This window comes from Equus quagga, chromosome 9, assembly GCF_021613505.1.
Source record: "Equus quagga isolate Etosha38 chromosome 9, UCLA_HA_Equagga_1.0, whole genome shotgun sequence".
Classification (NCBI taxonomy): domain Eukaryota; kingdom Metazoa; phylum Chordata; class Mammalia; order Perissodactyla; family Equidae; genus Equus; species Equus quagga.
Window position 1 is genome coordinate 59,139,266 of NC_060275.1, and position 72,089 is coordinate 59,211,354.

The following is a 72,089-nucleotide window of genomic DNA, read 5'->3' on the forward strand; positions in this document are numbered from 1 at the left end:
AGTTCTGTGACTCTCTTAGTCCTTGCTTCATGGTCTCAAGATGGCTACGAGCGGTAAAGCCAACAAAATACATTTCAATCTGGAAAAAAGGGAAAGCAACATCAAGAAAAAGTAGTGGAAGCCAAAATAAGGAAGTAGAGCAGCCCAGAAGCTTCTGGCGGTCTTCCACTCACTGCTCATTATTCAGGACAGTATCACGTGACCCTCCACCTACTACAAAGGAGGCCAAGGAATGTCATTCTTTTAGTGGGCAAACACCACTCCAAACAAAAGCGGGGTTCAGTCAGTAAAGAAGGGGGACACATGTGGGGTGGGCAAGCATCACTCAGCACTCCAGCCAGACCAACCCCACAAGAGCTCCACCATCCTGGCTTGGCACAAGCTCACTGAAAGTCCTGCTTGGATTTCCAAAGTACCTTATTCTCAGCAGTAACTGTCTTCTTCCTAAGAGTGAAGTTTTATTCTCTAAAAGTCTATGTGCTGTTTTTTGGTTTGTTGGTTTGCTTTTTACAGATGCTTCCAGGCTGAATTTGTGGAACATGGTTTGGATGCCACCAAGAGTTTTATTCTTTATGGTCAATAAAAAATGTTCTTTTAGAAGTCAAAGAACACAATTAGAATTGGTACGTTAAGGAGTAAACATAAAATTATTCCCCAAAAAGTTAAAATCAGATTTTTTTAATTGAAAATGTCCTCAGGCTTTATTCCTTTCCACTGAGGTAGGTCAAGGCACTGTATTTATTTATTCTTAGGATAAACTATCTAATGATGCTAATGAACTCCACCCAGCCCCTCCCTCTCCCACACAACTTAACGAGAAGCAGACATCCCCAGTGGCACCCCCCCCCCCCCCCCCCCGCCCCGGTTTTGCTCTCCCTTCTACTGCAGACAGCTTTCAGCAGAACGAGCCACTTCTGGAGAGCACTGGTAATTCCCTTCCTCCTGGTAAACCAAAGCAGGCAAAGGGAAAGATGTTCCTTTAATTACAGGAAGGAGACACTGGCCTTCCCCTCCAAATGCTGGCCATAGAACCAGACTTCCTTACCCGGAGACTTTCCAGCCTCTGCCACCTGCCCAGGCATTACAGGGTGTGAGGAGCCCCTCTTTACTGACAGAGACCCAGGCTGCAGTCTCAGCTCAGCCTCTGTGTAGGTAAGTGCCTAACAATTAGCTTTTGATTACCAAGGCATCCACTTCAAAGACATCACCTCAAATAAACACATCGCCAGCTACACAAGTAGATAAAGAGCCAGGCCACCCCACCCGTGAAGTTCCCTTTCAGAAAGCCCTAGGTGACCCAGATAACTGACCTCTTGAGTGACCCCACTTTCCCTTCTAGCACTGTAAAGTCTGCTCTTGTGTTTTAAAGTCACCAATAAAGAAGGAACCCGAGAAACCCTAGGCACCCCACCCTCAACCCCAATAAAGGCAGAGCCACAGGTCTGCACTCTCTCCTCTCTCCCCCTGTAACCTCACTGTGGGGCCCAGGCGTGCCGTGTACCCTCCAGGACCTGTGAGTAATCAGCCTTGTTTTCTCAAAGTTCGGATGGCTGTTGCTGAGGTGCGAGCGTCTTGCAATCATAACAAGCACCACAAGGGCTGCTCCCGCCACAACATGGGCTCTGGTCTGGGAAATGTCTGGGGGCCGCCTCCAGCAGACCCGGCCCAGGGGAGGGCCCCGGGCCTTCCTAGTCCACAGCATCACTCTCGACAGGCTGGGACGACACAACACACTTTGCTACAGAGACATTATAGTAAACCCTAAAGCGAGCCTCTGAACAGCCCCTTTAAAGCATGGCCTCTGTGGTCTCCAGATCGGTGGCCTGGGCCAAGGGAAGGCGGGCACCCAGCCCTTTACCAGGACCAGAGGCCTGAACAACAGACTTCTCTGTTGAAAGCATTACAACTTTCTTTAGTTTTTACAGGACCAAAGTTGAAGATCTCAAAGCAATTTCACCCCCTGCCTGTCACTCTGACTAGACCAGGCTTTGGGGGGCGGAGGGGGGATGGAGGGTCAGTGGGCCCTGGGAACCTCCAAAAGGCCACCTAATGGCTCAATAACTTGGGACAGGCAGGGCCCTCCTGGATCACAGGTGCTGTGGACCCAGCCAGGGCAGCATCTGTGGAGGGCGGGGCTGATCCTGGAGGAGGAGAGTCTGCAGAGCTGGGAAGGGACCAGCCTGTAGGTTCTCCCTGGAGGCGTAGATGGGCCTGCCTGCAGGGGGCTGAGCAGGGCAGAGCAGCAGGCCCACCGAGGCCCTGAGCGCCACAGGAGCTGGGAACCCCTCACCCCACTGCCACCAAGTCACCTCACACACATATTCCATCAAAATAGAGCAGGTGACCAACGAGAAAAGAAAAAGTGAAGAACCACAAAAAACAAAGACACAGCATTGCCTGAAGGCATTTTTTTAATTATTGGATTAAGACTAGATTTCAAATGGAACAGAACGAAAATCGAGTTTCCTTTTATCACCCACCTAGCAGGTGGAGGATGGTGAGAAATGTCACTTTACCGGTAAAACAAAGCCCTGGTGTTTCCTCAGCTCTCCCAGCCGTGACTCAGCTGGAAGCCCACACTGCCTCACAGCCTGCACCATCTAAATGCACCGGGGGACCCCTTCCCTGTGGCTCCCGGAACGAGTTACCACAAATTTAGTAGCTTAAACAACACAGACTTATTATCTTACAATCTGGAGGTCAGAAGTCCAAAACGAGAGTCCCCCGGTGAACCCACGGTGGCAGCAGGTGGCGCCCCTTCTGGAGGCCAAAGAGGAGAATCTGTTTCTTTGCCTTTTCCAGATTCCAGTTGCCGCCACATGCGTCAGATTGGAGCCCCTTCCTCCTTGTTCAAAGCCAGCAGCCTCGGCTCAGGCCTTCTCATGCTGCCATCTCACTGGCTCTCCCTCTTCCAATTATAAGGACCCTCGTGAGGACCGTGGGCTCCCCTAGCTAATCTGGATAATGTCCGCATCTCAGGGTCAACAGTTAGCAACCTTAATTCCATCTGCTACCTTATCCCCCTTGCTGTGGACCGTAACACAGCCACAATTGCCGGGGATCAGGATGTGGCATCTTTGGGGGCATTATTCTGCCTACCACACCTGGTAAACCTGTTTGATCCTCTGTAAAAGGGGGAGCATATGAAGGATTGCACGAGCTAACCTAAGACAACTAACAGTCACAGAGCAGACGCTCATTCTGTGTGTGGTGGTTCCACCCTTGACCCACCCGCATAATTGCTAACCTGCGCACTCACCCCTTCCTCTACCCCCATGGCTATTATCTGGCCCAGACTGGGCACCCTTTTTTCCAGGTTCAGACCCTCAGAAAGAAGGGTTCTTGTCAAAGCTAAGCATCTTCTTCGTCCTCACTGCGCTGGTCATGAGGGTGGCGTGTTGAAGCCCAGGCGCGTGGGTCTTAAGACAGATCCATGCACGCAGCCCGGCCGGGGCGGAGAGCAGCCCAAGCTAAACTGAGTTCCAAAAGTGAGAAAGTTAACAAAATGACTCTCGTTAGAGCTCCAAAACAGTAAACTCAAAGACAGTTATGAATCGTTTCTAACAATAAAAAGAACTTAGGGGTTTTTGCTTTTTAAATTACTGCTATTTCTAAGCCCTGTGCAAGCTTTGCTTTCCCCTTGGCCAGAGGCTCCAGTTGACAGTTGGCGGATGGGCCGCGCCAATTAAACGTTCACCTGGGCCGGGGGTTTATACGGAACCCAGAACTTAACCATTTCAATCACTAAATCAAAAAGATTTTCAACATTTGAGTTACGGGCCAGACACACACACGCAACATCTTATGCAATTATAAGGCATTATAAGAAACTAATGCTTGCAACAAAATAAGTCACACAGATGAAGGTTAGTAATGAAATTAAAGGTATTATTCTGTATATCTTTTCATCAAAGATACTACAAGGGTTTACCTACCTTATCGCTTTAATTATCCCAATTTTATAAAGGAAAAACAAACTTTACACCAACTATCTGATGTATTCTGAGAGGAGGGAGAAATTTTATATCTATCTTCAGAATCAAAACAAACGCTTCCTTCTGGTGATTATAACAGCTTGAATAAAAACATAATAGCTTGATTTTGTTTAAGATGTGGCTTTTTTGAAGGAATTCACATATCGGTACAGAAAGGATAAACCGACTCGGTTTTCCGGGGTCCAGAAAGACATCAGACACATGACATGAGACCACACTGCCACCTGGTGGCAGAATCAAATTTTGCATCAATTCGTTTCGCCAGCTCACCAGCCTTAGATTACATATGAAAAGTGAAAAGTATGTATTTTAGGTGATTATCAGAACTTTAAGAAAAATGAAAGGGTCTGAGGGACAGGGTGTTGGAGGTGTCAAATTAAAACAAAACGTTTTTGGAGTGCCAAATCATCTTAGAAAAGCCATTAGCCCAATTCCTTCTGTGGAACGAAGCCCCAGCCCCACCGACCACCTAGACGCCCCTGTGAGGTCACCTGCGGGGCCCCTGATGCGGAGTGACACATCGGCACTGCCAGGAACCCTGCTTCCTTGACCCTAAAATCCAGCAGTGCCATTTTGCCACAATAAAATCGGTAAGGCTTTGGAGGTTAGGAAGCCAAATACAGTTATTTACCTAGTTTTAGCCTAAAAGACACTCCAAGCATAGGGGTTACTTGAACTAACAAACGCTTGTGGCTCCCTTCTCAGACACGTCACAGTGGTTAAAATATTGGGGTGGAGATATTGTAGAAAATTTCATAAGAAAAGCGATTTCACCCAGTAGCCGACGTTTTAAGGACACAGAGCGAAGCAGCGGAGGGGCGTCCTCAGCGATCGGTGGCGGGGAGGGCGTGCCCCCAATGCCCCTGAAACGGCCACCGCGAGGCTCGCTCTTGGTTGGTGACTTGGCTCTTCCTGGGGGAACGGAAGCCTTATCATCCTAAAAACATCAACAAGATGATTCTATTTTAAACCAATACAATTTACGTATAACTATAATTGTATGAATTTGACCCAATTTTCAAATTGAGTCCAAGGCCTCTTCCTCATGGGATCATGAAGTCAAGCACCAAGCACCAGTGGCTTTCCCTGGGGCTCGCTCCCTGCATGCTCACAGGGACACATGGGGGTCCGCCAGCCAGTCCCCAATCCCCCCTGACCTCACCGTTGCCACCTCCCAGGAGAGGGACACATACGGAGTGTCCCCTGCTCTTCCCTCCTTGCTGGTGTCAGTGCCCCAGGCCTGCTGCACTGCCCTTCCCGGCAGAGGGCTGAGAGGCACCCAGCAACTCCTCACAGGATGAAGGAAGAAGCCTGAGGGTGTCCCGCAGGAAAACCGCCATTCTTCACCATCTGCTTGCAAGCCGGGAATGCTACTGCGGCTGAGCTGAGAGGTGTCACCTGAGCCACACGCCCCTGGGGCAGGGAAGGGGCCCTGCTCTCCTGGCGTTCCTCTCACTGCCAGAGCTGCGGCCAGAGCACAGACACGCGCTGAGGCTGCAAGGACCCTCCAGGGCTCTGCCACCACGTCTCCGCCGAGGGAAGAGACCCCGTTCCACAAGAGCACAGGCAAGTCCGTCACCACCCCAGCCGCCCTGGCTCTCTGTTCTTGGTCCTGGGCCAGAGAGCAGAGAGCAAGTCCCTCCTTGCCAAGGCCCAGGCTCGCCTCATTTCCAAATACCCACTTCCCAGAATGACTAATAATGGGCACACCAATACCTTACCAGAAAAGTCTCGACCCAGCCCCAGACGTCCCAACGACGGCCAAGAGGCCAGCACAGGTTCACTTCCTTCAGTCGGAGTGGTTTGGTCTTTCGTTCACATGATCACCTTGAATGCGATACTGGAAGGGTCCTAAACGAAAACAAAGGGGAACACTCGAGCCCCTAAAGGCTGCTGTGTTTTCCAGACCGTCCCTGGGCTGGAACCTTCCCTGTGAGCCCAGAGAGGGCTGGTGTTCGCTAGATGGAGACAGAGAGGGGAAGAAACAGAGGTAAGCGTAGTGGCCAAGCAGGGATTATACTCACGGACGGTGGGGCCAAGCCTGCATGAAGAAACCAGAAAACGAAGTTATTCTTAGTGAGAAGTCATCAACTTCGTGGTTGGAAGAGTTAGGGTCAAAAGTTACGGCAACAGAGGCTATTTCTGAAATGAAATGATAGGAAGCCGTGACTGCCAAGTAGATACGTGCAGTCAAGATTCCTCAATGTTTCTGTCCTGATGGTGACAACCTTCAGGAAGAGACTGGGAGGGCTGGGGGCAGAGGTGATGAGGAGGACAATGCCACTGGAGAGGGGAGGTCAGGAACTAGACGCCACCCAGTAAAGTCACTGGGAGTGACAAGAGCAGTGTGGAGAGGAGGGCTGGGAGCCAGCAGCGGCCGTGGTACATGAATGGGAAGCAACAAGGTCACGATGAGAGAACAGCAGTGCGGCAAGGAGGCGGGCGGACCACAGACAGAGCGCATTAGAAATGAGTGGCAGGGCCGGCCCGGGGCCAAGTGGTTAAAGTTGCCTGGGCTCTGCTTCAGCCGCCCAGGTTTGCGGGTTCGGATCCTGGGTGCAGTTCGCGGGTTCAGATCCTGGGTGCAGACCTAGTCCACTCAGCAGCTCCACTGTGGCGGCTTCCCACATAAAATGGAGGAAGATGGGCACAGATGTGAGCTCAGGGACAATCTTCCTCAAGCAAAAAGAGGAAGATTGGCAACAGATGTTAGCTCAGGACCAATCTTCCTCACAAAAAAAAAAAGGAAAGAAATGGGTAGTAGCTTTCGCAAGAGGAAGAGGAAATACTAATTCAGAGCACATGAAAATGAGGAAGGAAACCAGCCCCTCCTCCTGGCTCTGAAGTTTCTTCTCCATTTGACGTCTAGGCTCCTATCAGAGCCTGGTGGCCCCAGGCCAATCCTAGCCGGTGAAGAGGAGGAGGTCTGTTGGTCGCACATTGTGCAGAGACTAGGACAAAGAGGAGGGCGAGGGCAGGGGTGAATCAGGAGGGGCTGTGAGAGTGCCCTCAACTCAAACCCACAGTAAGAACACGCTTTACACTGTTGGCCCCTTGTGCACGCACGATGGCCCCCTCGGACTCCCCCTTCTTCTCCCTCTCTCTCAACAAAGATTTATTGAGCACCTACTGTATGCCAGTGGGTTCCAGGCTCTGGGGACACAGCCATGACCAAAACATATACAATCCCTGCTCTTAGGGAATTTTCACTCTGGTGGAAGAGCAGACAATGAGCAGATACAGCACATAGCAGATTCGATGGAAGTGAGGGACGTGTAGGGGAGCAGAGCACGGAAGGAGGTGAGAGTGAGGAGGATAGGGTGCAGAGTTTTAGTTGGAGAGGCCCAGGAGCAAAGGCCTGAGAGAGGGGAAGGGTGAGCCATGTGGACACAGAGGGAAGGACATTCGGGCAGCAGTAAGGCCAAATGCAGTCTCCTAAGACTGGAATGTGCCTGAGTGTTCCACAAATATCCAATGGCCAGCAAGATGGAGTGAAGGCTGGAGCAGGGAATGAGCCTAGAGAGGTAAGTGGTGGGGTTGGGGAGACTGTGGAGTCTTGGAGGACATTGCACGGTCTCGTCTTTTACTCAGAACGAAATGGGACGGCTCTGGAGCCTGAGGATGGGAAAGAGGCAATCTGACTGGACAGGCTCACTCTAAGAGCAGGCTGAAGGGGCACAGGGTGAAGTCAGGGAGACCTGTCCAAAGTCTACCGAGAGCAGGAGGGATGTGAAGGGGACTCAGACCAGAGTGGCTGGGGGGAGGGGACAAAGTTACTGGATTCTGGAGGTATTCTGAAAGCAGAGCCAGCAGAAGTTTCTGGTAAGATTGGCTGTGACACGTGAAAGAAAGGAAAGAATCAAGAACAACCCAAGGTTTGTGGTCTCATCAACCAGAGGGGTGTCGACACAGAAGACTTGGATGGAGCAAGCAAGGGAGCGAGGACATATGTAGTTTGAGGTGTTCAATGGACGCCTGAGGCAGTGGACTCCTGGAATGCAGAGAGCTGATAGCCCGGCTGGGGAGCGGGCAGACAAGGGAATGGAGCCAAAGGAGGACAGCTCTCAGGCAGATGGAGGGGCGAGCCAGAGCACTGCTTCCTGTTGGAGACTGGAGGCCTCCTCGCCATGTGCCCCTCCCGGACAGGTGGCAGCCCTGGGAGAAAAGGAAGAGTAGTGTGGCCTGAGGAAGAGCCAGAGAGGCAGCGTCCCCCTCCACCAGTCTGCTCTATGGAAGGACGCACAAGTTCCCGCTGGGGACTCAGAAACTAGCCCCGACTTGAGAACCAGCGGCCCTGCCTTGAGGGGACACAAAAGGGGAGGGGGAGGCGATACCAGAGCAGACACAGATGCAGAATGTTGCTGAGACCCAGGGCCCAGCAGCATGTGAAATCCAAATCTTTAAGATGAGAATGGTGCTGATAATGACTTGAATCTTGAGTTGAATATGAGAAAGACAGAACTAATCTGAAAGGACTGATTAAACCAGAAGAAACTAAGATCCGTTTAAGGGGTAAAGGTTTATTTTGTCTCTGGCTCTAGCTGGGTCACATTCCTCTCTCGACCAGCGGGATGTACCACTTGGCTTGGATGTAGATCTTCTACTTTGCCCTCTGCTGGAGGTGGCATCCAGCCTGGAGAACCCTGACTGAGTGGGGAAATGATGGTGCCTGTGCTCAGCAGAATGATGTCCCCCAAAGGAGTCCACATCATAACCCCCGGAACTTTTAGTATGTTGTCTCCCAAGAAAGATAGGATTGTGTGAAGGGTCCTGAGATGGGAGATGATCCTGGAATCTCCAGGGGGCCACGTCATCTCAGGGTTGCTATAAGACGAAGGCAGGAGGGTTGTAGTGAGAGAAGTGATGCTGGAAGCAGAGTCAGAGGAAGCAGGTGGCCTCTAGATGCTGGAAAAGGCAAGAAATAGACCCTCCCAGGAGCCTCCAGAAGGAACCAGCCCCGCTCATACTTGGAGCCCATACTTGAGTCATACAGTGACGGTTCTGGCCTTCTAGCCTCCTCCAGAACTCTAATAAATTTGTGTTGTTTTTAGCCACTAAGTTTGTGGTCATCTGTTACAGCAGCAATAGGAAACTCATACAGTTCCCCAAAGGAAATCGGAGTTTAACTACAAAAAGAGGAGGGAAAGAAGTCAGGTTGCAAAAACCAATGACCTACATCCATCTTTCCTTGTTCAGTTCTCCTTGATAAGCATGGCTTGTTGCTCTCCTTTTCATTATCTCAGCCTCCCTGTCCCACTCTTGACTCGGGAGAGAGGAGTCAAGGCCGGGGGGGGCAGGGGGGTTCCTGTAGCCTGAGGTCACCATTCACGAGCAGAGAGCCTCCCGTAATTCTGCACGTGACACCCGGCGGACTGCCACCTGTAAGGGGCATGGTTCTGCTTGTTTGTCCACTTCACCTTTTGGAATAGAGTTTCCGGATTGCTGGGGCTTCCCCTACAAAGTCAATGGGATCAAATCCTTTCCCCAAATAAGAAGATGGACGTTGCTAGAGGTCTAGATCAGTCTGAAGTGTCAGTGAACATCTAAGCAAATGAGGGGAGAGAGGACCCAGATTGCTTCTGACGTCTCCTCTGCTGTTCTAACACAGACAGGAGGCCTAGTCCAAAAATGAAGAAGGAACACGGGGGTCCCACATGATCGCAGTGCTATGCAAACACACTTGTAAAGCACATAAAGAGAACCTGCCAATTTTATCACAATGCCTGAGGGTTGATTGGGAAATTAGCACCACTTTTACACTAAAAAGCTTCAAATATTTTCCACAAATGTCCAAAGATTTATCAGAATAGAATGAATCTGTTTTATCTGGTGATAGCCTTCAGCAGTGATCCTAGATTCCGAGTGAACGGGCTCGCTCCGTCTCTTGCAGGCAGAGCGGCACCCACGGCAGACTTCTCCAGCAGACTGAGGAGGGGCGCCAGCCCACCTTCTGTCCTGGAGGCTCTGCTGCAGGAGACACAAGAATGGACTCTCCCGATGTCTTCAAATCTCTTCAGTAGAAATTAGCAGAAATTAGGCGTGCTTGCAACACGTCTTGTGAAAACCAAATAGAGATGTCACGAATAAGGAGAGCTCAGTTAGTTCACAAGCCTTAAAATCCCATCTGTACAAGCTGAAACAATGCACAGAGCATGTCAGCAATTCTGAGACTTTCTTTTCCTACTTCTCAAATTAATGATAATAATTCGACCATTGGGAGAAGCAATTATCAATAATGATGGTTAGTACCCACGGGGCTGAATTATGTCGGTCACTGTTCTCAGCACTCTACACGTCTTAACTCATTTAATTTCGCAAACAACCTTATGAGGCGGGTATCAGTGCACTTTTTTAAAAAATTCCTTTTTTACAGATGAGAAACTAAGACACAACAATGTTGAAAGCTTGCCCAAGGATACATGGCAAAGCCAGCATTCAAACCCGGGCAGTCTGAATGCAGAGCCTTAACCACCCAGTGTGGGAGGCCCCTTCTCCCCCTACCCTGACTCAGTTGTATCTTCATTCAGAAGGGGGCAGAACCGCGCGTGCCTCTGGGCATGATACCCTGAGGACATAATACCACTTCTGTAGTCATCCAGCTGAGAATCCATTCATTGAATCTAATCATGAGGAAACGTCAAAGAAAACCCATGAGAAATATTCTATTTTAAAAGTCGGAGGCAAGGGACGACTGGATTCTTCAAAAACATCAATGTGATAAAAGACAAAGGCAGGCTGAGGAACTCTTTCAGACTAAGGGAGGCTAAAGACACACGACAACCAACTGAAACACGTGACCCAGCCTGGACCTTGTACTGGAAAGGCGTGCTAGAAATGACATTAGTCCACTAGGATGTGGACAAAATGCGTCCTATCGATGTTCAACTTACTGAAGTTGAGAACTGTGCTACGATTATGTAAGAGAGCCTTATTCTTAGGGAATACACATTGAAGTGGCTAGGGATAATATATACATGCTATATGCTATATGCAACTTAGTCTTGAAAGGTTTAAACAGAAAATAAAACGTGGGTATATATGTGCATAGGTACGTAATACACATGTGAATGTACGTGTGTACATGTGTGCAATGCATTATGAATGCGTGCGTGTGCAGACGTATGTAGGCATATAAAACACACATGTATCCATGTGTGGAGAGAGTGTGTGCAAATGACCATGTTTTGGACATTCTGGGGCCAATCAGCCGTTGACTAGGTACAAGTGACTTTAAATACTTTTTTGCCTCTTGACAATAAGATCCCCCTAGATCCCACTGTCCAAAACTAAATTCCAACCTGGTACAATCTCACCCCACCTTCACCCCTCCCCCACTCCCACCGCTGTCCAGCACAGAGGAATTACTCAAAATTAGTAATATGTGATGACTGTCTAAACCAGGGGTCACAAATTCAGATGAATACAGGGATTGTGCAGACAACTAATAAGTAAAACAGAGTATAAAACAAGAAGTGATGGGAATTGTAGGTAAAACTGTTACTCAGTTCCAGCAAATTGTTGCATGTCGGAATGCAAGTCCTGTGCTCCAAAGCTTGAATTCTTCAAAAGTAGGAATTCCAGATTTTTGTGACATTTCTCAATTTTCAAAATACGCAAGAAAAACCACCCCCATACCAATACCCATGTGCACATACACTCAGTCTGCGGCACACGCATAAACTCGCAAACACCAACGTGCACAGTAACATGAAGATCTCACACACGTACTAGCCCACCCCTCCACCCTTCCCTTAGGTTGGTTTTACTTACGTCTAAAACTACGTGTGCATATTACATATGCACATTTACAGTCTCACATAGCAGGCAGCCTTTAGGGCAACATTTGTCTGACCAAGTGTCCTCTGGTCAGCCTTCACATCCCAGTCCTAGAACCACTGTGAGATCCGGCTGCGGCAGCAGTGGCATGGCCTTCAGTAGGTATTCGTGTCATAATTTCAATCAGAGCACTGGCAGCGACAGAACACACCAGTACAATGGGTCCAAGCTGGTAGGGCAGAGGAGAAAACGTTGTACTACTTCATGGAACATATGTACACATATACACAAGGGATGCACCTCGAAGTGCGGGGGCTTCCAAGTAAGAACTTTAGGTGAAGGGACAGCTAGAGAAATAACATTCTGAGTAAAGCACATTTATGTCACATTTTAAAACATGCAAAATACTACTGATTATTACATACATGTGTAGTGAAGTCTTGATGCATGGAAAAGAATGATACACATCAACATCAGGTTAGTGGTTTGACATTGGGCAATGTGATCAGGGAAGGGTATAAAGTTCCATAATTATCTCCCATGATTTGCTCCTTAAAAGAAACCGAAAGATCAAAAGCAATCATGGAAAAATAAAATCTGGGGAAAACTTCATAATGAGAAAAACGAAGTCAAAGCAAAGGGGAAAGTAAACAGTATTCTCCAGCCACAACAGCCCATCTTACCCAACTGAAGTCCTGGGGGTAGGAACACAGGACACAAACGTAAATCCTCATTTCCCTTTGGCACCAGCACTGTGGTTTTGTGGAGTTAAGAGATTCAAGTATTGGTTGGAAATAATTGTTTACATATTTACAGTTTAAACACTATTTATTGGGAACATTTATCTATACCATTTACTACCTCAACCAAATGCACAGACGTTACAAGACTTGTTAAATACTAACAGTGTCTGAGCCCTCCTATTACATGGCGATGCAAACACAAGGATGAACACATTTTTAGCACTTTCAAGTTCACGCTGAAAAACTTTCAGCATATATTCCGAAATACTTCTCTCCCTGAAACTCCACTCCACCCACCGCTCATCTTACAGAGAAACCACTGCCCAACTAAAAACCAAGAATGTAAAACCTTGGTAAGAAACCATGATTTCTGAAAACATAAGTAAACTAGTTGACAAATTCCATGAGGGTGTCTCAAACTGCAAGAGCATTTTTCCCTCGGGTAAATGAAAATTCACTTATTTGATAAATTAACCATGATCATTAAACTTTTAAGAGAAAATCTGAACTCTCTTTCAATAACTTCATAACACCTGTGTGATGGCAAAGTACATGAGTGTCAAAGAAGTACTCCACAACAAAACTTTCCTCGGATTCTCAAGTTTAAGTTGGATTTAGCAAGCAAAATATTTCCCTAAATTTAATTCATAGTAATCTGATACACATGTAGATACATTTATCTACATATTCTACATCTAAGGATATACACTTTGGATTAAAACAGCACACAAAGAAAAACCAAGTTTGTCCCCAAAACTGTATTAAAAACTCCTAACAAACCTCTACTTCTTGAAACAAGGAATGTACTAAAATGAGAGATTCTCATTGCTCAGGTATGTAAAATAGATTTCAATTACTTGCAATTTCAACTCTCTAGATTTGTTTAGAACTAGGGGTCAATAACTTCTCGCCCCACCCACCAAAAAATCTGGATTTTCCTCAAGGTTCTTAAGTACCTATTATTACCTGACATCCTTTGTTCTTTGTAGAACCATAAAAAGTGTCAAGAATTTAGACCACGAAATGTCAGAGTTCAGACACTTGGTTTAAATAATCCTTCAATCTTACAGGACGATAGAGAAGAGTGAGGTCACACTCTGTCCTCCAGCCCTGAAGGTTTACATAGTCGTTTCTATGAACTCTGTAGCCTTCTTCTTTAACACATTGTTTAGAAGGTTCAATGTTGGTTTTGTTCAAGAGCTGAGACTGTTAATGGGCAGTGGTTTTCTTCTTTTCTTTGGGAGATAAAGACGAGGCAAAAAGGGTCTGAGGGGCTGGCCCCACAGCCTAGCAGTTAAGTTCAGCCCACTCCACTTCGGCAGCCGGGTTCGGTTCCCAGGCACAAACCTACACCACTCAGTGGTGGCCAAGAGAAGGACTGGCGCAGATGTTCGCTCAGGGTGAATCTTCCTCAGAACCAAAAAAAAAAAGTCAAGTGTGAAAACTTAAGACCAAAAGTTTTCAGAGAGAAATATCAGTAAGGACTGCCTTTAAAGTAGAAGCACAGGCATCACGAAATTACCACGCTCATCCTCTGAGGAGACGCTATGCCTTGGACAGGGCGCGAGTCATTCCTGGCGCAGATCACAGCAGCATGCAGGGGCTAGGACCCGGAACCTGAGGCCCCAATCCCTGCCGAGTTACCGACAGCTCTGCAAACCGGAGCACGTCTAACCTCCACACCCGTCCGCCCCTCCCATGAAACGGAGAAAGGAACAGGACCTATCTCATTGGATCTGGGTCAGGATTAAATGAGCTGACATAAAACTAACAGTGGGCACGTTGTGATAAGCATCTTTTGAAAACCACTTCATACTTTGAGAAATATATAATGGGCCCCAAGTTTCTCAGGTGGGTAAAGATAATCACTTTGGGTGTCAGCAAAGTGGCAATTAAAATCAAACCCCCTAAAATTTCTTAAAGCATTTCTTTCTGCACAGACAGCTCACATTTCTTACACAAGTCTTTACTGGTGTTCTAACAATCCTAACTTTACAGAAACAGCTCTTGCATTAAGCAATACCTAATGGTGACTCCTGCAACTTAGTGTTTCTTTTACAGATTAATCTACAAAGAATTCTGAAAAGGCAGTTTCCCTATATTGAAGGACTTAAGTCTTACTTACACCTATTTTGTATCTGGTTTTGGCATTTAAAAGCCTATAAAGCAGTTGTCTGGCTGCAGATTAAAATGACTGGAAGTTAAAAACAAATGGCCATGCCATGTCTCCACTCCAGATTCAGGATCAACCAATTCACTATCTCTGGGGGCACTGTTCAAGGATCAGTATCCTTTAAGCTCATCATGTGAGTTAACGTCCTGCTGCAGTTGAGTACCACCTACGAGAAACAAGCAAGATGAATAGTTATCTCAGTAGTTTCCTGCGCCACCTTTCAAGATGGGTATTACATATAGGAACAAGTGGAAAACAGGAAACTGAGTTTTAAAACAAAAGAAATGTGGTAATAGGAAGGTATGCATAACTAGAAATTACCTGGCACCTAAAATGTTCGTAACTTTACACTCAAGGTGATCCCAAAAATAAAGCAAAGCATTTTGCAGCCACTTACACTGTTTTCAATAAACTAGAGAAATAATTAAGTGAAAAAAGTAGGATACAAAGTTGTATGTAATTTATGATTATGCTTAAAGAGCATTAATATTATAGGAAAATAAATCAAACGTTCATAGAAATTGATGCTGCTGGATGGTAGGGTTTAGCTTTTGTTTTCCAAATTCCCTAAAACGCACACATTATTTCTACAACCAGAAATGTAGGAAAATAAAATTTTCTTTCTAAGGATGGATGTTCAAACTTCTTTGCACCAATTCCCATCAGGCTGGGCATTCCCAAGAGGCCACTGTTCCTGCATAGACCTCTCCAGAAGCATGGCTTCTAACAACAGTGGGCTATCAATGTGGGACTGAAAAAACAGCTATTCCTATTTCCTACTGAAAAGTACTTTACCACTAGGTCACTAAGCAAAAGACTCTCTCTCATCGGAACTCAAGTGCCAGTCAATGACTGGCTGGTGTTACTTGACAAACCATCATAATCCCTTGAAATCAAATTCCTTTTTCTGCTTTTTTTTTTTGGAAAGGAAACTGACACTTCACCACATTTTTAAACAATTTATTTTATTCACACAACAGTTTAATTTCCTTTGAAAGCTAGAAAATAAAGATCATTTATTTACTTTCTTTTGTTGTTCTTCCATATTGGTAAACAGTAATCTTTCCCCAATTCTCATAAAGGTCACATTTTTAAAATCTATGCACACACCAAAATCAGTGAATAGGAATGTGCAAAGATCTAGGAAAACTGTTACTGCAATGTTTTTAAAGGGGCAGAAGATCACAATTAGGGGATATACCCTGAAAGAACTTTCTTCTTTTTTATCTTACTGATAAAACTTGTTCGCAACAGGTATATTTTGAATGATTACAGTTCAAAGTAATTCCCATAGCAGAAAATATCAATTTTAGAAGAACTTCTGAGCTAAGATAGTTGAAGAAGAAATTTAGGATATTTTTCTTTGACCAGAATTTTTTAATTTGATCCACACATTTTTTTCCAAAGGTTATTTTTTTTTAAGGTAACATACCAGACACGCAGAATACAGGTCTTAAAATTTGCTTCTTGTAAATACAAGAATGGGCAAAGTCAACGAACATGAGCTGTAGAAAGAATGAAGGAAGGTAGTGCATTTAGTGTCACATATGAACTTAAGGCCTTAGTTACTTGACTGGGATTTCAGTATTAGCAACAGTGCATTTCCATCATGCTTACACACACAAGTAAGCAAGCAGACAAAGCAAAAATTTCTAAACATAGAAGGATTGAAGACAAACAATTTAATCTATACATTCTCAATTAATACAGTTGGACTCTTTTAAACGTAACCATTGGTAGTAAAATAATCTAATCACATTTCATACAGCACTTAAAAAGAAGAGAAATTAAATGTCCCCTACATAATCAGAGTATCTCCCAACACGTAAAGCAGTTAAGAAGCCCATGTATACTTGATTTTGCAGATGCTACCCAGACTACAATCTATCTCAGAACCAACCATTGCATAATGCATTTTTTAAAATGCCTATTCTAAAAATACATTGCATTTTATAATATTTATTACCAATGTGGAGGGGAAGGGAGATTTCTAGCCTAAACACTAAACCAAACATATACATGAGACTGTTGGACAGTGGCCTGCAATAGTCTTATGACAGGAGACTTCACACACACCTATTTAAATAGCACCTTACGTGCCTTACTCAGTCATGTCAAATTAAGACCAATTTTCTTTCCACAAAGTGACCAGAACAGACACTGTGCTTGAGTCAGGAGAGGTGACTTCTAGTCCCAGCTCTGCCTCTACCTAGCTGTGAGACACGCGAAAGTTCTCTTAACTCTCATAAAAGCCTCAGACTCCTCAACTATAAAACAAAAGGACTGAAATAAATTCTAAGGAGCATTTCCATAAAAGTGGATTTTGCCAAATTTTTTGAGAACTTTAATTTTTAAAAAAATGATAGCCATGAAATATCAAGCTTGATACTTATCACCAATAATGTTATTATAAAGAGAGCTTTAAGCTTTACTGATTCTGCATTTATGGGACAGAAATGAAAGACAAATTTTTTAGCATGCTTTTCCAGTTATCAGAAAGGGAGGGAAATTTTCCAATGACCATAAAGCACAGAATGGAAACACTACCCGCAGTAGCATGCTAGTAATGGACAGCATTACTTGTGTTTGTTTTTAGGAACTTTTGCACACAAGCAAGAGGTTTTATAAAAGATAGCTTAGAGCACAATGATACAATCCATGTGATCTGACAAATTCAAAACACACCTGAAACAAAAAGGCAACCAAAGGACTTTACATTATGTCGTTCGTTTAGAAAATGTGCACACAGACCTGGGCCCAGCATACTTCACTGCACCACATCGAGCCCCAAGTCCAATTCCCTTTCACAAGGAAGTATGTCGTCTTTGACAAAACCAACACCTAGTTTCAGGAATCAAAACTCACTTGGATTAGAGTGTACTGAGTAGAAAAACAACAGATTTTCTCTGGTTCCAAAATTTTCTGTGCTAGTACAAGTGAGATAAATGAAGACATAAGATTAAGTACAGGAAACTATCAGACCCTATAATGCACATTTATACTGAAAATTTGTTTCACACTTAACAGGTTTACAAAGCATAAAGTCATTTTTCACAAAGAAAATTCCCAAGGCTTGCACAGTAATACCAAATTTCCATAATGGAAATTTACTTTGAACACCAAGTTGGGCAGGAAAAAACACCTACTTTTAACTATTATTATGAAACGTTACAAAATCAAAGGCATTATTAGGCTGGTTAAAAAGCACTTGACTAGAACCAAGAAGCAGTCATCTTTGAGAAGACACTAAAAGAACCCGCTGAGAATGGGGTAAATTAAATGCAGCAGAGCCACAAGGCATACCTATAAGCTGACTGAAGTTCCAGCAGTTTTGTTCTCACGGTATTTGCTCATTTTATATTATCTTGAAGACAAACTGATTATGATCTTCCAAAAGCCCAAAAGTAGCCTAAAATGGTATCAATTCCTTTCCTTAAGAGAACGACTTTTAACTACAAATACTATAATATCCAAAAGGGTTTCAATGCAAGATAAAATGAGGCATTATAAATTTCACATTACCACACCGTGCACGCTCTGGTACCCATCTAATGACACGACAGACACAAACAAGCTATCGAGCAAGAATCTGTTAACAGTTTTATTATTTTTTTATGTTAAATACCATGGGACAGGATTGTAAGGATGAAAAACTCAGTCAACAACCGCCTCACAAGGGATAAGAAAAATTCTGCCATGATATTAGCAAAGGTAAAGGAGAAAATTTACACTGTAAGAGGCACCATTTCCCCACAGAATACCTCTTGGCATTTCCTGAATGAGTGGGATTAGCAATCTAAATAAATCATATTTCAAGAGGTAACAGCAACAGATAAAATTTAAAGGGATTATTAAAATAACATTTACAAGACTCTGAACAATTCTCGAACTCTTATTAAAACCACAAAGAAAGAACAAATCTTTATTTATGAATTTCATAAAGGACTGAATGTGCAACTGACATCTGCTAGTGATGATCTGGTAATATACAATTTGTCCAGTAGCCGAACAGTTTCTTTTTATTGTGTTTTCTAACCATAAGAGATCATTAAAGGCAAAGCCTAAATGACGCTGTACACACAAAAAAAATGGTCACCGTGGGCCATACTACCAATGAAATGGTAGGTAAACAAATCTTTTTCTGGTCAAGAGAAAAAAAAAGAAATAGCACTCTGCATGCTTCAATCTACAAGATGAATTTCCCTAGAAAGAATCCAATGAAAATGGCTGCAATCACAACCAGAAGTGAAGGAAGAGGACTGGTGACATTATCTCTGAAGGAAGCAGCTGAGGTGGATCCAGGTTTATCCGAATGTGCTACCTTTCTGAGCCTTAAGCCTTCATCCTAGAAAAAAACATACACACAAAAAGAGGTTTTAAAAACAGATATGTATATAGTAAGACTACTGAGCTAAAAATCTGCAGACAGAAAGCAGGTCAGCACGCATCTGGCTGGGGACGGGAACAGGGAGTAAGTGCTAAGTGGCGTGAGAAAACTCCCTTAGGGTGATGGGAAGACGCTAAAACTGGATGCTAGTGATGGCTGCACAATTCTATAAATTTACTAAAAATCAGTGAATTGTATCCTCTGTGTCTTTATGGAATATAAATTATACCTCAATAATACTAGCTTTAAAAACTGGAGCTGAAAATATACTCCAAAGAAACTGAAAAACAGACATGGCTATATTTACACAGAAGGAAAAACCCACTAAAATTAATATAATTCAAGAAGAGTTCCGGGCACTTATTTATTTCCAAGGAGGCCCAGTGTTGCTTCATCAGATGCAGCTGTCCTAGTGCATGCTCAGTGTAAGGCAGGAGGGCTGTGTGTAAAAGGGCCAGCACTGGGGCTGGACTGCTAAGTAGACACAGGATCGTTTCTTGGGAAACTACAAATTACAACTGCTGTGGAGGGTTGTACACAGAAACCCCACCTGAAGCGCTGCACCTGGACTGGAGAGGGAGGCCGCTGCTCCACGCCAAAGTGACTGAGAGCCTCCCAACAAGAGCGGGAGGCCTCATTCTGACATGTACGGGTTTCACACGGCAAAGATTCTGACACTCTATGAGTTTAGGGGACAAGGTTTCTCAGTAAGAAAGCGTAGTCACTCAAAGAGGGAGGTTGTTGTGACAGTTTACCAGCTGCAGTGTGACCCTGGGGAAAATACTGATACCCGTTTCCTAGGTAGCTGGCTTTACCTGTGTCCATCATCCCACTAGATGAATGACAGGGCGCATTTTTACTTCCTCAGTGCAAGCTATTTTTATTTTCTCACACCGATTCCTTTAGTTGCTTCCTAATACCAACTCAAAGAGCCCACCTGATGTCATATGGTTTTGTTTGCATTACTAGATTTTTGAGGGTTTGTGGGTTTGGTCTTATGCTAATTAAGTCCTATGTGGAGAGAGCAAGGATTCTCAATCCCAGCAAGAACTGTAAAAAAAATACTCCTGCTGAGTCTAATTCACTAGGTCTGGGGAGGGTTAGACATGGGTATTTTTTAAAAGCTCACTAGGAGAGCAAAATACACAGTCTGGATTAAGAACCACAGGGCTAGAGGAATAAAAAGGGATAGAGATCAGACATGCTTGAGATGGCAATTATGATGGGCCTTATGTATGAAATGTTAAGGGGCCAAAATTGATTTATAAGCCAGGAGTCTTCAAGGTTCTTCTGTTTTATCTTTTAAACAGCAGAATGCTTTTTCAAAAAACAGTGCCTACAGCACAGCCCATAAAGAACACAGACCAGGAATCAAGTCTCACTCACCTATCTCCCCGTTGACTCTTCCTATTGTCCAACCCTACCTATGCCATTCCTACTGTTTCCACTTCTGCCCTCCCTACCAAGAGATGACCAAATCTACTGAGCGTGCTAAGGAGTACATCTTTCATCAAAGAACAGAACTGTGGAAATCATGGTAGATAAAGTAAAAGTAACAAAAAAAAGCATCCTTAAACATCCAGAGGGTGTGGGTGTGAACTGGACATAATCTTTCCACCAGCCAGGGGCTGGGTGCAGGGGGCCCCTGGGAAGGGTACCATGGAACATGAAGAGAGAGCCAGAAAATTACTTCAGCACAGATCAATTCGAGATACATGCTTTTGATTCAGTGTAGTTCCTATATTCACTGAACAGATAGAAAAATCAAATACAGATTAAGTCCCATAATGTAGCTTATTATACCTTTTTGTATCTACTTGGATACGAAAAGCTTCTAACGAAGCCTAAAAAAGCAACTTAAAGGTATTCAGGTCTTGAAATAAGTAAGTACTTATCAAAGGCAAATGATTAATAAACTCCACACATTCAAATTAGTCCTCATTCACCAGACCATCCGTTTATTCATTCAAATATATGAATGCAAAGATGAACACAGTCCTTGCCCCCAAAGAAACTACTGCCCAATAGAGGGAGAAAGAGCTCCAACAAATAGAAGCAGTAAGATGTAAGAGGTATCACGGAAACAAAGGAGACAGCATTCCAAAACAATTTTTCTTTTCTTTAAGGGAGAGAGAATCCTAGAAAAAGTTACACTGAAAAGATGACAAGAACCGAGTACAAATGTGCGTGTATGTACATGCTGTGAGGGCAGGGGCAGGGTTTCAGGCCTTTCCAGTCAGAGGGAAAAGCTTAAGCTAAAACAAAAGAGGAGTGATAAAAAAAGAGGCTTCTTCAGGATGCTCTAGCCCAGGGTTGTCCAATACAAACACAACGTGAGCTTCAAATGTGAGCCACGGATGTAATTTTAAATTTTCTAATAGCACACTAAAAAGGTGAAAAGAAACTTAAAACTAATTTTAATACTATATTTTATTCAATCCAATGTAAACAAAATATTATTTCAATATGTAACAATACAAAAAAGATATTTTACTTTTTTTGTACTAATTTATGACATCAGTGTGTATTTTACACTCACAGCACACTTTTGTGTGTGTGTGTGAGGAAGACTGGCCCTGAGCTAATATCTGTTGTCAATCCTCTTCTTTTTGCTTGAGCAAGATTGCCCCTGAACTAACATCTGTGCCAGTCTTCCTCTGTTTTATGTGGGACACCACCACGGCATGGCTGGACAAGCAGTGCTGCATCGGTGCCTGGGACCCTAACCTATGAAGCCCGGGTGCTGAAGCAGAGCACGCAAACTTAACCACTGCACCACCAGGGCAGCCTCCCTCACAGCACATCCTAATTCAACCAACCACATTTCAGTCTCAATGGCCTCAAAGGGCTAGTGACTACTAAATGGGACAGCACCACTCCACACAGTTTATATGACTTGGACACAAAATGTGAAGGATGGTACAAACAAGACGAAGCCGGCAATGCCACAGGCCAGATCACAAATAACTAGGACATCTACTAGGAAAGGAACTTGCAGGCAGTGAGAAGCCATAGTAAAACTGTGAAAAAAGGCTGAAGTAGGGAGCAAAGGCAAGGATATCATCAAACTGGGGGAAAGGAGAAAGATAAGGATCAATTTTAAAACCAATGGAGAAAATGGCCTAATAATATTCACATATCCTATGCCTTCATTTAAATCAACTTATTTTCAAACTCACTCTCAGGTGTCGATTTTCTTCTGACAGCTTCATCATTTCTCCCTGAAGTCTTTTACACTCTTCCATGAGTTTCCTTGTTTCAGTATCGTTGAGTGAAACACTATGCGGTTTGGGCATGGGTCCATCTTGTTTAGATGCATTCACCGGAACAGCTTTGCTAGGCTCTATATCATTCTGTATCAACAAGACAGTGGGAATTTTTTGACTACCAAATCTCCTTACAGGTTTTAAACAAACAAAAATTTAAACTCCACACCCTTCTTTTCCAAAAAACTATTTAAATGAAAAGTTTTGACAATTTTCAATTTCATTAATAAGAATTTTTTTAAACACCAAATACTAACTGAGTAAATGTCAGCAGTTAGATATAGCAGCCCACTCCCTCTGCTCCCATAACCTCTGCACTTACCTCCACCATAGCACTTATCATCTATCATAATAATGTACGTTTGATGGTCTTTCCTACAACACTTCAAAGGCTGGAGAGCAAGAGGCATTTCTCTTTGTATTTACCCCTAAACCCAGCACTTTGGCCAACAGCAGTTATTCAAAGAAAGTATCTATGCTGAATGTCTGATGCCAACCAAGATCCAAATAAGGTCATTTTCAGTGCTCTGGTTCTGCAATTCAAATGAGGTTTTGGGGAGGCGGGGGGAATATTATCATAATAATTCCAATAAAATTAGGACACTACCTAACAAAAACATTTAAAAGACAACCTAACTTCTATTAATGGGAAAAAATAATTGAAGGATATAAACAGTGAAGGAAAGATAATGAACACAAACATAATATGGCAAAAATAGGAGGAAAGGAAGTTAATTCCATGATCTTAAACTCAAACATAAATGATTCTTTCAAATTATCAGTAACACTTTGTCTTAATTCATGAAATTCAATACAGAATCACAGCAGTACTTAACACTTTTAAAACTACAAGCCCCCAAATTTTAATTCTTACCAACACTTACCAATTTGAAACTAGTGACAAAGGCATGGAGATAAATACCAAGGAAAATGCCTAAGTATTCCCAAGCCTGTGGTCTAAACTGCTTCAGAATCCCTCATCCTATCATCACTTACACCATCACATGCACCGTAGCAGTATTAGCGCAACAAGTCATCTTTTTCTCTTTTTTTTTTCTTTTTGTGAGGAAGACTGTTGCTGAGCTAACATCCATGCCAATCTTCCTCTATTTTATGTAGGACGCCGCCACAGCTTGGCTGGGCGAGCAGTGCTAAGTCTGCTCCCGGGATCTGAAACTATGAACCCTGGGCCACCGAAGCAGTGTGCAAACTTGACCGCTATGCCACGGGGCCAGCCCCCCAAGCCATCTTTTTAATTGAGTTTTACTGGCTAAAAATTTAACTTTCTAGATAAAAAGATAAAAACTGCTTTACTTTATTCAGATATAAACTTCTAACAAGATTTCCAAATTCAACGTTATGGCATTGCACAGTACTCATTAATAAAACGTAATTATAGATTACACACATATTACACCATGTCAGCTCCCAAATTTATATTAAGTGTAAGTAAACTGTTCAAGGGGAAGAACTATTATTTCTTACGAAAGGGGTGTGATTTGATCACTATGCCTGAATTCATGTAAAAATAATGTTATAAAGAGGCTCCAATGTGCAACACCACATATCAGACCTGTCAACATTCAGACTTTTCCATTTTTCTTCAGAAGCTTCCCGGTTGTGAAGGGTTTCTACGAAGCCTACTTCAGCCTCCTTCTCTGAGTTTTCCTCTTGCTGGCTTTCTGGTTCTTCACCTTATCCTCCCCTGTCCCCAACCAATCCCAACGCTATTATTAAAAATCTGTGTCAGACATATTTTGCTCTTCATCAATATTCTTTCCTATTCTTTTCCTTAATAATAATTAGAACTCACTTCAAAATGATTTTTCAAGTGTGCTCAAACTCCAACCTAGACCAAGCCCAAATTCTGAAAATGAGGGCAGCACACTGGCTTGCTCTGTAAAGACGAAGTCAACAGTCAACTACATGGCAACTGAGAAGGACTCTTTAGGCTTTTGTTAAGAATTGGCAAAAATATCATACTCATACCAGAAAGCTGACTAAGAAATTAAGAGAAGATACATGAGGCCAACAAGTGAAGAGAAAAAAATTAAAATGAGGATCAAACTGTCCACAAATGGCTTATTTTTTAAATAAATTCTCAAAATTCCAGAAAATCTAGAATTATGAAAGGGGAGGAGAGGAAATTACCTCCATTATCTCATCAACCCAACACAACTATTATTTATATATTATCTTCCAATGCTTCTTCATATGCACATTTTATAAAACCAGCATACATGTAATGTTTTTATCTTTCTTTAATTTATATGTACGTCTTTTATCATTTTAAATGACACAGTATGTCATTAAATATCCTATTCTGTGCCTTACCAAAATTACTTAAACATTTCACTCTTGTTGGACATTTGATGGGTAGCTTCCCACTCTGGGATTTTTTAACATGTCAATGAGTATCTTCTTATGGTGACAGAATTAGATTTTTCTTTTTTATTAAAATTTTTCTTAATGTTGTTATACTGCTTTTATAACAAAAAGAAGAAATGTCATAACCAATTTGTGGAGCCTAAACCTAAGACTAGAATGCAAAAGATACAGTGAAGTTTGAACACATTTCAAAAGTGAGCCAAGTAAGTGTGAAACGAGTTACTCGGAGGATGGTTATACCACATACTATTTAGGCCCCCTACAAACCAGTCAACATACATAGCAGATGCAAAGAAATCTAATTTATTTTTGTATATTTAAAGTATAAGCATATATAACCTAACTTAGTCGAGGATTAAGGGGGGCTGCTGAGTCATTCATGTACCAACAATCTGAAGAGCCTGATGGGAACACTAAGGCTCGCCGTGACTTTAGTCTATGCTTGCATTCAGGAGCTCCATTTGTGAGGTTTGGCTCCAGGAAAACAGCTCGTTCCTGGAGAGTTTCTTCAGACTGGTCCAGAAAGAGGAGACTGGTTGTTCTGAGAACCATGAAACAGGCAAACTAGACTGTGACTGGTAGGAAACTGATGAAGAGTAACATTATATTAACATTGTACTTCAAACTGCAACTCAGAGTAAACTGAAAGGTCAAGGCCACGATATCAGTAAGACATGATATGCCACATCTTGTTCATTTTCCATTGTTTCATGTTATTCAGCCTATCTGCAGTAATCCTCTCCATCTATGAGTTCAGTTTACTTCTCTATTTCTTTTTAACAACCTTCAGAATGTCAATTCCAATATTCTAACTTATTCCTACTAGGGATAATTAGAAAAAGAGAGAGCTAGAGACTGGAAATAGAAGGGCAAAGGTAAAATATAAGACAAACCAGGGTTTTGCAATACAGCTTTGGGAAGGACAAATGAGCTAAGGAATGTAAACATGAAGCTCCGTTCTTGGGACTATTATGAGTAAGGCACGTAAACGTATATAAAGTGAGTTAAAAGGCTAAAGTTAAGAGCTGAGGCATGTAATCGTCACAGGCATAATTTAAAGCCTTAACCTGAGAAGTAAGAGAGTATATCTGAATAACAAGTTTACCAAAGATATATTTTTTCCCTGAACAACCAATTTACTCTGCTTCTCTAGGATGATTCCCAGAAGTGATTAACTAAAATCACAAATCAAAAAAGTATCAGACATTTAGAGAAAGGGTCAGATTTTAAGCCTTAGTATACATATTCTCTAGAAAGCCAAATCAAAGTATAAGCAACCTGGTTCAAACTGTGGGGTTCCTGAAGTTTCCAGTAAGCAAGAAATGGTAAAGGGAATCACACAGCAAACCTTACACCACCAGAAAGTCACCAATGTCTTACTGATGCAGTGTCATTGTACTTGAGCAAGTTCAACTATAACCGAAGATCTTCAGAGCTTTAACCACCAATTCTCCTACCCTGGGGCACCGTAAACAACTAACAATGACAGTTAGAGGGTCACTATTATTTGTGTTTGATAACAAAACACAAAATAGCAGTTTCGTTTACCTTTTTTGATATATAAACACAAATACTTGCCTGGAGAGCAACGTCTGCCAGCTCCTCCGTTCGCTGCTATGCTCGCAGGTCTATTCAAGCAAGCTCCTAACTCTCTTTTGAGAGAATGCTCCCAAAATCTCAGTGACAGGAAAAATTATACCAACTTCATAATAATGTTCACACTTACAATAATGTTCACACTTATATTTGTCCTGCTCACTGCTGAGATTTTAAGTGTAGAATTGGTTTCTTTAGAATAGAGAATAGTTCATGTGTATGATTTTTAAGTGATTTGTGGTTCTACTGTAATTTTAAACATCGGTGAAAATTTCAATTCTATCTACTTCACAGAACACACTCACATATGTACTAGGTAACTACATTAACATAACCAGTAACACTAGTAGACTCCTATGGCTGTTAGCTCCCTAAAACAAACCTTCTGTTTCTCCTGTTTGAACACAGTGAGTCCCCTGGGATCATTCTTCATGTTATAACTGGCAGGTGTTGCAACTGTGTTGTTGATGCTGCTCACTGAAGTGACAGCCGGAGCAGTCCCTGGTGGAGTTATACCCTGAGATGGCAGGGGAAACACAGTCTCAGATTCGCACCAAACTCTGATCTCTCCTGCATGGTACTGGGAAATGACTAACACAGACATCATTAGGCTCTATACATTCACATTTTATTTTACAAAAATGTGTTACGCATAAGACATAATACTGCTCAATAATAGCTATGTTAAAGCAAAAAAGTACAAGTTTCCGACTAGCTTTCTATATTATTTCCCAAACAAAATTAGCTATGATCAGCTTGCATTATGTTCACTAATTAAATGTATAAACCTTATTAAATTTATGCTAGTCTTACATTGTCCTAAAATGAATACCTTCTAACCTTGTAGTTCTTAATTTCTGTTACTAATCAATACTTGCCAATATCTGCAAACAAGCACTTCATATTTTCTCACCTTTGATAACAATCTGAACGATTTTTAAGTTAAATGAATTTTTCCCCCTTGAAGCTCAAAAGATGCCATGATTTATAAACCTCTCCTGTACTTAATCTATCTTCTCAAGTTCCTAAATACAGATAAATTCCTGTAAATTCCTTTAACACAAATAAAAATAATATTTTACAAAAAGGTTGGAAGAGACTGAAATAATACTTACTGATATCGAGGTCATTGTATATACTAAGAGAACTCCATCCCCAATGTGTGTTGTCTCAACAGAAAATAACGTATTTTTTTTTTTTTTTGAGGAAGATTAGCCCTGAGCTAACTACTGCCAATCCTCCTCTTTTTGCTGAGGAAGACTGGCCCTGAGCTAACATCCATGCCCATCTTCCTCTACTTTATACGTGGGACGCCTACCACAGTATAGCTTTTGCCAAGCGGTGCCAAGTCCACACCCCAGATGCGAACCGGTAAATCCCGGGCCGCCGAAATGGAACGTGCGCACTTAACTGCTGTGCCACTGGGCCGGCTGCCTATTCTTTTTTTTTTTTGTTTTTTTAAAGATTGGCACCTGAGCTAACATCTGTTGCCAATCTTTTTTTTTTCCCTTCTTCTTCTCCCCAAAGCCCCCCAGTAAGTAGTTGTATGTTTCAGTTGCAGGTCCTGCTGGTTGTGCCATGTGGGATGCCGCCTCAGCATGGCTTGATGAGCAGTGTCATGTCTGCCCCCAGGATCCAAACTGGCGAAACTCTAGGCCGCTAAAGTGGAGTGAGCAAACTCAACCAATGGGCCGGCTCCGAAAATAATGTATTCTTAATCATAAAACGTCTTTATATGTAGCACCCTGAAATCTCCTACTCTTGATAGCCCATCAGTCTTCATTAAGACAAGTAAGTAATTTTTCTAGAAAATATGTCATTACCAGATGTTGGATGGAGGGCATAAATGAAATGCAATACATTTAAGAAATCTGGAAAATGTCAAGTAGAGTTGGAGGCCTCAAAATAAACCAAAAAAAAATTTTAATTGAACACAAAGAAGTGAATAGGTGATAAAACATAAATAAGTTAAACCCACATTCAATCCTGAAAAAACACTACCGCTAATTGGACACTAGACTTCTTAATACAGTGTTGATAATAACTAAAAGAGAGCTAACAATTCATTTTTATAATGGTAAAACACAAAAAAGTCAATGCTTTAGTATGATCTGCCTCCAGCTATCAACCACCCAGGGAACACGCTAAATGGCTCTCAGTATTAGCACTGAATACAACTCAACTGAAGACTCTACTGGCCATTAACCGACTGAAATATATCCAGTCAAAGACCTGCTCTTCCCTAGGACTAGGGTGACCACAAATTTTAGTGTCCTTAAAGGACATTATTAAGTTAATGCCTGTTGTCCAGGAAAAATTATTAATAATACTTCCATTTATTCTAAAGTAAAAGGGTTCCTGGATTCCTAGGTCATTCCATCTATAATCCAAATCAGAGAGCTATTTCCCAAAAGGAAACCCAGACTCTCACGATGGTTCAAATAAATTAGAATTGTTTTGTCACAAAGCAACGACTTCTTTAAACTATGAAAATAAAAAAACATGGACTCAATCACTATACATCTAAAGTTGGCACACCTCTCTTACCCTACACAATGACAACAAAACTTGAATCATTTTCTTATTTATATATTCAGTATCAAGGTCCCAAAAAACCTAGAGAAATCAACAAAATAATAACATATCCTTTTCCACTGTTTTTAGAACATGTAAATGCCCAAGAACTAATAGCATACCTAAAAAGATCCAATCCTCAAACAGGTGGGGTATAATACATAAAGTATACTTAAATTAAATGCCTTTCTACTTTTGGGGGGGTACGGGAAGGTGGGTGAGGGGCTGGGAGCAGCAGTGAGAGAATGGGATGGGGTGGTTAATTTAAGAAACACCGAATCAACATTGCCAAGTCCAAGACCTGCTACCTACTCCAACTCTGAGAAGAAAATATCAACCACTATGATGGCTACCTGTGGTACCTATGTGCTTTGGATACTAACTAAATTCTTCTCAGTTGACTACTAAACAGCACAAATCCTGATGATCAACTCTTGAAAGTAAATGTACAAGGGACCACTAACTACACCTGGACTTCTCCATTGCTCTCAACACCGAGTGAGGCTGAATACGAAGTACAGGCGCCATCCTGAGAGCGCCGTCTGTTAAATCTCAAGTTGTCACCAGCAATTTAGTTAAAAACTAAACTGACTTTTGCTTAAGATAACATACTTTCTACAACATATTATTTAACAAATAAACTAAAAAGAGAATAAAGGGTCAAATGATATCAAAGAAATCACTATACAGCAATCATAACTATAAACTAAGAAATATATTTCGTACTCTGTACTTTTAAAAATATTTATTACCAACATAGTTTTCATAACATTTTCAGTAATCTTGCATATTTAGAAATGTATTTTCCTTGAATAAGGGAGTGTCATCTTTAATCAATTTGTTTAAGTCAGGATTCAGCCTCATACAGCATTTTATCAATGTATCTGTAGTAAACTAACAAACTCTACCTAGGCATGACAGTATTCAATAAAGCCCATATTTCCTAAAAGACAAGTTTCATGCTAAACTGAAGATAAACATACAGAAAAAGGATGTTAAGTAATTTTGTAATTTTATCTATGGATGCTAGAAAGAAACCAATGTCAAAGATACTATGGTTTTTAAGCAATTTTATCAACTTCACCTACAGACAATACTGAACTGGAGATGTCAAAATGCAATTATCAACAGGGTCTTATTATCACATGAATGAAGTATTATAAAAGTGTTTTACATGTTATGTATTTATGTATATATATATATATATAAAGAGTTTCACCCTTATTACAATAAACAAACAAAAACTTTATTATATGTTTTATACTATTATAACACCCCTGGATTTGGTTACTTTGAGGTTTCACATTTTCTATAAAGGGATGCAACATTAAAATGCAACATTAAAATAATGACTTGACAAAGTCACATGATCAACAACTCAGATGGAACTGGGTCTGCGCCAGGTTGCATTCAATTTAAATCCATTTCTCAGTAAGATTTTCTTGTAGAATCCGCAGGTTAGTAGCAGCACCAGAATGAGTTTAAGCAGTCACAGTCAGTGTTTCCAGAAATGTATTTTACAGAACACTAGATATTTCATGAGAAGTTATTTATGTTTAAATAAGAAGTGCTGGGTTAAACATATTTCCTTTATTCAGGGCCTTTAATATGCAACGTGTTTATTGGTAGATACAGTATTTGTAGCATTTCTCCAAACTCAGTTGACCAAAGAACCCTTCCAACTCAAAACACTTTGGGAAATACTGCCTTATAAAAACACAGCTGTGTTTCAGCCCATCTTTTTAACATACCCATTAATCAATTAAGGTCCCCTCTAGGTTGTGTATAGTAGATACCATTTTTTTTACTCCTTTGAATTATATAAATTTGAGATACTGATATACTGAAACACCAGAAGTCTCACTGTGTGTGCAAAACTTGAAACATGAATTCCAAACACTTAAATAATGGCAAAGCTAGCAAGCCATGTAAGTTGCTATATCAAAGCAGCACTTCAGCTGGTTCAGAGTACCTGCCCATTCTTCTCAAGGTCACTGGTGGATTTTACACATTTTGAATTATTCAAGATCTTCAAGAACATTTCCCAATCATAAAATGCAATCACTCTCATAAGAAATGAAAGGACGCAAATCACCTTGTGTGTTGTTGGACATCATTTTACTATTAAAACTTTACCATTTGAAGAAGTGCCTTCAAGTGACAGTCAGATCTCCATTCTAATCTTGGCCAAAAGAATGGTTTGATAGAAATTCTGACAAAACTAAAAATCACTATCTTACTCGACTGTCTAGGTTGTGGCTGGAGATACCATCTCCCACAGACCCAGCGCTTCTTAAGAAATGGCTGATTCCAGGACTGGGCCTGGTAATATCTTGCCATATCAGACATCAAGAAAATGACCAAAGATTACTAAGATAAAAGGACTCAGGAATCACCTTGCAGAGGCTCCTACCTACCAATCTGACCACCAATAATGCTAAGTGCAAGGAGTTAAAACACACATATGTTTCAGTCCGTGAGTTTATAACACGTCGAAGACAGGGGGAGAGAGGAGGAGGAGAGGAAGGAGGGAGGGAGGTTGACCAACTGTCTGTCATATCAGAGGGACACCTGAGACAAACTCATTTTTTGAAAGCCTATAACTGAAAAGAAAGACAGGCATTTACCCTGCCTTTATAAACTCTACCATTGAATGAAGAATCAAATATTAGATGAGCCCAAATTTCTCTCTACACAGGTATTCTAACTAATACAATGAAGTAGGAATGACAGAATATCACCATAATGCAACCCTTAATGGATTAATGAACCTAAACCTTATTTCCTCAATTTCTACTTCACTGACATTTTGGGCTGGATAACTCTGCTGTAGAGGCTTCCCCACGCATTGTAGGAAGCTGAGCAGCATCCCCAGCCTCTACCCATTAGATGCCTCCAACATCCCTGCCTCCCAGTTGTGACAACCAAAAAATGTCTCCCTTAACAAATGTCCCCTTGGGGGAAAAATCACCCCTGGATGAGAATCACTCATCTACACACTGCACACCAATGGGTGCTAACTTCACAAAAAATACCCAACCAGATGTTATGTGCCTCCTTGAGAGAATATATCACCACCTACAAAAGCAGGCTTGCCTCTCCCCCACCAGCAAAAACAAATAAAAATTTAATCAAGTCCCTAGATCCAATTCTAGGCTACACTAAGACAGAAGTTAAATGACTCCACACGGATACAACCAGCAAAATCTAGTCTGTGGGGAAAACGCTACAGGACAAACCCATTTTCCTTAATAATTTGCAAGGAAAAAACAGGGAGGAAATCTACAGATTAAGAGATTTAAGAAACATCATCCAATAGCAGAATGTGGAATTTATTCTGATCTCAATTCAAACAAACTGCAAAAGAATTTGTAAATGACCCTTGTGACAAAAATTTGGATGCCGCCTGGATAGTTTGATATATTAGGCTTTTAAAGGCTTAAAAATAGTTTTATCATCAAACTCTTTTTTTCCCTTTTTTTGAAGTCCTTATCTTTGATACACTAAAATAGCTACAGATGAAATTATGATGTCTGGGATTTGCCTTGAAACAATACATGAGATGGGAAGTGGTGGGCTTTAGATGAAGTAAGATTAACCATAAACTGGTCATTGGTAAAGCTGGTCATGGGTTCACAGGGATTCACTGTACTGTCCACTTTTCTAAGTGTTTAAAGTTTTTCAAAATAAAATGTTAAAATCACTATCTTTAGCAAATATTCCCTACAACTTAACTGGTCAGTAATAACTACACCACAAATCCAAGGAGTTCAACTAGTGGAAATGCATGCTGCAGCTAGGCCGTCGGGGCTCAGAGTCAGCTATTCTCTGGAGGACTTTGAAATTACGGTACAGACTCTGCGTTACTGTAACACCTGCTCTGAAAAGGTTCCAGGGCCAAACTACTGCTGGTGCTTCACATTGTGGGACTCTGGGAACTCGATCCAGTGTTTCATCAAGCCCTTTAGCAGATCCAAAACCACTTTCTTGGATTACTATGGGCTACATTGATATGCAGAACCTGCTACTCTCCTCTAAGAGGTGCTAAAATGGGCTAGGCTCAACTGTCACAGCCATACCATTTCTGTCAACTTCTGATCTGGTTTCCAAAGCAATGAGAGACACTCTTAATGAGCAATATCAAATACTGGCTTCAGCACTTTTCAGACTATAATTTCAAATTGTTTGCTAACAAGAGCATAACAGAAGCCCAAATGAAAGAGTCAGCTCTACGTTTACTAAATAAGTGTAAAAAATGACATAAAATTCTAAGTGAGAAAATATCCAAATGTGTTTTTAAAGTAAGTCAACCCTTATTCCACCCAATTCTATTTCTTGGAATATATCCAAAGGAAACGAAAACACTGTCAAAAACACACGCGCCTCCATGTTCACTGCAGCATGATTTACAATAGCCAAGACATGGAAACAACCTAAGTGTCCGTCAACAGATGAATGGACAAAGAAACTGTGGTAGATACGTACATTGGAATATTGTTCAGCCATAAAAAAGAAGGAAATCCTGCCATTTGCAACAACACAGATGGAGCTAAATTATGCTAAATTAAATAAGGCAGAGAGAGAAAGACAAATACTGTATGATCTCAATCATACGTGGAATCTAAAAACAAAAACAAAACTCATAGAAAAAGAGATCAGATTTGTGGTTACCAGAGGTGGAGGATGGATGAAACGGATGAAGGTGGTCAAAAGGAACGAAGTTCTAGTTATAGGATAAATAAGTACGGGGCATGTAATGTACAGCATGACTATCATGTTAACACTGCTATATGGTATACCTAAAAGCTGTTAAGACAGTAAATCCTAAGACTTCTCATCACAAGGAAAAAAACATTGTTTTTCCTGTTTTTGTTTCTATATGACACAATAGATATTAACTAAACTTACTGTGGTAATCATTTCACTATATATGTAAGCCAAGTCATTATGCTGTACACCTTAAACTTACATAGAGCTGTACGTCAATTATACGTCAAAAAACTGGAAAAAAATAAAATAAAATTAGTCAACCTAGACAATGTGCTGTTACATTTTCTTGGTTCCAATAGTAAGAGCTATACAAGCTATTAGTTTCCTGGCAGCCTAGGCAAAAGAGAAAGAAAACTCCAAAGGGGGAGCATAAACATGCCACTGAACCCTCACTTTCGAAGAACATAGGTATTCACATTTTTTGTTTTTGGCAACTATCTCGAAATCTCTTTTAAAACGCATTAAAAAACACAATAAATAATTTGGCCAACATCCAATTACCAATCAGGGACTTTCTCATTTCAGCTCATCCTGAAAGAGTAACACATAATTGAGCCCATGTATTTAATCTGCAAGTTTACTTTTCAAAAAGGTAAATGGCCTCCAGATCAAGGCAAGAGTCATGTCAGATGGTAACCTAATTGTGTCAAACAATTCTATTTTGTCCATATTATTTTACATATTAAGTCAGGGGAAAAAAAAGCCTACTTACCTTTCAAGTCCCCCCTACAAACCACAGAAAAAGATTCAAATGTGTCTTTCAGAAGAGCAATGGGCAAAGTACCCACAACCCATTCTACAATCACAGACTACTTGTAAACTACACACATATAGCCCTCAGTCCCCCACACTGGGTTTGCCACATACTAATCAAAAAGTAACATAAAAATTATTAAGGAATAAAATCAGATGGACTTTGACCAAAATCCATAATGAGCAAAATACCTGGGAATAGTCAAACTTGGAAGAAACTGCTTGTCTATGGAAACTAAATCTTTTATCCCCAGACTTCTGGTATACACTTGCCAAAAAGCAGCTTATGTCTTGTTATTTGGTTATATTTATGTATACACACGTCTCATTCTAAAAAAAACCGAAGTGGTTTAAGTGGCAAAAATTTGGTAGAATTAAATGATTCTTCTCCATCATGCAGCTTGTATCTAAAAGTATTTTTCTTCTTGAACAAACAAATGTTATATAAAAAGAGAGTTCAAGTTTTTTTAAAACGTAAATAAAGCACTGAGTCTAATCAAGTGGATAGCCATTTCACACCTCCCACAAAGGCCAAAAACAGACAAAGGCAAAATTAATCTGAAAGTAACTGAGTTCAACAGCTACCAGTTTTCTTATATTTTCCTACTTACCAATTTATCATTTTCATTGGGCATTTCAAATACACATCTCAATTTAGAATCCATTAATTCATCAGGTTTTGCCTCTTTCCACTAAAAACAAACAAAACCAAACATAAGACACAGAAGGTATGACGGTGACAAACAGGTTTCACCTCAAGGGACAACTAAGGAATAGTGTGGCTGCCTGGGGCAGGAGTAGGGTCTTTGGCTCAGCCAGGATGCACTGCTGCACTCGGTACTGATCACCCTGCATCATTATATGGCAATGCCACGGAACTTTGTATACAACCCTAAAAGCTACTATCACTATCTGTTAAAATCTCACTAACATCTCTAGAGATCACAGGACATTCTTCTCAGTACAGTCGTGGGCCTCATACCCGCACCTGGGTCAACAACAGACCACATATACAACAGTGGTCCCATAAGATTAGAACCATACAGCCTAGGTGTGTAGTAGGCTATACTTTCTAGGGTTGTGTAAGTACACCCTGTGATGTGTGCACGACAACGAAACTGCCTAATGACAAATTTCTCAGAACATGTCCCCATCATTAAGCGACACATCACTGTAGTAGCATTTCTAAACTGTTTCTAAGAGATACTATCTCCAAATTCTTTCATTCTTGAAATTGTCAGGATTATCTGTAATGAAGAGATTTACAGATTTTTTTTTTATTTTAAAAAGCAGGTTTCTCACTTGAGAACTACACAAAGCCCACAGTTTAAACAACATTCCCCAAAATAATTCTGTTCAACTTCCATACTTACCACAGCTTCCATATCTGAAGTGTTTGGTGGAGCAAAAATTGTCTGTACCATGAACTTGTGTTTACTCTTTTCGTTGGGATCATAGTCAAAAGGCTGTAGCATTACTAAAGAAGAAGAAAGGACACATTACTTGGTCGTCCGCATTTGTTTGCTTCTTATCATTCCTATTATCTCACTGACTAATATGCAAATTTAAAGGAAACCAGGGAGGGTTCAGAAACTTAACACTGGATTATTTACATTAAAGATCCAGAAGCAACTTTATGGTTTCCAGTTATTTTTCAATTGTCTACTTTTCTGATTTGTCAAGTCTTTAACGACCCACAAAATAAACAAATGGCTATTTAAAACATAAATAATAACCTATGATTGTCCCCTTTAAACTTAAGTTTGGGAAAATTTTCAAAACTTTGCTAACACTATTATAATGCCTGTAAACTCAAATTAAATGTAGTAAATTAACTATTAAAACTAGTTATAAATTTAGGCTTCATTTTAGTACTTAGTGATGGTACCTCTTAAAATTAGAAATCTGGATTATTTAAAGGAGAAATTCTAAGTTAACTTAAAAATTCACTACCATATATTAGTGTTCTAAATATAATTTTTCAAAAAGTTTTAAATAAACCATTCAAGAAGTTTATCAATTAGTTAAAATCTGATTTTAAGAAAAAGCATGAAAGGAAACCATAGACAGCCTCATGATTTCTAGAATTTTTCTAGCATCCTAATAATTATATTCAAATTATTTTCTAAGCATTTATAATTTTCAGTAGCCTGCAAGAGGGTTTTTAGAGGCTCCATGTGTCACAAGTCATGCTAAATTATGTACAAATCTACTAAGAGACTACAAACAACGAATCAACAACTTACAAAACATGGTATTTTATAAAATTATGGTATATGGTATTGTGGAAATTAGTCCCATTAATATTTAGACTATTTTAAAGATATATGTCTGTCTGTGTGTATATGTATCAACACTTTCAAAAGAACAAATGCAATTAAGCAAATGTAGGAAATATCAATTATATAAGAAAGTCTTATTTCTAACATATGTGTGAGAAGTCCATCCACTCCCATCACAATTAAAGAAAAAAATTTTAAGGGCCAAATACATAGCAGCAGAAAATGTACAGGAAAAATGCCTGAGAATCCAGAGAAAGCAGAATTAATTTCCATTAACGCCCTTCACTGAGTAATCACTGTAGGCTAATCACTAAGACCTGGATTAAAAAAACTTAAAACAGGGTTGTGACTTTGAGTTATACTCTAAGGTTGCAGACCATATAACAAGAGAAAGACAATCTTAAAATACATATATAAATACATACAAATTGTAAGAGCAAATTCACAAAACAAAGCGCTAAAGGGAGAGAGGGAAAAAAGAACTGAGTGTATAGCACAGTCAGCCAGTCAGGGAAAGGTGCTGGAGGAGGGCAGCCTGAGTGACTCCTCATATGGAAGGCAGGTGCCACACTGAAAGCTGAAGAGCTAAGTTCTAACCCAAGGAGAGGAATCTGAGGGCATGATGTGCAAACAGTAACTAGTGTGTCTGAAGTTTTTAATAACCCAGGTGCTCAATACAAGGGGTTTATGTGGGATTAAGTGCTTTGAAAAGTATACATTTTCTTAAGAAACATTAATACACCAAAACTTGAGCAATCTAGAACCCTCAAGGGAAAGTCATTCTGAATAGTTTTATGGATTTCTAGGGATATAACTGCATCAAAAACTAATTTTAACCACGTGGAGAGAAATAATTCTATCTTCCTCCAATTTAGCTAAAGACTTAAAAGATTTAGAGAGCAGCTTTCAGAATGCATGTACTCACTGCTTCATCTTCTCATTTCCCATCCATCCTTCCCATGAACTGACAACTTGGACACACACACACACACAAAAGCATTCCTCCCAGGCCACCATACCACAAGACTCACTAAAAAGATTTTTTCTAGGGCCTTCTAGCTCTAAGGTTTTGCCTAAACCTACTGAGGGAGGATTCAGTGTCACCAAGAACTCGGACCTTTATTGCCTTTGCAGTCAGGATCCACTTCTAAAGACTTTTCATGTAATTTGCCAATTTTAATCTGCTGTGGACTTGAAAACCAGAAAACTGATACAGAATTATTATTATTATAATATCTGAGGAATACTTAGCAGGATCACCCAGGCATGTTTTGTTTTGTTTTTTAGTTATACATGTCTAGGCCAGGCCCCCAGAGACTCTGATCTGGGAGAGGCCCATGTGCGTTCCTGCTCCCCATGTTATCATGACACACAGCGGGAGGCACAACTACTTGCTAGAAGGCAACAGTAAATGGTCTCTGGGTGAGCCTGAGAAGCTCTCCCATAAAGTATGTTCTCACATTTGCTTCCTATTTCTCAGTTCTATCAGATGACACTGTCAGGGAGCACTGTCTAGGGAAGTGTGAGGGAAGAAAGGAACAGTTTACAGAAGGCACTAACTATGGCACTAGCACGGACTCCAGAGCAGGAGTAAGCAATCCATATATGGAAGGAACCAAGCATACTCCTTGGACTATAAGTAAACACAAAAGTGAGCAATGAAACTAAAGTTTTCAAGTACAGGACGCTGTTGGCATTTATAGTAAAAGGCAGAAAGACTCATCTAACGTGATACAACAGGCAAAAAAGAGGCACTGTAAATTTTTAAGCAAAAGATCTACATTAATACTTCCATAGCTGCATGCAGTATGTAACAACAGCTAGAGATCTGAATGAGAATGATCATTTCAAAAATGATGCAGTATTTCAAAGATAAAATAATAAAGGCAGAGAATGCGGTAGTGAGCTGTAGTAATAAAGGATATAAAATTTCAAATTGACCACATACACCTCCGCCACAAGATAAAGGTGAAAAATTTTCTGCAACAATTTGCATGCAGTAAGACCACAAAAGGACATCATTAAAGGCAAAGCCAGAAAAACTTAAAAACTATTTCTCTCCCTCCAGATGAGACTCTATTAAAAACCAAATTAAACATAACCATAAAAGGTAAAAATTCAAAATTGTATAAATTCAGCACATGACTTGTTACCTGAAACAGTCACAGTCAACCCTGGATCAATAATTCCACTGTTGGGCCTCACACAGTACCGACGAGGTGCTGTAGTCTTCACTTTGAAACACACTTTTCTATCCGATGGATTTCGCAACTTAAGATTTGTAGTGACTACATCTGTGAAGGGGCCTTTAAGATTTAAAAACCAAAAGCAGAAAAAAAAATTTTAATTGGATTCACACACGGATTAAAAAAAGCAGAATTCAAAACTGAACATATGTAACCTCAATTGTATTTTAAGAATATCTTGAAGTCTGTGTAAATAACTATACCAGGTGACTGACAGTACTTTTCTCTAAGTGATAGACAGTGAGTTTTTTTGTTTTTTTGGGTTTTTTTGTGAGGAAGATTAGCCCTGAGCTAACTGCTGCAAATCCTCCTCTTTTTGCTGAGGAAGACTGGCCCTGAGCTAAGATCCGCGCCCATCTTCCTCTACTTTATATGTGGGACGCCTACCACAGCATGGCTTGCCAAGCGGTGCCATGTCCGCACCCGGGACCCGATGCAGAGAACCCCAGGGCCACCGAAGCAGAATGTGCGAACTTAAGCGCTGTGCCACCAGGCCGGCCCGACAGTGAATTTTATTTTCTTTTTCACTCCTTACCACGTTTTACAAAATTTCTACATGAACATGTATTATTTCTATCAAATAAAAAGTAATTTGAAAGTTTCAATTCATGAAATAAGTCCACAATTATATTCTTATAGTATGCTCTTACCACATTACTGAAAAGATCAGGATTTTCCAGTGGTCTTCAAACCAGTGTCAATCTTCAAATTCATTTTAGAAGCAACTGTAAAATTCTCCACATCTGAAGACACTACACCCAATGACAACTGTGCTCTTGCTTCACCTCAATTAGGCTGATTCATTTACTCATTTCATTCACTCACATATTTGTTAAGTGTTTATTATGAACGCTGTGTCAAATGCTCTACATACAAAATTCTCAAGCGTTGGTTCTACACCCAAACAGCATAAAATTGTGAAACAAAGAACCCAGAAAGGTGATCCACTCCTGCCTGAATTAAATTAGTCCTAAACCAGTATAACCTCATTTTTTTTAAACAGGGAGGAAAAGAAAGATTATAGCCACTTTTCCTCTTGACTGAAGAAAAGTCAGTAAGATATTATGCAGAGTAACTTAGACAATAAAATGAATACCTGTCAATTTGTAGACAGAAGATAAACTCAAAAATATGTCTCAATGAGAAACAGTAACCGCACACTTCTAGTTAACCCAAAAGTAATTTTTTTAAGGTGTTATCTTTCCTTTTCTCCCCAAAGCCCCCCGGTACATAGTTGTATATTTTAGCTGTGCATCCTTCTAGTTGTGGCATGTGGGGCACCGCCTCAGCGTGGCTTGATGAGTGGTGCCATGTCCGCGCCCAGGATCAGAACCAGCGAAACCCTCGGCCGCCGAAGCAGAGCACACGAACTTAACCACTCGGCCACAGGGCCAGCCCCTCAAAAGCAATTTTAAATGGTTTTTAAAACAATCAGTCTTAAGTTATTTTTTTTTTTTTTAAAGGGAGAAGGCTAAAATCAAAGGCAACCATTATAAAGGCTACCTTTATTTAAATAAACAATAAGTATGTCTTTTTAAACTTTAAAATACTTATAGTATGGAGCCCAGATTCAGAAAATTCTCCAACTCTGCCAGATAAAGTTTCCAATTTTGTTGAATATTAGAAAACTATCTAAGACAAAGGCTTGAAACGAAACGGCAAACAACTAGAGGCATTAGGAAGGCTGCAGGAGATGAAAACAAACAGATCTGCCTAATGCAGCCAGAGGAAAAGAAACAGCCTTATCTTAAGTCCTAAAAAGTGAAATGATTTTATCCTGTGCTTCAAATTTGTGTCCTAAAATACTTTCTAACAAATAAAGATTTGGAACTGAAACGAGAAGAAGGAGATAGAAATGAGAGAACATTAGGAAAAAACATATAAGGGCCAGCCCGGTGGCACAGCAGTTAAGTTGGCACGTTCTCAGCAGCCCAGGGTTTGCCGGTTCAGATCCTGGGTGCAGACATGGCACCGCTTGGCAACTCATGCTGTGTTAGGCATCCCACATAAAAAGTAGAGGAAGAAGGGCATGGATGTTAGCTCAGGGCCAGTCTTCCTCAGCAAAAAGAGGAGGATTGGCAGCGGATGTTAGGTCAGGGCTGATCTTCCTCAAAAAAGAAAAAAAATGAAAAAAACATAAATACAGAGAACCAGTTACAGAAAAAAAAAAATTCTTACGTAAAATAGCCAAATCAACAGGTATGCATGTGTTGGGGGGAAACAAAAGTATATACACAATATATATGAAGTATGATCTTTTGAACATCTTGCTTTAATTATATGGTCAAGTTAACCACTCACTTTGTATATTATTTTACACTCCTTGCTTCTTTTATAATCCCAGTTGTTTGCATTTTTTGACAAGGAGCTCCACCATACACTGGCATATGAAAGTCAAGGAGAAAACTCCATTCTACCCATATAGCTACATGAATCCACAAAATGGTTGGCTAGAAATAAATTTTAAACTACTGAAAAAACTAGGAGTCTTACAGGACATACATTCCATTTCTTCATATTCTTAAAGTCCATAAATTACTACACATAACTGAGAACATGTAAATTTTTATAGGACTAACTTCAACTGGGACTATAACATTAGCAGCAAGCATGTATTTTTTAAAAAACTTTGTAAAAAGACAAAAGAAACATCTGACAAACTTTAATTTTAAACAATCCAGTATTTTCACAACATAATTATGTAAGATTTTTAATTCAATTTTTTAAATTCCCAATTTTAGAGGAAAATATCAATTATTCAAAATAGGCAAAATAACAGATTTTTAAAACTGATTAAGAAGATGTCCATGTGTCAATTTTCATCAACATATGAATTCTGAAATAGTACTTAAATTTTATATTGCCCAGGAGGGCTTACAAATCTTCAATAATAGATTATGGTCTTTCAGACATAAAAATACAAACTTTCAGGGCTGGCCCAGCGGCGCAGCGTTCTGCTTCTCAGGAGCCCGGGGTTCACTGGTTCAGATCCTGGGTGTGGACATGGCACCACTTGGCAAAAGCCATGCTGTGGTAGGCATCTCACGTATAAAGTGGAGAAAGATGGGCATGGATGTTAGCTCAGAGCCAGTCTTCCTCAGCAAAAAGAGGAGGATTGGCAGTAGTTAGCTCAGGGGTAATCTTCCTCAAAACAAAGAAAAGAAAACATTCTAAAGATGAAGATAGTATGTCAAAAGAAAAAAATCCACCAATTTTAAACAAAATTCACTTTTTTTTAATTTTTTTAAAGACCTGCCCTGAGCTAACATCCGTTGCCAGTCTTTTTTCTTCTTCTTCTCCTTCTTCTCCCCAAAGCCCCCCCACTACACAGGCGTATGTATATTCTGGTTGCAAGTCCTTCTGGTTGTGCTATGTGGGACATGGCCTCAGCATGGCTTGATGAGCAGTGCTAGGTACACGCCCGGGATCCAAACCAACAAAGCCCTGGGCCCCCAAAGCAGGGCACACGAACTTAACCACTCAGCCACAGGGCCAGCTGCTAAAACAAAATTCTTAACTGGATATGTTAACCTTACCAGTAAAACGTAAAATTAGCTATAATAAATCCACCTAACAAACGAATTTGAGATATTCTGCTCCACTGTGTCCCTCTAACCAAGACTCTCAATTAATGGTTGCTCTTAACAGACTAGTTCAGAATCTGAGCCCATTTTCATGGTTAAAATGGAAAATTAGCAAGCACTGATGACCAACCATTAGATTAAGAATGACCAGACTTCACATTTATAAGAGGTCTTGGAAGAGACAGTCCATTTTTGTGGGTCACAGACCCCTTTGAGAATCTAATGAAAGCTATATACTACCCCAGAAAAACATACACGGCAAATATTCACAAAAATTTTACGTTGAATTTTTTTGGAGGATAAGGGTAAGATAGAAAGATTAGGGGAGGGGGTGTATCATGGATCCCCAAAGCCTGCAGGTTAAAAAGAGTTGACGAAATCTACCTTTGCAGACCCTCAAAAATAGAAAAGGAGGAAAGTTATGTAACTTACCGAAAGCACTACAACACAATCCTAAATCCCACCGGCCCTGACAGGTGGTTTCATATGACATCAATTGGGTGGTGCGATTGTTGGGGGGAGGGACAGAGGAACAAGAAATTTCCTCATTCTACAATGCCAGGGCAGACCCATACAATGAAGTATTATGCCCCTATCCCACCAAATTTTCAAATACCCCTCCAGAAATACATACTTGTGAAAAATCTCTTTTCCACAAACACATCTATTGCGTAAAACAGAGAAAATTTGTTCTCTTTCCTCCAAAACTTTAAAAGGCAAGTTTACCACTACAGAAAAGTATTCTACTAACAGCAATGCCACTCACAATACCTGAACCACCACCACAACACATGTGTGTCAGTCAGCAGACCTTTGCAGGTGACACAGTCACGTGAGTCTACCTATATGCATAAACATTCTTATTTTGCCCCTATTTCAAAATGGTAAAGAAAACTGGTCAGCCCTACTCAGGTAACTTTTGTCTTCTCTTAAATCCAAACTTACTTGTTATAAGGAGGTTACAAGCATCTGGCTCTTTCATTATGTATTCTAATATAATAGTGCCCAAAACTTTACACTTTGAAATGCATACTTCATTATAAATTTACTTTCTCTTTACTTTTCATTTATGTTATAATTAGGGTATTACATAAAAAATTTTATTATATGTGTTGGTAGGTATTATATATGAATTTCATTTTGGGATGATAAACAGGGCATTACAAAATACAAAATTTAAAAATGGGGTATTGTGTTGCATAGGGTTAAAAACCACTGCATTATATCAATAATTTCCTGCTTTACTAATTGAAAACTTACACTTTACAATGCTTTAAACTGGCTAAACCATTAAGAAAAAAAAGTAAACAGTTACCGTAAGATCAGGATAGGGGTTAACTTTGCAGGGAAAGGAGAAGGTAGGAGCTGGGAAAAGGTACAAGGAGAGCTTTTCGAATGCCGGCCAGGTTCTATTCCTTGTCCTGAGCAATGATTACATATTTACTTTCTGATAATTCTTTGAACTGTACCTATTTTTCCTTCATGCAAAACAAGGTTTTTTTTAGAAAAGCTAATCCTTAAAAACAAGCTTAAAGAAAAAAGAACCTGAAAAACAGTGAAAAGCAGTTTTGATAAGAAAGTGAACATTTGAAGCAATTTATGAACAAAACAAATTCTCCTATTTTTTAGGGTTTCTAAAACTTAATCCCTCTAATTGAGGAAAATCCTGTCATCTGGTCCAATATAAATGTACAGTTTAACATTTAGAAGCAATTACTAAGATAGTCTACTTTAAAATTACCTGATAGTAAAGTATACTAGTCACCAATCACAGGCACCATCTGATACATACTTGCTATGTTAGAGATGAAATTACACTTTATACGTAATAATGTTCTATGTAAAACAAAATTCCACACAATACAGGTTACCTTCCCTTGCCCTCTTTCACTGGGGAAAAAAAACTACAATCAAAATAACTCTACCTTTTAATTACATGGCTTGTCCTCCTTTAGTCTCCGTGTTAAATAGTCATAACATTTCCTGTCACTAAGTATTCTGTCCTAATGTGACTACAACTGTCATTGCCACTAAGCGAAAATCCTATTCCCAGTCCCACATCCTAATAATCAGAAATGTTACATACACAACTATGGCCTCTGTGTAAAAAAGTCTGGACATAGGTCTGAAAGCCTTGGAACCCGAAATTTCAAAAAGGTAGGACAAGTTTAGGACAGCACATTTAGACAGATATCCCAAGTGGGACTGGCCTGCCTCCTTTGCGTAAAAATGATTTCCAGCATGAAGCCCTTTACATTCAGGGTGTACACATAAAATTTTAGCATTCAGGGGCCAGCCCCACGACTCAGTGGTTAAGTTTGCAAGCTCTGCTTCGTCAGCTCAGGGTTTCGCAGGTTCGGATCCTGGGAGCGGACTTAGTACTGCTCATCAAGCCATGCTGAGGCGGCATCCCACATGCCACAACTAGAAGGATCCACAACTAAAAATATATACAACTATGTACCAGGGGGCTTTGGGGAGAAGGAGGAAAAACAAAATCTTTAAAAAACATTCAGCATTCAGGGTAATAATATCTTTTTAAATAGTAGGACTTTTATTCTCCAAACACCCCCCCAATCTTAAAAGGAATCCCATTAAGCTCAGAACAGCTAAAAGGAGAACCATTCTGACCGCACAATTTTTAAAAATGGTTATCATCCATCCATATTTTGAAGTGAAGTGCCTGTTAAAGTGTTCTTGAAATACCAGGCTGAGTTTAGTTGTAAAGAAAACTGACTTTGGGCAGAGAAGGGGAGAGAGGAGTCGGCCTTTCCCTCAACATTTTATTTTGAAAAATTTCACACAGAGCAACTGAAATAATTATACAGCGAACAATCATATACCCATTACCTAGATTCTACAATTAACATTTTCTATATTTGAGACGTATCAATCTATTTATCCAACTCTCTGTCCATCCACCCATTTTTGATGCATTCCAAACTAAGTTGAAGACATCAGTGTACTCACTCCTAAGCACATCAGCATGTACAGCAACTTGAGTTCAGTATTAGCTTACTGTAAGGAGAATCAAATTTTAATTCAGGATAAGCAGTAGTATACAGCATGAAGCGTTTCAGAAACAGAAATGGCTCTGACATGAAGCTTAAGATCAAACAGGCAATGTACATCAATATAAATTCATAAACTCTGTGACATCCATTTAGGCTAGCTCCTCAGAGGCCTGTGGGCAGAGAATCCTCATGGGTCTCTAGCATTTCTGCATGTTTTACAAGTAGAGGCACTGGGGGCTTTTATCCAGACTATCTTTTCAAAGATGTAGTAGATAGCGAACAGTCTTGGAAGACGATGTCTCCCTCCTAAGGAGAGAGCAGGTTTGTTTACTGTCCAGTGTAATAAAGATAAGATCTTCCTCTGGAAATAAGGTCAGGTAGGTTTCCATGCAGCCCATTAAGAAAAATTCAAGTTCCCTAACACTCTACGTTTTTCAGCTACAAAGAAAGCTCACTACACGTGGGTAGCATCCACCTAAACTGAACCCCTCTGCACTGCCCCTGTGGAACTTGAGGGAGCAAAGGAAACCAACGCACATATGAAGTTCATGCTGCTTGCAATGCTGTGAATAATAAAATCCTCTGATTCTTTCTACCATGTTTTCTGCCATAAAACACCCATAAAAGTGAAGCAGGCTAAATTTTCAGACCCTTCAGTTCCTGACAAGACCTTTCTAAGTTCTTGGCTATGATATACAGACTGACTTGGTAACCTCTGGATGACTAATACCAGAAAGAGCAGTGAACCAAAGCATGAATCTTGGAAGAGAAACATGGCTGACCATACGATTCACACGGCACATAACCTACACCTCTTCACTTACTGCCCTAATTAAACAACATCTTCCACTCCATGGTAAGAGGCCAGAGAACTCCATCCTAGTGTTCTGTATAAAGCTACCATAAACACTGAGGAGAGCTTTGTCAGACCTTCAGGTGCACAGGCTGTTCACTCTGCCCAAAACAATCCCACTGACAGTCTTGAAAACAAGGGGGAGACAGAATAAACAAATTGTCTTCACACTGAAATGAAGCATTAAATTATGTCCTTCCCTGTGTAACCTTCTAAAGAAAAATAAGGGGCTGGCCCCGTGGCCGAGTGGTTAAGTTCCCACGATCCGCTACGGCAGCCCAGGGTTTCGCTGGTTGGGATCCTGGGCACGGACAAGGCACCGCTCATCAGGCCATGTTGAGGCAGTGTCCCATGTACCACAACTAGAAGGACCCACAACTAAAATACACAACTATATACTGGGGGGACTTGGGGAGAAAAAGTAGGGGGGGAAGAAAAATAAGATGCACACATACATCTTAAAAAATTATTTGAAACAGAACAATGCTTGTGTTCAAGATTAAACATGAAATGTAGATGCTACTTAAAGGTCTAAAGCCTATCATCATCTAACTAAAGCTGTGTTTAAGGGGAGGGAAGAAAACTTCGACTGGCTGGTCACGAGCATATATATTGGCTGGCCTGAGGTTAGGTGCCCACCAATGAACCAGTCAGCACTGTCTGGGGGAAGAGGGATCCTATAAACTTATCTGCTGCTTAGACCTACCTGCCTCTTTAATACAGTTGATGGGCAGGGGCCATTCTCAGAGAAATATATACACCCAAACAAATATACCATACTTCTCACAAGAGACCATCAACTGATGCCAACAATAAGAGCTCAAGGAAACAACACATTTAGGTACAGTTATGACTTGTGAACTGTTGCAGGACAGTTATCAAGTGGATTTTGGGTAACCATGGTTTTCTGCTTGTCTTTATATGCCTTGATTGGTGAACAGTTACAGGGTGGTTACAAACATTAGACTTGTTTTCTATTTACTTTTATATTACTTGCCTTATTACTTTAAAAAAAAAAAGACTTCAGACTGTGTAAAATGCTTAAGCTATTAACAAAAAAGAAAACAGTAATACAGGAAGGACAAATTAAACCTTTGATTAATCTCCCAAAGGTATCAAGTCTAACAGCAAAATAATTTTAAGTTTTTCCCTTATTATAAAAAGCATGAGGGGCAAGCCCCGTGGCCAAGTGGTTAAGTTCGCGTGCTCCACTTCAGTGGCCCAGGGTTCGGATCCTGGGCGCGATATGGCACCGCTCATCAGGCCATGTTGAGGCAGCGTCCCAAGTGCCATAACTAGAAGGACCCACAACTAAAATATACAACTATGTACTGGGGGGATGTGGGCAGAAAAAAGCAGGAAAAAAAAAAGAAGATTGGTAACAGTTGTTAACTCAGGTGCCAATCTTTAAAACAAACAAAAAAAGCACTGCATGTTCATTGTAGAAATCTTGGAAAACAAAGAAAAGTGAAAATATAAAAAAGGCACCCTAATCCTAAAGCAGAGCTAATGATTACTAACATTTTCTTTCTAATCTTTTTTCTCACACATATTAGCATAAATGGACTCATATTTATGCAACTTTTCAATGGAGAGACAAGGATGTCACCACCAATCAAGTTAACATCACTAAAAGCGGGACAATCAGATATTATCTACACCTGATGTGACCCAATTCCATCTATGAAGTATTCTTACCAAAGAATACTGAACCCTGATCTAATCAAGCCCTTAAATCTAACTCTAAATTTACGGAAAAAACAAATCGGATATATCTAGACTACGAAACAGTTTACTGAACGTGGTCTTTTCAAGAAGTAAATGGCATGATAAAAAATAAAAGGTATGGGGAAGCACTGTTTAAGATTAAAAAGACTTGGATACATGACAACCAAATGCAATGCGTAGATCGAACAAACCAAGTAAAAACAGGAGTACAATTGGGGAAATTTCAGTATATTAAATATCAGATGGTATTACAGAATTCTTTTTGGTTTTATTAAGTGATAAAGGTTATCACTTATCACTTACATTATGCAAAGAAAATGTCCTTTTGTTTATTAGAAATGCAAGCTCAAGTATTTGGGTTTGAAATGTTATGATATCCAGAATCTGTTTTAAAATACTGCAGCAAACAAAAAGAAATGAGCAAATTTGGTAAAATGCTAATAATGATTAAACTTAAGTATATGACGTTATTAAATTTAAGTGTATAGAGGTTCAACATAATTTATTTTTATGAATATTTAAAAGTTTTCATAAGAAATTTTGAACTTTTTAATCAAGTAATTGAGTCACATTTCAGTCATAATAAACCCAGTAAATAAGCATTTGCAAATAATAGCCTCCCTCTTACATTTAATTCTTTGAAAACAACTTTTAATAGTTGAAAGAAAGATCTATCCTACATTAATTACTCTCTCCTGTGAAAGGCAGATAAGTCTCCACTGAATGGTCAGTCAAGGTTAAAATACAAAAGCAACAAGAAAAAGGCCAGGGAGCGCCTCTGAGAAATTACAGTGTCCTCGCTCATGACTCTCTTCACAGACCATCTCTGCATGCTTAGGTAAAGTCTTACTTAAAGGAAATTTAAAAGCTAACTAATACAGTAAACCAACAACAAAATTACCACACTAACAATCACAAAACACCAAACTTTGATGAACTTAAATCAATCAACTGTTCCCAATTCTTTACATATATTTTTCCACTTCATAGAACAACTGTGTTTCTTTTTTGCACTCAACTGTCATATATTCACAAACCTTTAGGGCCAGAATAACACCCAAGAAATCACTTAGTCCTGCCTCTCATTTCACAAATGAAAAAGGTGAGGCTCACAGAATAAACGATTTATCTCTGGTTAGCCAGCTCTTAACAAAATACCCTACTAGCCTCTTTCTGGAACTACGAAATTTTGAAAACACAACCACCCCCAAAGGCAGATGAAAAACCCTACTGAAAAGAGATTTAAGACTAAAAACATGGGAATTACCAGAGAAATCATCTGAGTCTTATTAATGCAATCAACGTTTATTGAGCAATCATCCCATGCCAGACCTTGTTACTATGGATATAAAAATAAAAGAAACAGGTACAGCCTCAAATAGTTCACAGTACAGTTTGGGAGAGAAAAATATGTAAGCATAAATACTGTGTAACATGTTAAGTGCTCTTATTACAGGTAAGCACAAGCTTCAATAGTGACATGAAGAAGGCAGTCACCAGCCTGGACTGGGAGAATCAAAGACATCACAAGAGGAAGTCATTCTTGAACTGGAGACTGCCTGAGATATGAAGGAGAGTATTTTGAAAAGAGTACCTGCAAAGTCTTTCAACAGCTTAAAGTGTTTGGGAAAATGGTTTCATATAATCAAAGCTATCGGTAGAAGAGAAATGGAGGGGTTGGCAGTGAATTTTGGACTTCTTTAAGTACATAATGGGAAAATATTACAGGTTGTTTAACCACGGGAGCAACAGTATCAGGTTTGCATTTTTCTTTTTTTCTTTTTGTTTTTTTGGTGAGGAAGGTTCACAGACGAAGTAACATCTGTATCAACCTTCCTCTACTTTATACATGGGACACCTCCACAGCATGGCTGATAAGCAGAGGAGGTCCACACCTGGGATCCAAACTCACGAACCCAGGCACCAAAGCGGAGCGCAGAGAACCTTAACCTCTCAGCCACCTCTCAGCCACCTCTCAGCCACAGGGCCAGCCCCAGGTCTGCATCTTTCAAAGGCTAGTGCTAGCAGCAGTGTAGAAGATAGGCTGAAGAGAGAGGGACACTAGAGAAAAGGAGACCAGACTGCTGGCTGGTAGAGAAAATGTAAGACAATCACCTAAAGTAATTATCCAAGGCCCAGACCTCTCCCTGAGTAACACATCTACATAACCAAATGCCTACTAGTCACCTCCTCATTAATATCTTGAAAAGACCTAAACATAGCAAACATTATCTAATGTGGTCATGATCTTCCTCCTGCCTCTCCCACACGCCCCCAAATAAAATACAACTGGTCCGCATCCAGACATCCAGTGTTTCTTAGCTCAGTGCATACTACCACCATTCCTCCAGTTATGCAAGCCAGAAATCTCAGAGGCATCCACGATACTTATGCACTCTCTCTCAGTGCGCACAGCTAATATATCACCAAGTCTCTCTGGTTTGACCCTCTAACTTTTCACCATCTCCAACATCACTCCCTCAGTCCAAGTTGTCACCTCTTGCTTGGACTGTGGCAACTGCCTAATTCATCTCTATCTTCCCTCTAATATTACTTCACATTGCTAGCAGAATTATATTCTTTTAAATACAAATGTGATGTTGTTCCATTCCCTCTACCTCTACCATTTCCCTCACTTAAAATCCCTCAGTGGGTGAGGATAAAATGAAACTCCTGACTTGACCTACTAAACAAACCATCATCGCACTCATCTCGGCTGTTTACACTACTATCACACTGACTCTTTCACCTGTAAGTAACAGGAGATGTTATTTAACATGTTAAATAACAGTAAATGTTTCATGTTCCCTCTTGCCACAGGATTTTTGTGTATGCTGCTCCTACTGCATTTTCCTCTCTTCTTCATCTAGATAACTTCTACTCATTCTTGGAACATCTTAGTCCAATGGTGACAGTCTTCCCTGACCAGATCAAAGTCCCCTATTTTACACTCTCACAGCACTACATACCTCTTCACAGTTACCCTTCCTTCTTCTGATTACCTGAGTATGTCTATCTCCCCCACTAGAACTGCCTCGTGAAAACAAAGATTGTGTTTTACTCAAAACGATAGTTCCAACCCTTATTCACCACGTATTACAGTAGAAACTCAAATCTTTAGTGTATAAACTAATGAATTAAAACAAAAAAATGAATTTGAAAGTAGAGATGCATTAAAGGGAATAGATCCAAGAGCTATCTCTGGGATACAGAAACACAGGTTTCAATTATTAGACGTGCAGTGTCTTTGGTAGGAGTAATCATGATGCCACTAAAAAATGAAAAATACGTGAAGAAGAGTAGGCTCAGGGAGTAAAAAACCAGTTGGGGATATGTTGAGCTTGAGATGTCCGAGTAACATTCAAATCCAGACAGTAAGTAATTAGTATGTATTCTAAAACTGTCAAGTCTGAATTAAAATACAGATGAGTGTGTATCAACGTGTGCAAAGAGAGCAAGGAAGAGAAAGAGAAGCCCTCAAAACAGACTGAGCAAGGAAAGTTCAGAGTGAGATAAAATTCAAACAATCAGAATCACAGAAATATTAGCATTTAAGAAAAAGGCAACAAGGGAGACAATAAAGGGAGCAAAGAAGAAAATTAGAAGACAATTGTATCACAGAAGTCAGAATTGAGTTTTTAAAGAGGAACTGTCAATAATGTCAAGTGCCAAAGAGAGATCAAGCGAATAAAAAAATAATCAATGATCAATCAGTTGGCAGTCAGTAAGCAGTGAGGACAGAGACGGCACTACAGTGGACAAGAGATGAGGAAGTGGAAAGACAGGGAACATCGACTATTTTTCCAACAAGTGTGACTGCAAGGGAAGTGAAGGAGAGGGAGGGACACTTACCAGGAGTTGGGGGTCAAGGAAGTATTTTGTTTGCTTATTTGTTTTTAAAATGAAAGACGAGTATATTTATATGCTTAAAGAAAGAAGCCAGAGGTTGAAAACACGAGAGGGAAAATATCTGATGGAACATGGTCTAAGTATGAGTCACGAGGGATTTTACCTTACCAACAAAACGATTAGAACAAACAAGTGATGATATGAGAAGGGTTTTTCTTTCTCAGGGAAGAAAGTACGGATGTGAGCAGATGAACAGGTATTATAAGAGAAGACAGCACATCATGGAAGGGCTTGTATTCCATACCAGAAAAATTAGATTTTTATCCAATGGGCAATCAAGAGCTAGCTGAAAGGCATTAAGGAATAGACTATTAAGATGATATCTATGTCCTGGCGGGGGAGGGGGGGAATCACCCTAGGAGTTTGATATAGCTACTATGAAATAGGAGCTGATCTGAAACACCTAAAAATGTGCCAAACATGCACCAAAAATAGGAGTACTCTATGTCCTCACTTGTGCTGCTTCTTACTCAAAGATGCTCTAGCTGAGACATCACAGGTCCCTTAGTCCCTCAGAGAGCTTAATTTTCTTTATTGATCTGACATTGTTATGCGCCACCTTCAACACAATGGTTTTCGTCTATTTTCCTCTCTCTCTGTTCATTAGAAGGAAGAATATATTCACATTTTAGCATTTTCTAAAGTTCATTCTTCAAACTTTCCTCCAAAACCACTTATAGGTAGGAAAAACAAAATGTATAATACAAAGAAATTTTACCATAGTAAAAATTTTGAAGACAAAAAAATAGTCTCTCACCTGTAATACCAAATTCAAATCTGAATTCTAGGTCAAATTACTGCCAGGGTTTAAACAACAGAATATGAAAATATCTACCTCTTCTTTTTACTAATGCAACAAAAGAGCTACTTTGGAATTCATTACATTATTTACATGAAAGTGAAAACACTTTCATATATTAACAATTGTATGAAACAATAAGTTTTTTGAATAAAATATTGAGCTATGTAGCAAACGTATTAAACTGGTATCTGCTTCTCCACAATTGGTCACAGTGCTGATAATTCATATCAAGATGATTATGTTATGCATTTAAGAGAAAATTTCACCACTCATTCTCAGAATGATTAAATGAGTCACTCTTGGAGAAACCATCTTAGCCAAATGTAGACTCAAAATAACTCAAATAAACTCACTAGAAGATGACAGAATTTTGCAAAACTATCCTCTGACAGACTATTACTTAAACTAAAAATTACAGATGATTTAGGGCAAGTCAGAATTAAATGACTTCTTATATCATCAAACTAAGCATAAGGAGACTGCTGATTCTACAGGAGTCTCCTCATTTAATGTGAACTGTGCACTGGAATACAGAGAGATTTCCATCAAAGCAATCTTTGAATAAAATAACATTAAGGAGGAAGGAATCAAATGACACCAAATGTCACTTCCTAATTCACCCTACCTCTCCTCTTTCTCAGTCCTCCCCACTACTCCACCTTTAAACAGAAGTACACAGCAAACCACTGGGTATTTTAAGTATAAACCATCCATTCTGTCACATCAGTGGGTGAGTACACAACCACTCCCTGGCAGAAGCCCCTGCTCCTCCCCAACTGAAAACAAGCCTCTTCCTAGAAAGCTTCCTAAAGTAAAGGGGAGAAGGTGGCAAGAGGAGGGGAGAGGAAAGGGCTTCTTTCCTGATTCTAGTTTTGTTTCTGTTATAGCATCTATACGCCTTTTCTGTCTCCCTCCTTAGTCTTGGAGTTCTTCAAGGGCAAAGATAAAACCAACACATTTTACTGTTAATTATATGCTTTCTCCATTAAAGCACAAACTGTGAATCTTTTCTCCACCTTGTTTAGCACTGAATCCCCAAACATAAGCTGATACCTGTTGAATGAATTACTCATTGTTGAATACTCTTAATCAAATATAGGATGGCAGAAAGCTTTCAGTAAGTGTCTGCTAAACAAAGGGCCCAAGTGGGCCGGCCCCATGGCCGAGTGGCTAAGTTTGCACGCTCTGCTTCGGAGGCTCTGGGTTTCACCTGTTCGAATCCTGGGCATGGCCCTAGCACCGCTCATCAGGCCACGTACCACAACTAGAAGGACCCACAACTAAAATATATACAACTACGTACTGGGGAGCTTTGGGGAGAAGGAAAAATAAAACCTTAAAAACAACAACAACAAATAGCACAACTGAATGTGTCCCCCTATAAACTTTTCAATGAAACATTTTTTTTTTTTCCAAGAGAAAAACAAACAAGTTTATTGACATGCATACCTCGTGTATACATGGGAGACAGGGAGAAAAGAGCAACTCCCAGAGGTGGATTAGAATTCAGGCTTCAATACCATCTTAATAGGGAAAGGGGAGAGGAGATATAGGGCTGTTAGGGGAAACTAAAGGATTTTTAGGAAAGATGAATGGGCTTCAGAAGAAGAGTTTATGACAAAGTTCAATGAAACATTTTTTTAAATCAATTTTAAAAGGTGGAAGGGGCCGGCCCGGTGGCAGAGCGGTTAAGTTCGCACGTTCCGCTTCTCGGCGGCCCGGGGTTCGCTGGTTCGGATCCCGGGTGCGGACATGGCACTGCTTGGCAGCCATGCTGTGGTAGGCGTCCCACGTATAAACTAGAGGAAGATGGGCACGGATGTTAGCTCAGAGCCAGGCTTCCTCAGCAAAAAGAGGAGGACTAGCAGTAGTTAGCTGAGGGCTAATCTTCCTCCAAAAAACAAAACAAAACAAAACAAAAAAGGTGGTCATTGACGTCCAAAGTTTTAAAAACGGGCCTTGTGAATTACTTTCATTCATAACACAAGAACAACCTTTTCTATAATAAGTTAATAATTCTTCAATACCTAAAATAAGTGAAATATATGGCTATGTCACTGGGTAGGGTTTTTGGTTGTTGTTTTAACCTGCTTCTCCGCTATTATTAGTCTTTTACTATGACAACAATACAGTTTCTCTAGGGAGAAAGCTTCCAATTCTGTGGACATTTCCTGGCCTAAAACTGGTTTTAAAGGTTTCTAAGTCCCTAATGGCAACCCACATATGGTTATCAAGGAGCGGAAATTTCCTCAGTAAAACTCAGCCTGTCAAAAAGTCAAAGCAAAATATTTAAATTCTCCAAAGAACACACAGACCATAAAGGCTTACATTAAATTCCTCCAACCTAAGATAACGGCTATTTAAGTTAGGTAATTTCATGATTCCTCAAAGGAGTTTTTCTTCTTTCAGCTAAAATTATGTAAAATCATGCCACACACATAAGCTTGCCACACTAAAATGCACTCAGTGCCTCTCAAAATACTTCTTAGGTTTGTCTTAAAACTAAATCCTTACCTAACAAACAGCTCATTTACATTCCCATTCAAAGAAATTTGCAAATGCAGTAAAAAGCTTGCAAAATAAAGGAGTTATACAATATACTCTCATAATACGAGAAAACATCATTTTGAAATTCCTAAAACTATTATCTTTTCCTATGGAAAACAATCTAGGTGTTTTTCTTTTGGACTTAATCTTGTACAACAACAAAGGATTTGTTTTAAGCACTGGAATGGCTACACATTTCACAAAGTGTTCTCATCACAGCTACTGAAATCGAAATACAACATACTGAACCTTCCAAAAGGCGATTCTCTTCATGCTTAACCGAAAATAGGAAGAAATCTGCTTTCTATTTAGGATCTTCACGCACTTTAAGTATTCCTAAATAGAAATCTGGTCAGTTTAACTGTCTTCCCTAAACTACCCTACATACTGAAAACAAATGGGCCAAACAGCCCCTCGGATTCCTCAACGCTCACCAAGTCAGACTAACAACTTAGCACGGGCACTGCTACAAAATAAATCCACGGCGCTCCAGAACTGAGCGACACCGATCAGCCTTCTGGGCGGCTTGCGGGGAAACCGCAAAGGCAGAAGTCACAAACAGTGAGGATTCTACAGCAAAAGAGCGAAGCGAAGAGGCTAGGCAAGAGCAGACAGGCAGCAGGTCCGTCAGAGGCCGAGGGACGTGTACTACGGCCCTCCCACCACCCCTCGGCTGCCGCAGCTGTCCCGCCGCACGCGGGTGTCTGCCCGCTCGCCGGCCAGGCCAGAGCCAGAGGTCCCCCGGCCCCCGCGTTCGCGGACCCGACAGCCGGGCCACCAACGGGAGAAAGGGTGGGAGCAGCCCTCTGCGCCGGCCGGGGCCCTCTCTCGGAACCGAGTCCCGGGCCGCCGCCCCGCCGGCGACCCACGCACTCGCCCGCCGCAGCCCCTCCCCGCCGCAGAGCGCCCGGCCTCGGTCACCGCCCACCACGCCCGCCCGGACGCCGCCCGCCGCCCCGGCCAAGGACAAGCGCCGGCGCGGGCAGAGCGGCAGCGCCGGGAGGCGCCCGCGGGGCCGCAAGATGGCGGCGACGGGCCGGGCCCCGGCTCCCCGGGCACCGGGGCGGACCGGGCGGAACCGGGGGAGCGGGCTGGGCCCAGGGCGCCGCCGAGAGCAGAGGTGCGGGGGAGGGGGCCGCGGCCCGGCGCAGCCCCCCGCACGCCCCCCGTCCCTCCCGGGCTGCCCTGCGCCTGCCTACCTTTGAATTTGAGGTCTGTGGGCGGGTCGAGGACCAGGATCTGCTCGTGCTTCGCCATGGCCCCGGAGGCGGACGCCATCGGAGACAGCGCAGAGCGGGGGCGCGCCCGCGGCGGCGGTTTGGGCTGGGGGCGGGGGACGGCGGCGCCGGCTCGGCCGAGCTCTATGAAGGGCCAGCGCACGGCTCCCGAACCCCGACGCCCGCCGCTCTGTCGCGGGCCGCCCGGCCGCCCGCTGGGTCAGCAGCTCCGGGTCTCACAACTGACTCAACCCCACACCAGCCGCCGCGGCCACGCGCACTGCGATCCTCGGCGCCCCACGTGACGGCCTCTGCGTGCCGACGTGCGCGCCGACGTGCGCGCCCCGGCGCCGGGGCCTCTCGCGCTCGTCCCGCCCCCGAGGCCCGCCCCGCGCGGCGCGGGCTGGTGCGCCTGCGCGCTCCGGGCCTGGCCGCCGCTCCGAACCCAGCGCGGCTGTCAAGGGATCGGGTGGGGACGGGGGCGGGGCTGAGCTTCGAGAGACCCACACGGTGCGCGCTTCGTGGCAGGAGGGCGCAATCCTCGGTCACGTTTAGCTCCTATTAGGAAACTGGAGAACCCGCTGTGGCAGCGCATCACCATATTCCGAGCGGGAATGCCTGATGGAGGGAAGGCGTGGCCAGGCTCCTTCACTACAGCTCCCAGCAGGTTCGGTGCGGCGCTGCGCGGTGGCTGCCGGGAGCGGTGGTCGTGGCTGTCTGCGGGCGGCAAGGAGGACGGGTCCGTGGGAGGCGAATGGGGAGGGCGCGCCGATACTCACTTGGGCGCTCAAGCAGAAACTTGGAGACTGACCCGAGGCCCCTGGTTAGAAATATAAAACGTACCCTGTGGAAAACATGCCGGGATTTGTCAGCTTGCTCTCCGTTCTATCCATCCCTCTGTTGGTGGAGCTGAATTCTCCGTCGAATTCCAGTCCAACCTCTCCTGCTTCCTGAATCCTCTCCAGTGATGCAAAAGCACGTGAGGAAGCACACCTCATTTAAGAAGCAGATGCGTCGTTGGGGACATTTGAGGAGACGCACGTATCAAGCTAGAAATAAAAGTCAAAATCTGCAGCCTTCAGTTGCTCGGTCTGTTCTTCGGTTTTGATTAAGAATGGACCCAAACCAAAACAGTTGTCCCGTTCACATGTTGGAAATGACTCCCTCCGCATCATTTACTGTGGCCTGTAGTAAACTGAACCAAAGGAGAAAAACCCGGGGAGCAAAGTTGCCGACAAATCTGCAACCGACCGCCAGGGTAATCGGGGACCGGAACGTCAAACGACGCGAGCGACTGTGCTGCAAATAAAGCTTTATAGAACCTCTTGAATTTAAATCCCTAGGAAGCACCACGAAACAAGGGACATATCGATGCTGCTGCCGTGAAGGAGCAGCCCAGTTTGTTTAGAAAATAAGTGACACAAATGGAACAGTTGTCTAGGTTTAGGCAGAAAGACCAAGCTCGCGTGTGCAGTCCAGGTGTCGGAGCGCGTCTGGGAGCAGCTCCTCAGAGGGCTAACCTGGGGTTCACAGACGATCGTGCGACGCAGGAGCCGCGGGAACCTCGGAGGAGGGGAGTGCTTACATGATCTGAAAAGCGTATTCTAAATTTACCTTTCCTTTGATTTCCTTTTTTTCCACAAAATTTATTTTGAAATTTCAATCATCAATAAAAGGAGAATACAAAAATTACATGTTTGTCTAAGGGGGCTTAAGGTTAAAAAAATAAAAATTTGAGGTTGACAGTCGCTCCACAGGATGGTGTCCCACATATATTTAGTTGTGAACTAACAACTCTAAAGCTGTCACGATCTCCCCTCTTTTTGCTTGCGCGAGAACTCTTATCCATGGGCAAGTTAGCCTTGGCTGAACCGTTTCCTCTGCAACTAGAGGGACGCTTCCCTTTCCAGAAAGCATTTGGGAATCCTCGGTGTGGAAACAGCCAATCAGTGGGTATAGCATGCTGAGGAAGTTCCCGGGGACTCCCCGCTGGGAAAATGGCTGCCCATTCACCCTGAGTTCAATAGGAAGCCTGAATTGGAGGTGGTATTTCAGTTTCCCAGTCTATATCATTAAGAAACCTCTGCCCACTTAAATCATCACCTTTGGAGTCAACTTTCTGTCTTCTCAATATTGCTTTGAAAAGTATGTAGATATAGTTTTAAAATCGACAAGCTTACTAAGACTACATGAAACGTCTTTTGAATAATTCCCCTATTACTGTTTTAGAGCATTGCCTTAATAATGACTCAGAGCCCTCTTAAAGCATCTACTCCCCATTAAATAGTGTGCTATTTAAGTGGTTTGTGCTTTGGCGGTTATTAATACCTTTCTTCTAGCAGTTCAAAGAACTTTACCAATATGATCACCTGCTACTCAGAACAATTAGCAGTTGTTACTTTTGTTGTTAAGTATGGAAGTTAAAACACAGATGAGAGCATGTTGTTTCAGTAGCAGAGCTAAAGCTGGTAGGGGCGACTTGCCCAGTTTCCCATTTTGTGCATTTTTGCTCTTTCCAAAGCTGCGATAAAATTATAACTGAAAGTGATTAAGGCAATTTAAAATGTAATTGACTTATCTATGTTTAACATTTAAGCAAGGAATGGAGAAACATGGGACCTAATGTTCATTGTTTGCTCTTTTTACATTGATTAATGCAGCACATAAAGGTCTCTTAAGCTATTAGCAAAAAATATATACGTAAGCATATTTCTCTAGCTACCAAGTTTTCATGAGTCTAAGAGATAGCAAGTCCTTGAATATTACTTTAACTTACTTGAGTCACCAATAGTATTCACCCTTGGACAGGTTATCTCTACTGGGTTTGCCAAGGATCAAAAAAAAAACGTTTCCGGTACAGATGGTAACAAAGTATAACCATCTCCTCCATAGTTAAATATATTAAACTTTACTATGGAGGTACTCTGTATGTAATTATGAATTTGTTTATGATCAATTCTTTGTGTAATTCAATTCAGTAAATGTTTAAAAGGGCATACTTTCATTAAATCTTGAGGCCGTAAAGCATATTGAGGAAGAGTATAGGCTTCCAATCTGAACCGCTGGATTCAAGTCCTGTTTTCCACTGTGTAGTCTTAGCATCTTTATCTCTCCATGCCTGTTATATCTGTAAGTTGGGGAGAATAATACTACATCCATCCGAGGTTTGTGATGAGAGCTAAATGAGTTAATACACAAAGGATTTAGAATAGTGACTGGTTCGGGGCTGGCCCCGTGGCCGAGTGGTTAAGTTCGCGCGCTCCGCTGCAGGCGGCCCAGTGTTTCGTCGGTTCGAATCCTGGGCGCGGACATGGCACTGCTCGTCAGACCACGCTGAGGCAGCGTCCCACATGCCACAACTAGAGGAACCCACAACGAAGAATACACAACTATGTACCGGGGGGCTTTGGGGAGAAAAAGGAAAAAATAAAATCTTTAAAAAAAAAAAAAAAAGAATAGTGACTGGTTCTCGCACAGTTACCTTTTTAATGTTAAATGTTAAATTATTGCTGTGTGCCTGGCACTTTGGTAGGTGATGGAGTGGTGAGACAATAGACATGATCTCTGCCCCTAGAGGCTTACATGCAAGCAGGAAAGACAGGCGTGAAATAGCTCCTTTGCAGCCGTGATTCTGCTCTTGAAATAAGTTCAACCAGTGAGTTACACTCACATGCTATTTGAAAGTTAGAAGTGAATCAGAGGCCAGCTCTCTGCCTCTTCTGGCTGTTTTTCTGCTGAGGCAAGAGTGCAGAGATGCGAGGCTTTCTGCAGCAGCATTCCAACACCCGGTGACTCGTTTCCTGGATATCAAGAGGCAGGGAGTTGTTGCCAGTCAGCAGAAGCAGTGGCTCCTTCTCAAGTCCAGCTTCCTGACCCCTGGGTCCGAGGTAAGAGTTGCAGCCTCCAAGGCAGCTGCCCCTGGTTGGGCAATTCGGTCTTGCCCCGAGAGTCGTTGCTGCAGAGCCACGTCTAGAGCCTGCTCCTCCACCTCTCCCCACAATTTTATAAACACCTAATTCCCTTTAGTATGTTACTTCCTGCTTATGCTATTAGAATGCTGCAGGGAGTGAGGTGTCAGGGAAGCTGAGTGGATCAAGAAGCTCAATGGGTAGAAATCCGCTGAGCTGTCCTATAAGGCAAGGACTGGAAAGCATTCACCTGACAGAGTAACAAGGGTGCTAGGGGTAAAACCTGAATGAAACAGAGTCACTGCACACAAAGAGCTCCTCCTAAAATAGATGGCTATGGTCAAGTGTGGCAACCAAATGAAATACACACCAGGTCAGGAAGTATCACAGGGATGCAATGCTTGGTACATGTGGATATGTTGGTGGTGCTTATTGTAGCACATTCATCAGACTGTGTAAGAAATATATAGGGGCCAGCCCGGTGGTGCAGCGGTTAGGTGTGCACGTTCTGCTTCAGGAGCCCGGGGTTTGCTGATTTGGATCCCAGGTGTGGACATGGCACCGCTTGGCACACCATGCTGTGATAGGCTTCCCACGTATAAAGTAGAGGAAGATGGGCACGGATGTTAGCTCAGGGCCAGTCTTCCTCAGCAAAAAGAGGAGGATTTGCAGCAGTTAGCTCAGGGCTAATCTTCCTCAAAAAAAAAAAAAAAAAAGGAAGAAAAGAAATATATAATGGGGCCAGCCTCATGGCAAAGTGGTTAAGTTCATGTGCTCCACTTTGGTGGTCTGGGGTTTGTCAGTTCAGATCCCAGGCACGGACCTACACACCGCTCATCAAGCCATGCTGCGGCAGTGTCCCACATACAAAAATAGATTGGCACAGATGTTAGCTCAGGGACAATCTTCCTCAAGCAAAAAGAGGAAGATTGGCAACGGATGTTAACTCAGGCCAATCTTCCTCCAAAAGAAAAGAAAGAAATATAGATGCCAAGAGAAGGCAGAGGGAAGCTTCACCAGATAAAGACAAGGCTGGAAGAAAAAGATCTGGAAAAAAGCCTTGACCTGGGGATTTTTCTCTGTATGACCATTTAAAGCAGTTAAAACAGTAAGATTTATGTTTGTTTATGAAAAATAATTTAATGAATATGTGTTTCCTCTGTTAAGCTTTTATGTGGTAACAGCAGCATGTGCTTATTGTAACAAGCAACACAATCCAAAGGCGTATGAATAAAAAGTTTCCTCCTGTGCCTCACAGTTTCCACTCGAGTTAAAGTGACTAATGTTAACTGCCTGCTCTGTGTATCACTCTCCAACTTTCTCCATACTTGTAAAAACAGTTGTTTTGGGGGGGGGCTTTTTTTTGCAAGAATTCTAACATATTGCATACTATGCAATTACTTTATTCATCTAACAATATATTATGGATATCTGACCAAGTGAATTGACATAGATTTAATTCCGCCTTTTAATAGCTGAATCTATAGACTAGATTACTGTGATACCATTTGTTCCCTTATTGGTGAACATGTAAATTGATCTAGGCTTTTATCACAACAAATAGTGCTGCAATAAACATCCTTATACACATATCCTTAATATAGGATGTGCTTATTTCGACAGGGAGATTTCCAACTGTGGGACCACTGGATCAAAGCTATTTCCTAGTTCAATACGTATTACATACTGTTCATCCAAAGGATTGTAGTAGTTAACACTTCTGTCAGGAACGTATGAGGGTGTCCATCTGCCCCATCCTCACCAAGTGCTAGATCCCACTCCTCACCAGCAGCTGAAGAAGAGGCATGTATAAATAGCCTTGGATTCTTTGGGTCAATAGTTTTGGCCCCCAAAATTGTACATTTTCGTTGAAGACATCCTCGTACATTGAATCCATCTTCTCCTCTTGCTCATTCCATTTTCCTTCTGTAGATTATAAAGACTATAGCACCTGAAGCAACCAGAGAGTCTCTGCAGCTCATAAGGTATTTTCTCCCACAAATGAGGTTATTCTTAAAGGAAACCAAACAAGAAGAAATCAAAAGGTGTCTATGAACATTAAATCCACACTTGACACCTTGCCTGACTCCTCAGAGTCTCTGAACAGAGGCTTCTTCCCATAGCAGATGTGGGCGAAGAGCACATGTTTGCACAGCAGACAGACTGGCATCCAAGGCTTGTTGCCCAGAGTTGTGCAATGAAACTCCATGGCCTTCTCTATAAAATGGCAACAATGCAACCTATATTTCATATTGCTCATGAGTACTGAATGAAACAGTGTGTATAAAGTGCTTCCCATAGTGCTTGGCAAATAGTAAGCTTTTAATAAATGATTGTGATTCATAGCTCACAAAATTTGATATCTCCTTTGAAGTATGAGCTATATATATGTAAGTTGTTAGACATTTAAATCCACAACCAAATGCTATCTCCTTAATGAGATACTTCATAAACAGAAGATAATTTTCCAGAGTTTTCTGAAGAGATTGCTGATTGGTTTTTTTATATTCATTTATTCCTATTGTTGGCTGATGACCTGTTTTGGGCCAAGCCCTGTGGTACAGGGCTGGGGTAGACAAAAAGAAATCTAATACCTAATTTCAGTCCTGAAGATGGTCTGAATGGACTGAAGCAAGCATAATCCAATGTGTGACGTGCTTTAAGAGAAGGAATTGAAAAGAATTATGGAAGAATAGGAAGAAGAGCGATTAACTTGGGGAGAGCTGGGAAATGCTTTGCGATATCTGACCATTTAGAGATGATGACATGTTTTATGTCCAAGTACATATAAATACACACAAACACACTCATCTTTCCAAGATTTTCTGCTAGAACATCTATTTTCCTAGATGGTTTTGTTGTTTTTTTTTTGTTTTTGGTTAATAACAAAAACGTGATATTCACAGCAGCATTATTCACAATAGCCAAAAGCTGGTAGCAGCCCAGGTATCCATTGACAGATGCATGGGTAAGCAAAATAGGATTAATACATACAATAGAATATTATTCAGCCTTAAAAAGGAAGGAAATTCTGACTCATGCTATAATACGAATGAACCTTGAAGGCATTGTCGAAGTGAAGTAAGACAAACACAAAAGAACAAATACTGTGTGATTCCACCTATACGAGGTACTTAAATTAGTAAAACTCACAGAAATAGAAGGTGGAATGGTGGTTGCCAGGGGCTGAGCGAGGGGGAATGAGGGCTTACTGTCTAATGGATGCAGAGTTTCAGTTTGGGAAAATGAAAAAAAGTTCTGTGGATGATGATGGCAAGGGTTGCACAACAATGTGAATGTACTTAGTGTCACTGAACTTACACTTAGAAATAGTTAAAATGGTAAATTTTATGTTAAGGATTATTTTACCACAATAAAATAAAAGAATAAAAACAATTTGTCTTGTTTAGCACAGATGGGTAGTCATTTCATTCTGCAACAGGGCCCTTGCTGTCTCCTTCTATTTCGATGACTCTTCTGACCTCACTTATCCTGGCCTTTTTAAGCAATAGCTTGGGCGTCAGAGCTTAGGCTTTCTCAAATCTGCCTTCAGTTCCTGGCTCTATCACTTACATGAGGATATAAAACTGTTTACCTCACAGAGTTGCTGTGATAATTAAGTGAGATGACACTTGTACCTATCTGAGCACAATACCTGGCACTTGTAAGTACTCAATAAGTGTTACCACTATTGTCATTTACTTCATAATTGCTCGTTCATAAGCAGGCATGAATGTCCCTCTTTTGGCTCTCTTTTTAGAGGTTATATAGCTCGGGATAACTTGGATCACAAATTTATCTGAAGAAAATAGAGCTCCAAAAATTGAACTGTTACCACTGGAGACTCAACGGCACCATCTGACAAGTTATTTCCAAAAGGAGCCTCTTTAGACATCCTGTTGACCTTGATGCTAGCACTGTCACATAAGATTGGACTATGATTTCATCAGCATATTAAGTAAGTTCTCAGTCATTACATTAAAAAATAGGAATATGAATCCATTTTGGGATCACTTTTTTCTTGCAGAGATAAGCAGTTACCTGTAGTCCTAACCAGTGGTTTAAGACTAAGGGTCAAATGAAGTCTGGGTGACCCCATGGTTAAACACTCTATCTAGTGAGGCATAACCAGTTGCCAGTTAGGAACCTGAAATGTTTGGTCTAACCATGGATATGATGAGTTCACTCACCACACCCAAAGGACCTGTGAGGTGGGGTGGGGCTGGTGAGCTGGGAATCCACAGTCCATTCAAGTCAGTCCGGCTGTGCGCCCGGACTCCACTGATTCATTCACCTGGAGAGTCTGTGCAGTGAAATATGTAAGTCAAGCGGACAGCATGACGTGATGGAGGAAACGTTCAATAGTGTAACATTCTTGGTCCTTTGCTTAGTCCAATGGCTTTAGCCATTGTCAGTTTGTAATATGTTTGAACGAAGTTGAAGCTAAGTATGTAGATTTAATTCTATTTCAATGCAATTACAGGGCCAGGTCATGAGAACTTGTGGAAGAAGTTCATTGAGCTGCTTCTTCAGATGGAGGACTTTCTCTGGAATTAAAAGGCTCTGAGAAATTTAATTTATCATAGCCTCCGTGGTTCACAAGATTTCACTTTCTTACAGATGTGATAAAAATACTCAAACCCTCAAAGAAACACACATATTGCCTACTTTTTTCACATTCTATTTGTCTCCTCTCAGCTCATTTAAATGACTGATCTGCCAATTCAAGAGCATACTGCCAGAGTAGAAGCCTCACAAACACCAGGGCTCCAACTCCAGAATTATAACATCGATCCCCTCCTCTGGCTGGATTTCACCTCCCGGGGTTACTTCAGTATGCCCACAACTGCACGCTCTGTGGTCAGGGACAAGCTCCAGCATTGGGACTGACCTGCCAGGCTGCCCTTTGCCCAGTTTCCTTGCCAAGGGAGGGTGATTTGACACAGTTCAGACAAATGAAGTGAACACATGGCAACTGGGATATAACTATTCCTATTTTTAATCTGGTCAGAGATGGATAGAATTACAGATTTTGAAGAATTGTAAAACTAAAGAATGGAAATGGAATCACAATTCAGATGTGAGCCATGGATTTTAATGTGTATGAATCGTTCTTTACGTTTCTATAGTTACGTATAAAATGCAATCCAGATAATGTGTGGTTTATCATGCATTGATCTTACCAGCATGGTTCAATTTCAGAAGAAATACATGAAGCTGAAATTAGACTATGCGCACCAGGAAGATTTAGCAACAATGCAATTTTGGAAATGAGTATGTAAATCCCAGAACCGCTTGGCAGTGTAGTCAAGAGTTCTTGGGCCCTGATTATACGTTCCTTTTTATGAAACCATTGAAATGAAAGCTGAGTATCACTATAAATTTTGCGAACCTTGGGTCAGAATAATTCAATCTCTAAAGAAATGCATTTGTGGGGACCTGGATTTGGCCACCCCAAGATATGTCTCTTTGGCATGATGATTATTTGAGGCTAGTTACTTTGCAGACAAGAAAGCAACTGAAAAGTAGAATTTACTTACCCTTTGTAAGAGACATTTACATTGTAAAGGAACTCTCCATCTGTAAAGATATCTCCCTCTGTACCAGGTTAAGGTGTTGTCTGCCAGTAGTTACTATTAAAAAAGTTACTATAGGGGCCTGCCCCATGGCCAAGTGGTTAAGTTCTTGCACTCTGCTTTGGCAGCCCAGGGTTTCACCAGTTCGGGTCCTAGGCACAGACGTAGCACCGCTCATCAAGCCATGCTGAGGCCGCGTCCCACGTAGCACAACCAGAAGGACCTACAACTAGAATATACCACTATGTACTTGGGGGCTTTGGGGAGAAGAAGAAGGAAAAAAAAATAGAAGTTTGGCAACAGATGTTAGCTCAGATGCCAATGTTTAAAGAAAAAGTTATTATAAAAGTTGCTGTTTTTCCCTTTGTAATAAGTATCTTGTGATGAGATACTTCAAGACTGCAAATACTGTGTTTCTATCAGACTTTCACTCACCAATTTCAGCATCCATCAATGATTCTTGCCTGTTATAATTATTACTGAGTTGTTTGCTTAATAGTGATTGTCTATATCTATCATTCCTTCTACATTCAATCATTCATTGGAATCTACGGTAAGGAACAGCTGACCCTTCTCCCCCACTTATTTATTTATCTTTTTATTTATATAAGTATGGTCTCATGGAAATTTATTTTATTATAGTCCACTACCATCATTATTTATGTTGTTGCTTACCTTCTTCCACATTTGGCCTTTAGGAGTTCCTTCAGGTTGGCTCCTGTGTTCTTCCAACATGCCTCCATCATTTTTTGAGCACTTCTTTACTCTACAGTACCACACGATGTTTCAGGAACGTCCTATATTTTCCCTAGGTCCCAGGTCCCTGAGGGCACTGGTTCCTTTTATTGGATAATGGTATTTAGAAACCAAGATTGGCCACTAGATGTGTTCGTGCTACTGGAGTATCATAGCCTCTAGGCCCCTTCAGTGGACAAAGCTAGGAAATACATGTACTAAAATATGCCCACATGTATATTTAGTTCTATATCCATCTTTATATGTATTAAAAACAGTGGGTTCATACTGATACCTTCCATTCAATCCAACATCACAGAGTTCATGCTTGCCTCCTCCCTGCTTTCCTTATTTGCAGCTCCTTTCTCCAATAGTAAGAGACCTAACTCTCATCACACACAATACATGTACTTATTGGCTCAACTCTAGAACGCATATAGAGTAATCTCAGAATTGCTAACTCACACCCCTGTGAAAACAGATTTACTGACTAGAGTACAATATTTGTGTACAGTCCTTGTGTTTTTTACTTCACGGTGCACAGTCAAAATATTTTTCCAAAGTTACTTAGGTAAGTGCTTTTCCTTCCCACTCCCTTCCCTGCGGTTATGTTATTCACTTGTAATTCAATTAAATTGATTTTTACCATTTTTATTATATTTTGCCCCTCCCTTTTGCGTTAATTATTTCTTTTGTGGGTATGTGAAGCATTGACACAGTTCTTAGAGTAAACAAAATGCCTTTTTTTTCCTTTGGTACAAATGAGCAGATGCACGTATGTTTTCTAATATAACCCTCATCTTTACTTGAAGGGTAGATTATTATATTCTTTTTTGCACGTTGCTTTTTTCACTTAATATATCCTGAAAATCACTCCATATCAGTTCCTAGAGGGCTCCCTCATTCTTTTTTACAGCTGCATAGTACTCCATTGTATGGATGCTATTCACCTACTGTCTTATGTATGAGGATTTAGGCATTTCCAATATTATGCAACAAGCAACAAAAGCTTCAGTTAATAACCTTATGTATATGTCTTTTCATGTTGTTTGAGGTCTATGTGTAGGGTATAGTCCCATAAGTGGGATTTTTAGATCAAAAGGTAAATGTATATGTAGTTTTAGGTGTCAACAAATTCACTTCCATTTGACTTGTCTTTTTTTTCTTCTCCAGAAGCTATGTGTTTCAAAGACTACTCCTTCAAAACAAGCATATTTTTAATTCTCTTCTCGGTAGTCCATGTTCTGAACTCTCAGATCCTGTTTTACTAGGTTCAGACTTAAGGTGGACCTAGTCTTTTTGGCAGTGGGTTTAGATCAAACTTAGACCCCATGCTAGCTGCCTTTATCTCTGTTCCCTGCAGTTTTTCTCACCTTTCTTTGCTCACCACGAAGCCTTGCAATAGAAGGCACACCCTGGGATTTCTATCTCCACTATTGTTAATTATTGTCCCCTAAATGTGGCTATAACGCAACATCTGTTCATTTTCACCTTGCACCCAGATATGAGCTGACGAAACTATAAACCAAGCTTGAGCTCCTTTCTCCTCTTTCAGCTTGTTGTACAGAACCTCCATGAGGCCATGGGTGTGAGCTAAGGGAGGGGCGCTGGGGCAACCCCCATGGGTGATGTGGGGTTTGGGCTACCTGCTCATGCAGTTCAGTTCTGCTCTCTTTTCTGCTTATCCTCAATCCAAAATGTACCATGTCCCCCTCATAATGGACTGCTGCGAGGCCTGCCCAACTTTATGACTTGGTAGATGGGACAGAAATCTTTACAACAGCTCATCAGGAGCAGTCCCAGATGCATAGTCCCTTGGTACCTCAGTAACACACCAGGATCTGTTTTTCAAAAGGTGTCGGATTCTCTGCTGCAGACAATATGAACATGTTCCAGAACACCAGGGCTGGAGTTCTGGAGCATGCCATCAATTGTGCTACTGCATCTTTTCCCACCACTGACACCCCTAACACCACAGGCCCCGCTGGATCTCATGGGCCACATGGCAAGGCTCAGGACCCCTCTCAAAGCTGGCAGCCTGCCTTCTGTGTCATCTGAACCACAGCAATATTCCCAGTGTGGAATGTGTTGCATCCAGAAACTGAAGAGAACTACCAGGCACTGTGCTTCCTTCTTGTGGTAGGGGGTGCAAGAACAAGTATTTATTTTTTAATTTGGAGAAGGTATCTCAGCACACCTCTGATCACTGGACTCCTAAACACTCTCCTAATGTAGCAGGTCTCTGAATCTCCACCATCCTAGCAAGCTTCCAGTACACTAACCCCGCTTGCTGTCCTGCTCGACCAGCACAGTGTCATCAATGTAACGGATCGCTGTGTTGTTACACAGGATGTCCAGACAGTCCTGATTTCTTCATACTGTAACATAACAGAGAATGGAAAAGTTCACAATGCCCTGGAGTAAAACAGTAAATATATTGTTGTCCATTCCACGTGAATACCCATTGTTTCTCTTCAGAATAGAGAAGAACTTTTTGCCGTATCACTGGCCACATCACATGTACCTGAGGCCTTATTAATATTAGCAACAATACTGCTCTGCTCAGCAGCTGCAATGGAACTACAGTTTGGTTTAGTTTGTGGTATCCTACCATCTGTCTTCTGCAGGCACCAGACTGGCTAATCACAGAGAGGCATGATGGGAGGGACCGCCAGCCTGTCCCTTCCAGCTTTCATAGCAGCACTGATCCCTGTACTGCAGCATTGCGTGGATTCGCCTTTCCATCCTGAGGTGTGGGGGTAGTTTAGGGCTCACATCTAGCCTCCCCCACTGTGATTGCTCCCAGAGCTGCCAATTATATACTCAAGGCCCAAGAAAATGACCACCAGGTAGATGTGTGGCCGTAAGGGGGCCAACTATAAGCCAGACATTAGGCAGGACTCTAAGATTGGGGCAGGGGGAGGAACACGCACAGATGACATTTCAGATCTCCAGGCATCCATGTTAACTAAGACTCTGTGTCCAACGATCCTTGAAAAGTCTGGGTATTTCCTTTTCCCCAGTGTATAGTGATCCAAGCAAATGGCCAGAGGTACCTTTGGGGCAGTCCTGAGGGAATCACCACAGTATTTATTTGCTATGGAATTGCTGCAGCCGTCCTCCTGGAGACTCAGCCGTCTCTTCAGTCAGTGGGTTCTGAATGTGAATATCGGTCGGTCCAGGACCAGGCAGGGAAACATTCCTTTTCCTGGGGCAACTCCCCTCAGCTCACTGTGCCTTTCTTCTTGCATTCCTGCACACATTCTTCCACCCACCAGGGAGAAATTCCAGCTTACATTTCACTTTAATCCTCAAAAATGCCTTCTGCTCAAACAGCATCTGGCAATCTCTTATTATCCTTAGGCGGTTGTTTCCCTTCTAATGAATTTGTTAATCAACATTCATAGGCCATCTTTCATCTGTGTCATATTGACCAGCCTCTCTGTTAGGAACATGGTGTAGGAGCTAAAGAAAAAGAAATACAATAAAACATACAATTGTTTTTTGTGTGCAATGGGTTATAGATTGTGAAAAAATAAACAACCAACATTTCCATACTACCTGATCCTACAATAAATGAGAGTAATTAAAATATTTATGTGAATAATATTCTCATAATTGGACAGAATACAAACTTCTTAGGCTGTTAAAGAAAACGTCATACTAGAAATCCTTATATATAATGCAAGAACACATCACTCAAGTATGTCCTAACACTGACCTATCAATGCTATTTTATGTTTATGCCCCTTTTGCAAAAATGTGTTATTCATTAGTATATTAGTTTCTTGTGGCTGCTGTAACAAATTACCACTAACTGCGGCTTAAAACAACAGATATTTATCCTCCCTGAGCTGTGGAGGCCACAAGTCCAAAATCGAGGCGTGAGCAGGGCTGCCGTCCTGTGCAGGCTCTACAGGCGAGTCTGCTCTTCCTTCTTTCAACTCCTGGCGGCTGCCGGCGGTCCTTGACTTGTGGCCGCAGCACTCTGACTTCTGCCTCCATCTTCACACCGCCTTCTCCTCTGTGTGAGTCCCCTTCTACCTCTCTTGGATAATGACACTTTTGATGGTATTTAGGGTTAACCCAGATAATCCTCATTTCAAGATCCTTAACTTAATCACGTCTGCAAAGACCCTTTTTCCAAGTACAGTAACATTTACAGGTTCCAGGGGTTAGAATCTATTACCTTTGGGGCCGTAATTCAGTCCACTATAGTTGGTACTGATAAATTTCACATCGGCTTAAGAATTTAGTTAAAATCATCTCTGAGAAATAATCCACCATAGAGAAATGTAATATAAAGAGGTGCCCACATGATATTACTATTAGTTGAAAATATAAAAGACATTCAATCAATAGATTGCTTTATATAAAGTGAAAATTATTTCCCTTTTTCTAATTCTCTTATAAAAATTTCTGAGGCATTGTGAAAAATAATATTTTACCTCAAATATGTGTAAATTTGCTAGTGATTACTACACAAACCTAAGAATCTCATTTTTTTTAGGTAAGATTGAAAATTATCAAAAGTTGAAGTGCAAGGGATGCCAGAGACAGGCTCAGGTCCACGTGCTCAACCTTTCTTCTCACACAGTAGTAAACTTTGTTTTATCTTTTATCAAGGGACAGCAAACCCCATTATGGGATTACGTATCCCGTATTTCAGATGGACTTTTTGGCCACCAATCATATTACCCAATTTACAGTGATATTGGTAAGCATAGTCTAAAGTCTGTCTAGTTTCTAAATACGATTTTAGATTTCTGGTATAGCCCAATGATCTACTTAGAAAAGAAACGGCAAGCATGTTGCTAGGGTGGCACTCAACTGCTAAGATCTTGTCTGTTCTGATCACAGCTCTCAAAGCCAGGATGACCCCGCTCTCCACTGTACCTCTGCCCCGTTCATCAGGGCTTGTCCCAGCGACAACCTCCTCCAATTCCCACACCTTCCCCACATCTTACCCGAGCCCATCTTGTCTCCATGCCCAGTAACCGGATTGTGACTTTTATACCCGCCGAGCACCCCTATTGTTTGGGCAACCTCTGCAGTCCCCTCCTGGTTTCTTGGGTCACAACCTCACTGCTTCATTTTCGGCTTTGTTGGCTTCCTCTGCTGCTGAGGCGAGAGAGACCTCTGCTCTCAGCCCTGGAACTTCAGGAACTCCCCATTCCCTTACTGGTCAGCTCAACTCCTATTCCTCCTGGAGAGGTGACATTGGGACATGTTTCACTTGAATTGTTGAAAAGGCATCTAATTTCCAT

The 72,089-nt window shown here is 41.3% G+C and overlaps 1 protein-coding gene and 1 long non-coding RNA gene across 3 annotated transcripts in view; both read right to left on the reverse strand.

Moving 5' to 3' along the window:
- LOC124244971 (uncharacterized) overlaps positions 1-6,114 on the reverse strand; it is an 8,802-nt gene extending 2,688 nt beyond the window's left edge. Inside the window, exons 1-2 of the long non-coding RNA XR_006890158.1 lie at positions 6,020-6,114; positions 5,717-5,846 (exon numbers count right to left, since the gene is read on the reverse strand). This is a non-coding gene — a long non-coding RNA (uncharacterized LOC124244971). The remainder of the gene's footprint in view (positions 1-5,716; positions 5,847-6,019) is intronic.
- Positions 6,115-18,262: 12,148 nt separating this feature from the next.
- On the reverse strand, positions 18,263-56,923 carry VAPA (VAMP associated protein A). 2 transcript variants are annotated; one of them, XM_046671088.1, is made up of 7 exons: positions 56,586-56,923; positions 38,857-39,009; positions 35,795-35,898; positions 35,033-35,113; positions 26,707-26,841; positions 22,254-22,427; positions 18,263-19,032 (listed from the first exon to the last, which is right to left on the reverse strand). In XM_046671088.1, the coding sequence occupies exons 1-7, from the start codon at positions 56,662-56,664 to the stop codon at positions 18,874-18,876; spliced, it is 885 nt and encodes a 294-aa protein (XP_046527044.1). In that variant the 5' UTR covers positions 56,665-56,923; the 3' UTR covers positions 18,263-18,873. The 2 variants fall into 2 exon arrangements, with proteins under 2 accessions (XP_046527044.1, XP_046527045.1); XM_046671089.1 differs by lacking the exon at positions 26,707-26,841 and having other exon boundaries at positions 56,586-56,917.
- Positions 56,924-72,089: the final 15,166 nt, after the last annotated feature.

Bases quoted from the DNA above. Each gene is read 5' to 3' on its own strand.
- VAPA (XM_046671088.1), bottom strand. From the start codon at position 56,664: ATGGCGTCCGCCTCCGGGGCCATGGCGAAGCACGAGCAGATCCTGGTC. The intron at 35,899-38,856 runs GTAACAAGTCAT...CTTCTTCTTTAG, and splicing joins GTTGACTGTGACTGTTTCAG to TAATGCTACAGCCTTTTGAC. The intron at 35,114-35,794 runs GTAAGTATGGAA...GTTTGTTTTTAG, and splicing joins CTTCAGATATGGAAGCTGTG to TGGAAAGAGGCAAAACCTGA.